The sequence below is a fragment of the Ascaphus truei genome, chromosome 5 (assembly GCF_040206685.1).
Source record: "Ascaphus truei isolate aAscTru1 chromosome 5, aAscTru1.hap1, whole genome shotgun sequence".
In the NCBI taxonomy this organism is placed as follows: Eukaryota; Metazoa; Chordata; class Amphibia; order Anura; family Ascaphidae; genus Ascaphus; species Ascaphus truei.
The window spans coordinates 44,994,778-45,066,866 of NC_134487.1; the positions used below are offsets into that span (position 1 = coordinate 44,994,778).

Below are 72,089 nucleotides of genomic sequence, written 5' to 3' on the forward strand. Positions count from 1 at the left end.
GTGTGGTGGGGGGAGATGTTACAACAATTGTCTGTTTAAAGATTAACATTATTCATGTGACTTTGTACTGTACATTTTAATGATTTGTTTAAAAATCTTGTGTAATTAAATAAAAGATTTGAGATAAGACAAGTGATTCTGTTCAAAATAACTATTTGGGGTATTTTTATTTCTTATTAGTATTATTATATGGACAGGCATATGTGGGCTCCAGATATTCTTGCCAGTGGCAAACTTTAGTTCAAAGCAAATGTTTGACATGTTAAATGGTTTCAAATTATGACAGATTTTTTTTGTTTGTTTTTTCTGAAATGCATTTTTTTTTTTTTTTTAAGTTTTCACTTCATTTCAATTCAAGGAGGTGATTGTCCCACCTCCTGAAAGGTGTAATTTTTCTTTGCAGCCCGTGCCATTTATTAAGGTTATTTTGGTCTAAACCTTCCTCCCTCCCCAATATGGTCATTGAAGTTGTTTTAGCTTCTTATTGGCTAGCAGACCCCACAATGTCATTGGTTGTAGCTTCCTCTTGGTTGACCAAGAAGTAGTTTTGGGTACCTAATGCTTCCTTTGAATCAAACTATGGTATTTTAAATGGTGCTGTATTAGGGATTCTTCAACTACACAAATCCTCAATTGTTCAAGACCCGCTGCACAATTACACCAATATTGGTTACTCTGAGGCACTAAATTTTGATGCGTCTCAATTGAGACCGTCCCCCTCGTGCATCAGTTGGGGATTTGGGGAAGAAGTGGAGCAAAGGTTGTTTGTAAACATTGCTATAATTAAAAAGAGGAAAAAAAATACTTTTTAACTTCCAAATGTATATGGGGCAAGTATACTTTAACGGTGCAATCCCCTGTAGCTGGCAAGAGAACCTACTTTTGTAAAGAATTTGGCTTTGCTAAATCTAGTCCTGCTAAAAGCAAAGGTTTGCTAGCTTTCATGTTTTAGAAATGAATTCCAAGTTGAATTTCTTAGAGGTTTCTGAGTGGTGACGTGTTTTCTTCACCCTTACTAATTAAGTGGGACAGTAGATAGGAGTGTCCTTGCCAGAGCCGTTCGCCTTGGGACCAAAGTGGACAGAAGGGGACTGCCTCTCTCCCATAGCACATTCGTGGGGAATGTGTTGCTAAATCATATGTAGACTTGCTGATCACACAAAATGGAGCAGCCAGATACCGTCAAACTAACTTTGAAAAAAAAGATATAAATATCTCTCTCTAAAGTTGCAATCTATGGTGCACAGTTTGATTTCTTGGGAGGGGCGGGCGATGACTGGGGAAGTTTGTAGATCTAGTGTTTTCTTAACCCTCACCAATAAAGTTAAGTTGAGGGGAACGCTGTATAAACACTTGCTGATCACACCTAAAAATAAAAACCCTTTGTCTAACTTAAATAAAAATAACTACTGGGTGGGTAAAAAGGGGCATCGGGTACACAGATGAGACCCCTTAAACACTGGAATGGGCTTGCTCTTTTAGTGTTTTGTTTAAATAGATGGGAAGCTAGTGTGTTCGGAGCTGAACCATGTTCGTCAGCTCTGGAAATCATTGCTACATACCTTCATAGGGGGTGCCGGTAGCAGCTGCGGAGGTTTAACTGTCCCAGTCAGATGGACCAATAGGAAGCCGCAAGGGATGATGTCATGGCTTCCTATTGGCCCACGTGACGCAGGAAATTTAAGCTGCCATTATGGTCCCACATACACCCCAGCCGGAGCCGCCACTAGCAGCCCCTACGGAGGGAAGCAGGGAGTCTCAGGAACTGAAATTAACGCAGGTTGCGAACTTGGACCCCCTGCTTAAAACCGATTTAAAGGTAAGCAAGATTGCTGCTTTGTGTCGCACAACCTCTGGCTCTAGTGAGCACTTTGGTTTAGTTAGCCGTAAGCGTCTAGACAATTAAGTCATGATCTGGTATGTCATATTTTGGGTGGAAAAGGCATCCATCATCCAGGTGTAACTTCTTTAAACATGTTGCATAGTCTGAGGCCTGGGACATAGAGGAGCAAACAGCGCTGAGCCGCCCTCCTGCTCTGCCTCACCTGCTCCAAAATGGGGCTTTTCCCTGTCCTTGCAGGCGAGGCAGTCAGCGCGCTCTGGGGGCGGAGCGGAGGCGTGCCGGGAGGCGGGACTAGTCCCCCGCTCCCATTGGACGGGAGCGGTCACGTGACCGCTCCTCCGCTTCCCCGAGCGTCAAATTTCAAAACTGCCTGTCTCGGGAAAGTTTCTCAGCCTCCGCGCACATGCAGAGGGAGAAACTATAGCCGCGCTAATGACAGATGCAGGGGCTTTGCATCTGCTCAGCGCGGCTCAGCCCGCCTCGGCGAGCTTAAAACCACTGTGTCCCAGGCCTAAGGAGGGATTGCCCTTTTAACCAATTCTATCCAAAGTCATGGAAAAATGTGTTTACTCCCAACTAAGCGATTACTATACCAAGACAAATTTCCCTAGCTAATTCCAATCTGGCTTTTTCCCCAAGCACTCCACAGTAACTACTCTCCTAACAGTGTGGAATAGAACTGGGACAACTCACTGGTGCGATATTCCTAGATTTTGCAAAGGCTATTGATACTGTTGATGTTATCCTGCTTAACAAGCTCCAGTGCTCTGGAATAGGGAAGCATGCTTTAAACTTGTTTTATTCCTAACCATTAGGTAGATCCCAACATGTCTCTCAGGCTCCAACTTCAACCCCTTGGATATCACCTATGGTGTCCTGCAATGCTCTGTTCTGGGGCCCCTACTCTTCTCACTTTTTATCAATGATCTTCCTACAGATTGTAAGGGAGCTTCAATACACATGTATGCAGATGACACAATCTATTATGCACACAGCCCTAGCCACACTGACCTTGGACATATACTTCAATCTGACTTTGTTTTGGGAAATCCACTTCAAGTCTCAAACTGTTTTTAAACACTGACAAGACTGTAACAATGGTATTTGGGACCAACGCTAAATTTTTTAAAGCTTCCAATGACCTCTAGATCAGAACCAACGCTAACAACACCCTAACTCCTGTTACTAGTTTTAAATACTTGGGCATATGGTTTGATTCCCATTTAACATTCGGGATGCACATTGGCATAGGTTTTGGATGTCAGGGTATCAAACTAAATGTACTTTATAGCAACAAATCCTCCCTAAGTCTGCTGGTCAGAAAGCGTATCGCACAGCAGATGCTAATGGCTATTAACTATGGGGGCATAGTTTACAGCTTGGCTCCCCAAACCCACCTTAGCAAACATGATACCCTCTACAATACAATATGCCGTTTTGTCCTCCAATGCAACTGCAACACACATCACTGTGAAACGCTCAAAGAATTAGATTGGTCATTACTTGAGTCTGGGCGCAAAGTTCATCTTTCCTGTCTTGCCTTCAAATACATTCTGGGCAAGCTACCTGCCTATCTGAACAAGCTTTCCTACCACATGCAGCATTTATCACCTGAGATCTGACTCCAAAAGACTTTTCATGGTTCCTAGGTTCAGAAAAGTATCTGGCCGTTCCTCTTAATGTGCACCCCAAAACTGGAACAATCTACAGTATACTCAGCCACCACCCGTCTAAGTTCTTTAAAAACTAAAGCTGTCTCACATTTTAATCTGGTCTGTAACTGTTACATACGCCTATAATCTATATCCATCTATCTCTAACTGTGCATGCTATGTCTTGTATATAATGGATACCCTGTTAACTTATGTAACTGTACTTGTAACCATGTATTGTTTGTCATCTTAAGTCTGTGCCCAGAACATACTTGAAAACGAGAGGTAACTCTCAATGTATTACTTCCTGGCAAAGATTTTATAAATAAAATTTTCAGTGCCAGAGGGGTCATTGCACCAGATTGGCACAACACGTTCACATGACTGCGCTTTCTGTTCCTCTTCTGGCCAGATGGTGGTCAGTGCTCCAAAGAAAGTGAGAGAAATCTCATGATGTAGCCAGAACGTGCTGTGCCCCCAGGAGTGCTGCACCCCATGACCTAATAGCTGTCGTGTGGCACTCGGGGTTAAAGCAGGGGCCCACCCCAAAATGTGTTTTTTGGGGGTTTTTTTTATATAACCTTTCAGTTACTTGTTAGCAGATAAAATGTATCTTTACAATTGTTTCTTGCAAAAAAAAAAAACCCCTAAAATATGGTTGCCTGGGTCACAAATAAGAGGATGTCCGGGCTTTCTATTGGTGACCTAGGTGGCAATTTATCCCTCTTTCCCCACCACCCCCATCTCCCAAAAGGCTAACCAGGCAGCCATATTGTTCTCCCAGCCAAGTATTTTTTCCAGGGATTTTATGGTTAATTTAGCAACAACAGGGGGTCCCTGAGAACAGGATCAGTGTGGTTAAATAACGCGGGTGTCCCTGAAGTAAGATGAAATATCCCTGCCCCCAATAAAATAAACTAAGGTGTGACTGCTAGTTTAACCCTTTGCGAACCGAATAGGTTAATGAGTATATACAAAATAAAATATGTACCAGGCCTCTTCAACTAATTCTCCAGAGGAGCTGAATCAGAAAACATTTAGTAGAAGGGCCACAAGCTTATTGTACTATCATTTTAGACACATTTAACTCTGAGTGCTGCGGGGCTAGAGTGCCATTGCCCCGCCGGCACTCTGACTACCATGACCGATTCGAGAATCGGTCGTGTGATCACTTCTGTCACTGATGACGGAACAGGAGTTATCCGCCTTCCGTCAGTTAAGAGCCTATGGAGTGCAACGAACAGGATGTTTGGACGAAGCTACTACACAGGGCATCCAAAGGGTTAAAGACTTGAAAAAGATTATTTCCAGTTTGCAAGTATTTATAACGTTACTATATATACACATACACACAACAAAAACAGAAATCGCAGCGCTAAACTAGTGTGCTAATGGTGATAGAGTGAACTGGTGTATTAATTGAAAGTAAAGGTGTTGTGGAACGTGAATGTGTTGGTGTAGAAAGTGATTGGGTGGAGACAATAATATAGTGTTAGCTATAAATATTGAACTATAATGTCAGTGCAATATAAAAATATATATAATAGATAAGTATCCCAAACCAGTTCCAGTAATGTTCAGTGAGCAAGAAATCCAATTCCAGAGGTAATCCTTATGGAGAATGCTGCAGCTCCTCAGTGATGTAGCCAAACCACATAGATACCTAAAAAGAAAGAAGTGCAAGCTCCATAGCATAACTGTATACAATTTGAGTGGTTAAAAAGAGACGGTCTGAAGGACCTGCACTCACAAGGGAGAAAAATCTCTACACGAGTGACATCACCAGATCAAAGTCAAGATTGAGAGCTGATACAGCTGGACACATGTACAGCGAGCCGCCTGATTCTGTCAGAGCTTGCTTCAGGGTGTATGGAGCCGTGGATGAAGATCACAGCGCCCTCGATAATGGCAGCGTGCAACTTGTAACCAGGAATATAGCATTTGCAAGCAGCTGCTGCAGTGCAGAGACAAATCAAACCTCCGCTCTTTGTGTCCATCTACGTGGTTTTGTCACGTGAGTGACTTCCTCAGGGGATAATTGGCTGATTCTGGCAGTGAGTTTTATTTTATTGCCCAGCAATGAATGATACAATTGGACCGTCAGCTGGAGACATTAGAAATCACAGCAATATGGCAAGATATTCTTGCTTTTAAAGATACAAATAATGTACAAAAGGGCCAAGGGCCATATAAAGGGATTTGTGTCATATTAATGACTCCAGATGAAATGTTACTAGTGTATATAACGAATGACTACTATAGAGACTCATTAATGATGACAAAAGTGTATAATGACTAGCCCTATGTATAGTGTGCAATAAAAAGGCTATTTAAGCTAAAGAAATATATAATGAAAAATATATACCTCGACCTGCTACAGGCCGCACCATAGAAACGTCTGTGTTCGCAGAGACCCTGCGACCCAGCCACTTACTTGGCCAAAATATCTCTGTACATCCTGCTCAGATAAGGCGGAACTCACCGGAGCGGGTATAAACATGTCCTCGTCCGTCCCGGCGGTCGTCTCCAAGATGATGTCATCTGCTGCCGATGGTCTCGTGGGATCCGTCTACAGGTCTGGTTCCCACACAGGAAGTACGTCGACATTAGGTCGTACCGGAAGGGCGCTGCAGACCGCTTTGGAGAAGGTACCGGTCGGCACCTACTCACCGGAAGCATCCGCTGAAGCCTTAGAGGAGTAAGGGGGAAGATCCTCACCACTCCACTGGCTCTTAGTGATCGCATAGTCCTCGGGATCTGATGCCGGCCACTGCAGTCATCTTGCTGGGAGACGACATGGGATGTGGCGCTCCTCCGCTGCTTGGGCCACACTAATTCTTGTAACTTACAACTACAGGTGGCATGAGATTAAAAAAATCTTCTCGAAATACTGGCATATTTTAAGATCGGATGATGACCTTGCTAAAATTCTAAAAGGTACTCCCAGCATCACTAGCAGAAGATCTGCCAATCTGCAGGATGGCCTTGTGCATAGCCATTTCAAACGCCCTATATCATCGACTTGGCTAATACCTCCACCAAAGGGCATGCACAAATGTAAAAACTGCAAAGCATGTCAATACATCAATCCTGCTAAATCCTTCATGACTCATGACAAATCTGCAACATTCGATATCAGACACCATATAAGTTGCAAAGACCATATAAATTGCAAAACTATCAATGTAATATATTTGATCAGTTGTGATATATATACTGAATTTTTTTTATATTTTAATAATAGAATGCGAAGATTGTAAGTATAAGAATGAATACAAAATATTAAAAATATATTGTGGGGTTTTGCAATGGATTACAATGAAAATGGTTAATTTTTAAGACAAAAGAATGTTTGCAAAATGTTCAAAACATAAGAAGCAAACGAACTGCCACGTTTTGGAATGAGACAAATATTGCCTGAAGATGTATAGGTCAACGTAACACATATGTGATGAAGCAAAAAATTGGATGGTTGGAACAGCTAGAGACGCTCAGCTAGCAGCGGGAGGACATGAAGGGAAACAACAAAATTGAGAACATATATATGTGGATCAGCAACCAAACATGTATTGGGAGATAGATCCAAGACTGCATATTAAAACAAAATACTGGTGTCTATGCACTCATTTAGTCCCAGCGGTGAAAGGGTACCTAAAGAGTAAATCCAGTAGGACTCCCTGACACAGAGTGCCTTGAATCTGTCACCTCCCAATTTGGAGGCTGGAACAGATTCAATGCCCATTATTCTAAGTCCAGACAGATCTTTTGTGTGGACAGTAGAAAAGTGTCGAGGGACAGTATGTGTGAGTACTCCCTTGAGAATTGCACGGCGGTGCTCCAGGAACCACACGCATAGTGGCTGTTTGATGCGTCCGATGCATTGAAGATTACAGGTGCAAGAGAGGACATATACAACGTGCGTTGTAAAACAGTTTATTGAACTCTTTATCGAATGTGTAGAACCATTAGAGGAGGAGGCAAATGTGTTAGCAACAACAAGATGTTTGCACATAAGACATCATGTCCTGCCATAAGACGCAAGGCAATAATTAACAGATGTGCCAAGTTCTCGGAGCTTACTAGGTGCCAGTTGGTTTTTGATGTTCATGGCCCAATGAAATACTACAGGTGTTGACTTAGTTAGATGCTCTTTAAGATACGGATCACAAAGCAGCATATTCCAGTGTTGGTTAAGGACTTGAATGATCTTATTAGAATAGCTACTAAATTTAGTGATAAACTTTGCACCGCTCATGGTGGAATCTTTAACCTTTTTTGTAATACCAGGTAGAACATTTCTGCTTGATTGATTGTATTTAGATTTAGCTAAAAGTTCTGTTCTCTCAATGGCCCTCACTTTAATGTAACAGTGTTTCCCCCACCCGATGGGAGATTTTGCCATTACAGCATGTGTGGTGCATGCTACCTGTTGGTAAGCAGGAGGGCTGAGTCATCCGCCGATGGTTGTGGGGACACAGGAAAGGTTTCTGGGGTACATACCCCACATGGTTCTCTAGCAGTGCAGTGCCTCCATCTGCCGCAGGCTCCAGATGTATGGAGGTGATCTTCTACGGTAGAAATACTTCCTCTCCTTCCCCAGTAAGATCACACACCAGGCAGAAGGTATATGAAACAGGAACGGCTTTATTCTATTCAGTACAATGCAGTTACAGCAGGCCTCTGCCCTATGCACTCTCTGGTGGTCTATCCAGCTGTAGGATGGCCCCTCGACATCCACTATGGGTCAAGGGCCCCCATAGCTGTTATTGCTCTTACCTGCCCCTCTAGCAGAGGCAGAGGAAAGGTCCACACTCACTCTCCCCCGAGGGGAAGAGGCACAGAGAAGGCCCAATGTTCAGGCAACCTGTGTTGTGACCTGCCTCTCTCAAGTGGGGAGAGGCACTCACTAAATTTGGGATGGCACTCCCCTTTAGTACAGCCAGGAGGAGGGCACCAGGTCTGACCTAGAATTGGGTGAACCCAGGGCTGCTTCCACCTCCCTCTCCCCCGTCACTCAAGGGCATTGCTGGGAGTGGGGAAACCCCATATGTACTGGCAGGCATGCTCTTACCAGGGCTTACTGCCAGGGAGAGCAGACTGGTAGCCAAGAACCATTCCAGGCTACACTAACATAAGAACTGTGAACCAGATCTGTGTCATACCCCTTATGAGCAAAGTTTGCCATCAGTTGAAGCGACTGTGCCTCAAAGATATGATCGGATGAGCAATTTCGTCTGAGCCTGTTGAACTGACTCAGGAATATTGCGAAGCCACATGGGGAAGTGGTGACTGTTCGCATGCAGGCAGCTATTAACATGTTTTCTCAATAAATCCCTTTCTTTTCAACTACTGGAGTACCTGCTGTTTATCTAGAGTTGGACTTTTGATAAAAGGTTTGTAATGAAAATCAGCCTTACTATTTGGGTTGCAGCAAGCGGTTCTCCACTTAGCGTAACATGGCTGAGTGCTTTACCTATTATTGCAAGTCTGATGTTGCTATAGAACATGTATCCATTACTGCAAAATGACTACATGTCAAACCATTCCTATAACACACACGCTGAAATGTAAGTAAGTATTAATGCTTTATGTATCAAACTGCTCCCACTCTAATAATCCCAGAGGTTGAATCATTAAATTGAAAGCTATTTCCTATATTTATAACAGTGGCTTATCAGTAAATGATGTAAGACACTGATCCTAATGAAGCATTGTGTAGTACATGGTGTGTGATCCCATTGCAGTACAGTACATTGCTGTGAGGGGGAGTGGTAATGCGTGAATGTCACCTCACATGGTGCATTATATATTGTGCCCTCGTTATATTGTTCCCCGGAACGCATGTACTCTATCACTAGGTTCCCCCCCGAGCCCTTGTGAAGACGGCATCTTCCGGGCCGGGAGCTGTGACATTAGCACGCCACAGTGTGACCGATGCAGGCGGCCCGGCGGGTGGTGTGCGCGATGTCCGGGGGGGTGGACAGTTCGGTGACCGCTCTGCTGCTCCGGAGGAGAGGTCAGGCAGCTCAGACACAGTGATAAAGAGGGACACAAAGAGTGGGGCACCCCCAACACACACAGTGACAAAGAGGGGGACACTCGCACACACACACAGTGACAAAGAGTGGGGCACCCCCACACACACAGTGACGGGGCACCCCCTCACACACACACAGTGACGGGGGCACCCCCTCACACACACACAGTGACTGGGGCACCCCCTCACACACACACAGTGACAGAGTGAGGCACCCCCACACACACAGTGGGGCAACCCCCCAACACACACACACACACACACACACACACACACACACACACACACACACACACACACACACACACACACAGTGACAAAGAGGGGGAGACACACACAAAGAGGGGGACACCCCCCGCCCACACACTGACAAAGAGGGCCCCCCCCCACACTCACACAGTGACAAAGAGGGGGCAGCACCCCTCTCCCCCCACACACGCATCGTGAGGCAGAGGGGGGGCACCCACCCCGCACCCACCCATGCGCGCACCCGGAGGCAGAGGGGGGCACCCCCATACACACGTGAGGCAGAGGGGGGCACCCCCACACACACGTGAGGCAGAGGGGGGGCACCCACCCACGCGCGCACCCGGAGGCAGAGGGGCACCCACCCACGCGTGCACCCGGAGGCAGAGGGGGGCACCCCCACACACACGTGAGGCAGAGGGGGGGCACCCACCCATGCGCGCACCCGGAGGCAGAGGGGCACCCACCCACGCGTGCACCCGGAGGCAGAGGGGGGCACCCCCACACACACGTGAGGCAGAGGGGGGCACCCCCACATGCACCGTGAGGCAGAGGGGGGGCATCCCACATTCCACCCCATGCACGCACCATGAGGCAGAGGGGGGCACCCCCCCAAGTGTGCACTGTGAGACAGAGGGTGGCACCCCCCCACACGTGCACCGTGAGGCAGAGGGGGGCACCCCCCCACGCGTGCACCGTGAGGCAGAGGGGTACACCTCAAGACGGGGACACCCCACGCACGTACACACTGTAACAGTGTTACAGAGGATACATCTTGTACAGTTTATCTTGTCTACAAAACAAGCACAAATACTTCCATAAACTTATGTCCTTATTTTGTTTAAACTAATAGATACTTTACATGTCTGTCTGTCTTAAATGTTGTATTTAAAATGCTCTTATTGTTCCACATAATCCTATAATATTATTCATAAACAAATGATCTGATTTGCACATACATTTTCAGAGGCCCTATAGCAGTGATTATGATGGACACTGCATTTGCCCCTTAAGCAAATCTGAATCTGTGTGCACTGACTGGTGTCATTTTCCCCACATTGTAACATCTGGATAGGAGTTTAGTTTAAATCTATTACATTTCAGGATTTTATTTAGGTTTTGATTTGACGTTGGATAATTTAGATTTAAAGCAACTGTTCCTTTCCAGGATGTAGAGCACTGAAGCCATTAAAGTCAAGTAGTTTGATCATGATATTGTCTTCTTGATCTCCATGTTTGCTGCCATCTCTCTTCACCTCGTGCTGTGTATTACATTCTTGTAGCAATCGGGGGGAATTTTTGAGCAGTTCAGCTTTCCATCCTTAGCAGTTCCCTGCCAGCCTTTAATTGCCGTTTCTGAGACTTGCTTATTCCCAGCTACAGTTATTCCGCTTCTTCTCCTTTCCCAATCTTCATGATTTCTCCTGTTTTTGCCTTTCAGTGGTTAGCAGCAACTCTCAGAATCGCAAATTAAATGCCGACACGTTGAACTGTTGACGTTGAGAAGATGAACCAGTGAAAAGCCGGACAGCTAGACTTCAGGAGCACGCCACTGTTGCCTACTAAAGGCCCTGATGATAGGCATTGCGCTCCTGTTACACAACACACTACAAATCCATTGATGTTTTAAATATGACAGCAGTCAGAAAATTAGGACAACACTATTTAAAACTAATCCTCTTAAGTGTGAAGATGCTCAAAGCAAGCAAATACATCTATAAAAGGTAGTTTTATATCTTTTATCTGGATACAATTCTTCCTTTGAAATGTTTATCTGGAAATAAATCTATACTGTAGAAGCAAATGAAGCCATCTGTGTGCTTTATGTTATTTATTTCATTATTCTTCATAGACCTTGTTAATGGGGCGGCCCCACACAGCCTGTTAAATTAGGATTTTCAAATCATTTCTGTGTGTAATTGGTTTCCTTTGAAAGATTAGATGACCCTAAAAGTAACAATTTGACTTATTTGCAACTTGCGGAAACTGAATATTTTCCTTTTTTCTTTCGGTTCGCTGCATATTGGCTAATTATATTTGACTAATGTCAGCATCATTGCAAAAGCAACAACTTTCCTGTAGGATTGACAAACCCTGTTTAAGGGGTTACATCTGGGTGATTTGCCTCTTTTACTAAAATCAGGCACTGATTAAGTATATTCAATCATATTTTAAAGTTTGGTTTGTGTACATAGTATGTAGCAAAAATATATATAATTTGTGAGCACATTCGCATGTCTCAGACAGGTCTGAAACCCTGCTTTTTCACCATTATCTCTTAGGCCGCGTCTATAGTAGAACGCGCTAGCTTCCGCAATCCTCTGTGACCCGGCGTAGTTCTTGAAATACAAACTTGTTTGTATTGCGAAGCACCGCTCTCCCTGTAGCGCATGTGCATGCACTAGCGCTCGTGCACTATGCACATACGCATTGACGTTCTAGTGTTTGTTTTGGCGCTTGCTACGTAGCTTGCGCCGTATCCTGCACTATGGACGCGGCCTTAGCCTACAATGCTTCCAATGCAGCTAGGGATTCTGGGTTATGACATGTAAATGAGCACACTGTCACCTTTTTACTTCATGTTCATTTTAACATGGACCCTTATAAGCTTACGCCTGCTGCATTACACAGCTTTTCAGCACCACTTGGGTTAAAGAAGTGCAGAGCCAGTAACCCTACTCAGACAGTACATGGTACGCTAAGATTTGGGAAAGGTGTGATTTCCTCTGGTTACTCCCTTATGTTTTTCGACAGATGCGTGTACAGCCAGATACCTTTTGCCCCCTCCTCATATCTTAATTGGCTGTCTGATGACGAGAGGGTGGGATAAGGTTAAATTAAACACTTGGTTAATGAACACTTTCCCTGAGAATTTCAGCGTCTAATAATAATATTTTTTTGTAATGAAGGCAACCAAGCCTTTGCCACTGCATTTTTAGATTTGTTAAGGGAAACCACTTGTATTCTTCACAAATATTGCTTTTTAGCCCGAATTTGGGATTACACCTTTTCATAAAGAACTTCAAAGCCCAAATATATCAATATTTTAGCTACATTTGTAACGTGTGTGTGAGATACAAGTGATGGGTAGCTAATTGAATTACAAGGCATCAAAACAAAAATTTGGCATGCCATTAATCTGTGCATACAGCATCATTAAATGATATGTCTGTTATCTTTCACTTTATCAACAGGATACCAAGTCACTGGTGTGTTTATGAACAATTGGGATGCTGTGGATGAGCATGGAGGCTGCAGTGCAGAAAGGGACTGTGACGATGCATACAGGGTTTGTCAGAAACTGGATATTCCCTTCCACCAAGTCTCATATGTGAAGGAATATTGGCATGACGTGTTTAGGTATCTTCATCAGACATCAACATTTCAGTCAGATTTCCCTGAAATATATACTCTTATTCAAATAACCATATTTTGGTAGCTGTGGTCCGCACCTTCCTTTTAATTTTTTTTTATTTTTTTTAAATCTAGTTTACACACTTCGTTGTGAAATTATTATCCTGTAATTCTCGAATTTTTGGAGTAAATGATCGAAATTGTGTTCTAAACCTAATTGGGGCTTTTTAAGAAATACATTTAACAAAAAAGTATAAAATATATTTGACGTGTTAAAAAAAAAACTAGGAAGATTGTGCAGACAATTTGAGAATAAGCTTTGTTTCTGTGCAAAGCAAAGATAATTTAGGCATGTTATTCAAGGAAAAACAACTATATAACAACTGTTGTGTTATTGTCTGTTCTGAAGACAATAGCTCACCAGCGAACTATCCTCCTGGGATATTTCAATGGCCCACATATAGAATGTGCTTTTGCCAATAATCTTACCAAATGTGGTGCAGCTTCTATTTTTAATCTTGTCACCCGGCTGGCTAACGTGGCGAAACTCTCCATTTTCAAGTGAAATGGTTTGTTTGTTCTGCTTTTTCCACTGAAATTTAGTACATTCTCAAACAAAATGCTTTTTTCTTAATCAAAGACGTGCACGTGTATTTTTTTTTTTTTAAAGAAGTAATGATTGTAACATTAATTACTGACATGTAAAGCAATGCTAAGTCGGCAGATGGTACTGTATCCTCCCCATCGGAGTACAGGCTGTTAGACCACATAATGAATCGGGGGTTGTTCATGCAGGATTGTGCGATCATGAGTTGTTTGTATGTATATCTTTATTTGTATAGCGTCAACAGTGTACTCGGCGCTTCACAAAGACAATACAGGGAATTATAATAATATTATATAATAATAATAATACAATGAGCGCAGCAAAGTCAGACAATAGGAAAGGAATTTCCTGCCCTGGAGAGCTTACAATCAAAGTGGTATGTTAGGAGATTTACAGGGACAGCAGGCGAGGAAATAAGTGCAGTAGGTGGCAGTGCTCGGCCACAATTGTTGGTAGGAGTGACTGAGTGTGGGATAGTAGCCATGAGTCCAGGCTATTGGGATACTTCTTTTGCGATGAGATTTTTAAGGTTGGTCGGTATTAAATTAGATGAGTTAATACTAATAGCAGGGAAAGAGGTGGCAGGAAGTCGTAGTTGAGAGCCGATGTGTATATAGCTTGGTGAGAGAGAGAGAGAGAATATGAATGAAAGAGAAAATGAGAGAATTAATTTCTGAGGGTACTTTTTATTTATGGGTGTAGATGTTGTTGGGAAAGAGGTGTGAAAATAGTTGTGCACATGCATAGGTGGAGGGTGGTAGCAATGAAAAAATGTGGATAGGAGGGAAGTGGGGAAGTTGATGAGAAGAGAAAACGGAAAATAGAGAGGGCATAATGAGAGGTAGGAGGAGGGAGTTCCCAGGTATTGGGAGATAAGAGTGGGTATTTAAAGAGAAGGTATATAAGTCAGGCCTGGCAGGGCAGTGTAGCACTGAAGATTTAGCAGCAGCTTAGAAACGGAGTCTATAGATGTGTACAAATTATAGGAGCTTTAGAAAGTCCAGTTCTCACAGTTGCATGCTTGTTGTTGTTGGAGTGCAGAGTCCAGTTCTTGTAGTCTTCACCTCCAATATTAACTCCACAGATACTTTTTATGTGACACTTAAGATGTTTCACAGCCATTTGAGTTTTTAAGTCATGAAATAAGTATTCTAAAATGTTTTATTTACTTGCAGTTGATTAAGTCTTGATATATACAGGCATACCCCACATTAACGTACGCAATGGGACCGGAGCATGTATGTAAAGCGAAAATGTACTTAAAGTGAAGCCCTACCTTTTTCCCACTTATCGCTGCATGTACTGTACTGTAAACGTCACATACGTACATAACTGATGGAAATAACGCATTTGTAACAGGCTCTATAGTCTCCCCACTTGCGCACTGCTTCGGTACAGGTAGGGAGCCGGTATTGCTGTTCAGGACGTGCTGACTGGCGCATGCGTGAGCTGCCGTTTGCCTATTGAGCGAGATGTACTTACTCGCGAGTGTACTTAAAGTGAGTGTACTTAAACCGGGGTATGCCTGTACAGATGTAGCCAGGGTTATTACACCCGCTGGCACGTTATGATGCGATATTCAGGGTTATCATTGTTTATGTATGCAAGTACAGTACTTCTTACCCTAGGGATGCCAAATCTAGTCCTCAAGGGCCACCACCAGGTCAGGTTTTCAGGATATCCCTGCTTCAGAGCAGGTTGCCTGATCAGTGACTCAGTCGAAGACAGAGCCACCTGTTCTGAAGCTTGGACTGATTGAGCCACCTGTGCTGAAGCAGGGATATCCTGAAGACATGGTGGTGGCCCTTGAGGACTGCAGTTGAGCCACCCCTGCATCACCCCTTAACGTGTGTTTAGTCTGTATGGGGAAGGGCAGGAAGAATATGTACATGAGAAGCAAAGTCCCGTAAGGCTTTTACCTCCCTGCAGCTGCACAGAAAGAGCCACAAAAGGTATATCAACAATTTTTAGTTGCAGAAGTGGATGTTATATCTTTGTTTTTGTTGTTGTTTTTTTTTTCTAGTTACTTTTTGAATGAATATGAAAAAGGAAGAACTCCCAACCCGGACATATTGTGCAACAAGCATATCAAGTTTAAGTATTTTCTCAGTTATGCCATCAATAATTTAGGTGAGTCCCTTCTATGTAAATATATTTGAAACATGACCGTTAATGTCAGGTTGAGTTGATTTCTCTAGTTAATGAAAGAAAACTTAGCGCCCAGAGGTTTTGGTATTCACAGTAATACATGTCGTGGCTCAGAGCCCGTTCATCAGTGTCCCGTTCATCTCGGCGTTTATGCACAAAGTGAACATCCAAATGTAAGTGCTTCAGACTGGGAAAATAACTCTCTGCCATGAAAGTGAACTTTTTTTCCTTCTAAAAGCAGGATCAGAGTCTTAGACAAATTAGACTCCTAGTAAGAATTTGACTTTAACGGTAAACAAAGATACTTAAAACATAAGTGCTTTATCGGTGTCTTTCCTTCTAAAATATTTAAAATACATTATCTATAAAACACATTGATCTTCAGACTCCTTTACTTGGACTTTTATTATTTATTATTTTATTATTTATAAAATATTTTACCAGGAAGTAATACATTGAGAGTTACCTTTCGTTTTCAAGTATGTCCTGGGCACAGAGTAAAACAAAATAATACATGGTTACAAATACAGTTACATAAATGAACAAGGTATACATTATATACAAGACATTGCATGCACAGTTAAAGAAAATATATATTATGAGCATATGAAACAGTTACAGACCAGATTAAAGTGTGAGACAGCCTTAGATTTGAAAGAACTTAAGCTGGTGGTGGATATGAGAGTCTCTGGTAGGTTGTTCCAGTTTTGGGGTGCACGGAAGGAGAAGGAGGAACGTCCGGATATTTTGTTGAGTCTTGGGACCATGAATAGTCTTTTGGAGTCTGATCTCAGGTGATAGGTACTGCATGTGGTAGGGGTGAGGAGCTTGTTCAGGTAGCTGGGTAGCTTGCCCAGAAAGTATTTGAGGGTGAGACAGGAAAGGTGAACTTTGCGCCTAGACTCTAGTGATGACCAATCTAGTTCTTTGAGCATTTCGCAGTGATGTGTGTTGTAGTTGCATTGGAGAACAAAACGACAAATTGAATTGTAGAGGGTGTCAAGTTTGCTAAGGTGGGTTTGAGGAGCCGAGCCATATACTATGTCTCCATAGTCAATAATTGGCATTAGCATCTGCTGTGCAATACGCTTTCTGACCAGGAGACTTAGGGAGGATTTGTTCCTGTAAAGTACCCCTAGTTTGGCATAGGTCTTGGTTGTCAGGGTATCAATGTGCATCCCGAATGTTAAGTGGGAGTCAAACCATAAGCCCAGGTATTTAAAACTAGTGACAGGTGTTAGGGTGGTGGTAGCGTTGGTTCTAATCAGGAGCTCAGTCACTGGAAGCTTTACAAATTTAGTCTTGGTCCCAAATACCATTGTTACAGTCTTGTCAGTGTTTAAAAACAGTTTGTTTTGGGAAATCCAGTTTTCGAGTCTCAAAATGTCAGACTGAAGTATGTGTTGAAGGTCAGAGAGGCTATGGCTGTGTGCATACAGGATTGTGTCATCTGCATACATGTGTATTGAGGCTTCCTTACAAGCTGTGGGAAGATCATTAATGAACACTGAGAAGCGTAGGGGCCCCAGAACAGAGCCTTGCGGTACACCACAGGTGATATCCAGGGGGTTGGAGTTAGAGCCTGAGATGGACACATGTTGGGATCTTCCTGATAGGTAGGACTGAAACCAGTTTAAAGCATGTTTCCCTATTCCAGAGCTCTGGAGTTTGTTAAGCAGGATAACATGATCAACTGTGTCAAAAGCCTTTGCAAAATCTAGGAATACTGCACCAGTGAGTTGTCCCCGTTCCATTCCACACTGGATTTCATTGCAAAATTTTAGCAGGGTAGTTACGGTGGAGTGTTTGGGACGAAACCCAGACTGGAATTGGCTAGGGAAATTTGTCTTGGTGTAGAAATCGCTTAATTGGGAGTGGACACATTTTTCCATAACTTTGGATAGAATTGGGAGAAGTGAGATTGGCCTGTAAGGGTAAAAGGGGACGATAGACAGCACTCTGATGGTGTTAAATATATGCAATTGCAGGGTGCACGGAACAAAAGGGGACCCTTATTCCCCTGTATAGTACTAACAAATCTACGTAAGTACCAGCACTCACTGTCTAATAGCTAAATGATGAAAACAGTTGTAATGCAGAATAAACATTTAATAATAAAGTGAACCAGAAATAAATCAAATGTGTTTGCAGAAACCAGTATCACAAATGGGCATGTCACAAAGTGAGGGGGGGGGGGAAAGAAGGAAAAGGGGAAAAAACATGAAACATAAGGAATATACACAAAAAAAACGGAGAACGGAAAGTATGCTAGGGGGGCGACGTTTCGAGGGACTACCTCTTCATCTGGCCCATTCCCCCTGGTCCAAAAGGACCGAGAGGTACTTCCCTAAGCCTCCCTTCCCCTATACCTGGTCAAATCAGACACCCCTGAAAATAGCTAGTAAACATATAGTGTAAGCTAAATACAGCTAAACAGCTAATAGCCTGTAGTTTGAGACAGTGTTTTTGTCCCCACTTTTGAAGATTGGGACAACTCTGGCAGTTTTCCAGGTCTTAGGGATATGGCCTGCAGACAGGATAGAGTTGACTATGGACGCAATTGGTTTGGCAATGGCTGGGGCACCAAGTCGTAGGAACCTAGATTGTAGTAAGTCGGGTCCACATTGGCTGCTTCAGCTGAAAACAATGTAGTCACTCGTATAGTTGGCTTGAGCCAAAGTTGCCATAAGTTTTAAAGGTGTAGCCTGTAAGACCCTGTTATTCTGTTTGTATACAGCCTCAGATTGTAGTAAGTATGTAATAAGCCCTGATAAAATCATGGGAGTGGGGAGTAGAGGTCCCTGCTAGACTAATCTAATGAGGCTGTGTATTGAAATAGAAAAGGCTAGATTAGCTCAGCGCGTTCACTATGAAATTGCTCCGTTGGCTGCAGTACCAACCGGAGCTATGAGTGCATTGCTTGTTAGTTCCCCTGCCATGATCTTATCAGGGCTTATTACAGACTTACTACATTCTGACTACATTGTTTTCAGCTGAAGCAATTTTGGGAATACCTTCTAGCCATTATTTGCTAGATAGAGCAGTCTATTCAGACAATAGTGTAAAGGTATCACTTTAACACAGGCACTATGGAGAGTTTTCCTCCCTCTCACTGTGATCAGACATTTATGCTAATGTTTAAAGTGTTCCATTAGTACTACTACATTCTTTCTGATCTCTGATTGACAGAGACCACCAGAACGGCTGCTTCTATTCAACCTTAGGCCCAGATCAGACAGGATGCTACGCGACGAGCGCGCGCATGGTCGTCACTCTTTGAGGCTAGTGGATGACAGTTGTCACACTAGAAACTACTTGTGGCGTCAAACTACAGCGTTGACGCTGCGACATTTTGCCGCCACAACCCAAATTGAAATTTGGGGCTGCAGTTGCGTCACGTGAGCTGGTTCAGCCAATAAAGGCGAAGCAGCTCCGTGACATGTTTGCCACGCCCCCCCCCCCGCCACGACCCAACTCCTGCAGTTTGAGCACAGATCGCTGGGCTGCAGGAGTGCGCGGCGGAGGCACGCGCGGCGGAGGCACGCGGACGTAGCAGCCAGTCTGAGCTCGGCCTTAGTCTGCACTACACTGCAGTAACTAACCGATACTAGTAATAATTCTTATTGGCCCATTCACTACAGATAGGATCCTTTCCTCCCTTGCACCATTTATTCTTGCACTTATATTTGTTAATTAAAAATATATTGTACATATATATTTTCAGCTTGGCATTTACTTTATATTATAATATTAATTTTTATCCCATCTAAATTTAACCCATTATTGACGAGTGCAGTATACAGTGCTTTTTTTTCTTTTTTGGTTGCTTCATACAATTTCCTGCTTTTGTGCACCGTCAATAATCAAACAATGATCATTATTATTGTATTACTAACTATCTGAGCTAGGAGAGCTTTCTTCCTGCTATAGCCTTAGGCTGCGCTTATAGTGCCGTGACCAGTGACGTCACGCTGCGGTCTCTGGAAAAATCAAATTGAGATGACTTCCAGCGATTGCGACCAAGCTGCTCTGTCGCGCCGTTGCGTCGCACTTACTATATAAGCGCACGCGACGGCGGAAATGCATTTGTTTTGCCGCGATGTCGCCGGCACTATAAGTACAGCCTTGGGCCTCGGATATAGTGAGCGCATGGCGTCGCGCTCACCTGCTGCAGTGGCGATCCATGGCCAGGAGACGTGAAGGGGAGGCGTCCAAGATCAGCTGTGATTCACAGTTACATCCTTACGGAGGCGTGCCCGGGACATCACGTGAGCGGTCCACTCTCATTGGCTGAACCGCACACATGACAAGGCCGTCGCGCGACAAAATAAAAAAAAAATCTTGCGAAAAATTCGGCTGCGCTTTCACTCTCGTGTACGCTCTCGCATGTGCGCTCTATGGCCGTGCTCATTGTATTACGCTTTCGTTTGCAGCATGCTGATTATGGACACGGCCTAGGGCCTCGGGCCGCGCTGATCAGCGCTCCTGCTCTGCCTCGCCTGCTCAAACCGGAGCTTTTTTGTGTCCTGGCAGGCGAGGCAGTGAGCGCACTTTGCGGGCGGAGCGGAGGTGTGTCGGGAGGTGGAGGGGAGGCGGGGCTAGTCCCTCGCTTCCATTGGATGTGAGCGGTCACATGACCGCTCCTCCGCTTCCCTGCGCGGCAAATTTAAAATTTGCCTGTCTGCTCAGAATTTTTCAGCCTCCGGAAGCGGCTGCTAAAGCCGCGCTGATGACAGATGCAGGGGGTAAGTGCATCTACTCAGCGCGACTCAGCACAGCCCTATCTACTATGTCCCAGGCCTTTTTCTCATTTGGCACATACAAGTCATACAGGATAATACAAATGACAGTGATGAGTTAAAGAATTGGCGATCCTCTGGCAGAAATAAACGTGACCTCTACTTATGTTGCTACTGCTGTGCATTCCCAGTTTCTGCAAAGGCCTCGTTGACCAAACCTAGGCACGCAATTCATATACCCAGGGAGAACAGTGATGGGTGGGAAACATTATTTTGATCCATTTTTGTTATACTGAATGTGCTAGGTGCCGATGCTGTTGCCACCGGTCATTATGCAAGAACATCACAAGAGGATGAAGAGGTTTTCCAGCAGAGATATATCCAGAGACCACAAACCCTTTTTAGAAACCGATTTGAAGTTAGAAACGGTAGGTTACATGGTGTTGTCACATATTTCTAACAAGTTCAGTAGAATATAATAGTAGTATAATTGCCAATACATCATGGTGGATATTTTACATACAGTAGAAAGTATTGTGTTCTTGCTTAGCTGAGAAGGTGTGAGGCACTCTTCCTGGTTTAAGCATTGTTGTACGCCGGAATCAAATGAGCCATCTATGTATGTGTTTGTTCACGATTGTATCACTCATTAATCTCCAGCATAACACTGTACATCCCCCAATGAAAGCTCCTACCAGCTGCAGGAAGCTCAATTTTGAATAAAACTCCTGAAAGTGATTTTTTTTTAAATTATGAATCAAAATATCAATAGTGGCATATACCCACTAAAATGTACCAAACATGTATCTGTGTGTTTGAGGTGCCATTAAAAGTTACATATCAAACCTATTGGGACATCCCAAGGGTTAACTCCCTGTATGCCACTTTCTGTGACCTCTTCCAGTAGTGTATGGTTAAATTTTCTATGTAAGTAACTATTGCTAGAATATTCCAGTGTACAGAAGGAGGGAGGGTTCTCCACAGTGAGGTTGAGTAGCCACCAGAACTTGACTTGGGCTGTAAACTGCCCCTTGTCCTCTCCTTCTCTAAGGACAATTAAGTACTGGGGTAGTACTGCATTTTGTCCCTGTTCTGCACAATTAAAGAGCAGCCTATGTAAGTACACCTGCGTGTCTTCTGAGCCTTCACCTAGACCAGGGGTGGTGGACTTTAGTCCTCAAGGTCCACCAACAGGTCAGGTTTTAAGGATATCCCTGTTTCAGCACAGTTTGCTCATTCAATGACTGACCCACCTGTGCTGAAGCAGGGATATACTTATACCCTGACCTGCTGGAGGCCCTTGAGGACTAGCGTTGGCCACCCCTGACCGACTCTCCATGGTCTGTAATCCTCACAATATACTTACATTTTCCTTATGAGTCAGGATGGTGTCATCTTGTAATTGTGATGTCATTCCTGACTGCACATCAAAGAGTTTTGACTCCTCATTCCTCTTCACTGTGTCAACATTCACATCAAACACCCAACTATGTTTTAAACAATGTTAACATCTGTTTCAAGTTGAATTGTTTATTACAAATATAAATGCATTTTAACACAGTGATGCTACTTTTGAATGTGTGCAGTCTGGTTTTAAGTGATTTTCACTCCCTGTCTTTTACAACTACTCTTTTTTTCCGCATTTATGACGAGTAGCTTAGAACCATATTTGTGCTTTAATATTTCTTTTTTTGTGACCTTCACTTCTATTTGGATGAGTAAGTGGATTGAGGTATTTTAGACAGTGGCACCATAGTCTGTGAAATACAAAACCTCTATCCTAAGACAGTGGTGTTATAAAAACAAACAGAGTACACCAAATTTCAGGTTAGTTGGCATGTTATCTTAGTCAGCCTTTTAAGTATATTTTAAAATCACATATGTAAGGACACAGAAGTCTTCTGTAAGGTTTCTGCAGATCTGCTTATATGACAGTCGGGGTTCAAGGTCATCAAAACACAATTTCAGAACAGCTATTGCTGGTGGATATAGGAAGCAGCACCCAACAGTTAAGAGACTCCTAGAATATCACGTTTGTTCATAATTGGCAGACCGTGTTGAAACCATTAGTTTTTATGAGTTCCAAATGTATGTTCTTAAATGACAAGACATCACAGTGACTGTTTACAGAAAGGTAGGGGCTTGGAGATGTAACCCAGCAAAACAAGGAGTAAATATGCTCTTAGCCGTGTGCTTCAGATGTCACAAACACAGATGTTGAACAGAGTCACCTAGATCCCTATTAGAACGCACTCATGGTGCTCAAGTACAATTAACAAGGATAAATATCGACTGATTTAACAGGTGTCCCACTACCCCAATGAGGGTATAACTACAGTAACAGACGAACAGTCTGTACAAAACAGGAAATAACAAAACTTTAATGTTGACAAATAGTCACGCCGAAACAAGTGTAGGTATGTACATGTGATTTAAAAGACGGTGCTCAGGACAGTGGCAGCGGGAGATTCTCTCACCCTGCTTGGAGATACGGTTGTATATTCAGACACTGCTGACATTGTGAGGCTGCGGCTGCAGCTTTCTGATACTACTAGTTCCGAGGTTGAGTGCTGGGGTGCTTACAGGCAGTGGCATCTTGATGTGTATAGGTGTATACCATTCTACTATCATATACTGCCTGCACACATAGTGTGTATGTTACTATAAACCGCACTCTTAACCATACTTACCTTTGCTGCCGCTGCAGATGATATACCACATGTGTATTCAGCCAGTGGAATATACACCTTAGCAGGGCTATATCAACTGTATATACCGCACCACCACATCATATGGATTAATTGGTAGTGATGTTATGAGAATCATAATATAGCTATTAAGCTGATTGATTTCACCACCAGTTTCCTACCTGGTACCCTCCCCTCGGGATAATTTTTATTCCTCTTTTAAATCACATGTACATACCTACTCTTGTTTCGGCGTGACTATTTGTCAACATTAAAGTTTTGTTCTTTTCTGTTTTGTACAGACTGTTCGTCTGTTACTGTAGTTATACCCTCATTGGGGTAGTGGGACACCTGTTAAATCAGTGGATATTTGTCCTTGTTAATTGTACTTGTGCACCATGAGTGCATGCTAATAGGGATCTAGGTGACTCTGTTCACCATCTGTGTTTGTGCCTTATTCCTTCCTTACGCACCTGGAGCCGGATACTAATTTGTATGTGTTGGGTATTGAGCGATAACTGTATTTTTGTTTGTTGCTTCAGATGTCCTCATATTAGAGGATATGCTTTGTGGGCTTCTGGTTTTATAGGATGCAAACTGGCAAGCGAACCTTTCCTCATTACTGCTCTATTACTGCTCCTGTAGAAAGACTTCATGGGTAAGGCTGGAAAAAATGTCTCACCTATTTCTCCATTACTGGCCAATCTCACAGAATCAATAGATATATTGTCTTTTGGTTAATCTTTTCAAGTTGAAGCATTATCTTTAAGTTGACATCTTTTATGACCCTCAAACTTACATTAAGCGCAAAGCAGGCTGAATATTGGCAACCTTTTTTGACACATGGGAATGAGTGATGGTGAAGAGCTCAAGAATTTCTGTACTGGGTGATTTCTGTCCTGGGATTGGAGTCTGCAAAAGGAAACGGTCACTGGGGACTGTTTCTGTCTGAAACATTTCACTTTCCTTCTCTCATTCCTCTTAAAGATTCCCTGATGCGTTAGGAGGAAAGGTTGTTTGGGAATCCATCATAGAACTACCAGGCTTCATTGGCTACACTGTCACCTTCCATATACTTATTTGATACACACACCGGGTATTGATTGACTTGATCCTATTGTCATCAGCCTGCATTTTGGTGGAGAATAAATAAAGAATTCAAATAATCTTCATTGAAATGTTGTTAGGCTAGATATACATTTTGTAATCTGGAGTAGCAAAAGCCGACTTCAGTCATTGGTCACTCCGACGCGATCTGCTTATCTAATCAAATGGGTAAGAGCGACACAATTGTGATTGTAAGAGCAATCCTTACAATGTTTCAAATTAAAGTCATACTGGAATGCGCCTTTCTTTTATGTTTACTCATTGATAGATAGTCCTTTCCATATGTATTGTCTTGCAGATGTAAAGCTTCTTCAGGCAGCTGACCGTTTCAAAGACCAGACTTTCTTTCTCAGTCAGATATCACAGGATGCTGTAAGGAAAACCATATTTCCACTTGGAGGATTAACAAAGGACTTTGTAAAAAAGATGGCAGCAGAAGCTGGATTTCATCATGTTCTGAAGAGAAAAGAGGCAGGAACAAATTCTAATATTCTTCTCTTTGAGATGTTCTGTATGGATCAATGCGATGTGCAGAAACTAGACTTGCAATCTGAGCGCCAGGTTTACTGAGTGGCCGTGATGCATATGGCGTATGGTGTATGGCCTACAGTGTAATCTTTCCATGAAGTTACCAAGCTGTAAACATACATTACAATAGACATGTTATAAATTTGGATTGGAAAAAGTGCTTCCTTTTACAACCGAATTCAAACGGGTGAAATCTCTGACTTCTCTAACCAGTTTTATTTCTCTTGTTCCTAAACGTTTCTGGTAAAACAAGGTTCAGTTGCCAATAAAATAGTAATAATACCTATTCTGCCTAATTTTAATACTGTTTGGGGCAACGAGTAAACCACTGCATACTTTGTGTGGTTTTATAATGATTTGTTTATCTTCTTGGTATAGTAAATTATATTAATGCAGTTTGCCCTCCACAGCTTTAACCTAAACGTGTGGTGATCTTTCATAACTTCATTTCACAATTTCTTTTCTCCAGAGCATGGGCATGTGCTTCATTGGTGAACGAAATTTTGAAAACTTCATTCTCGAGGTGAGTTTCGATGGAAAATATACCCTATCTAACCTACTAATAGAACTGTAATAAATCAGAGTTTCTTATAATTATTTCTCCGCTCATCTCCTAAAGTATTTAGAGCCCCAGCCTGGAAACTTTGTATCATTGGAGGATGGAAAAATCATGGGGGAACACAAAGGTAAAAACTGGATGTTCTTCCTTTCTCTCCTGCTATCCTCTCATGACAATAAATCTGCAAATAATGAAATTTTCGATTGTGCGCCACTGTGCTTTCATATATTTGGGAGCCTTATCAATAACAGAAAATTACTTATTTTTACATAAAAAAATACAATGAAGTTTTGTTTAAGTTCGGAAATCTAGATATAAAATTTGATTTTAAAGTAGGCTCTGATTTTTGGTTCTTTGTTTTGATATGAGTTCTTTATAGAGCAAGTTACAGGCTACTACAGAGCCATCAATCTATTCCAAGACGCGGTTTGTTCTATTGGACGTTCGTTTGTCTGACTTGGTCACGCTGGCATGGCGCTGTGGAGCTGAAAGCAGACTGCAAACATGACCGTGTCTAGGGGGATATAAAAAAAAACGGTCAATTGAATTTATGATTCTTTGATAAAGCGCCAGCTACGGCGGGAAACGCATCGGAGGTTTTGGTCAGTTTTTGTTCTGGCACTATGTTGCAATAAATTTTAGATTGTTTTTGTTTTTGATCCTGCCTCCAGTTCTCTTGTTTTTGCTGTGCTCCTTGCGACCTTATTCATTCCCAAGGGAATTTATAATGATTGGTCTATTCTGATGGAAGTCCACAGAGTTCATAGACACGTGGAAAGCGGATTACTAGATATAATTACTGTTTTATAGAAGGACCTGATGAATGCCATTGATTGTGCATTAGGCCAGTTAATAATTTATAATGCCAGTCACCATTTAATTATTAAAAACCACTTTCTAAAGCCTTACAATTGTAATAAGCAGTGGTGTTTTGTAGGTAAAAATGTGCCAAAACCATAGGCAAGGGAAATGATGTACATCTTAAATGCATGACCAGGGAGGCGGTCAGGCGGTTCCCCCGCCCGCTTTGTCCCCTTACATAAACAAAATAACGACAGGAGACGGTAAACTGGAGGTAAAATTGGCCGCGGCTATTTTATTAATACATAAACTACGAGGGGTAAATGCCACTCCTCGCCAGAGTGTACTTTCCCCAGGAGGGGGAGGGGAGGGTCAGGCGGCCCGCGCCGCTGCCGTCTGTGCGAGCGGGTTATCGACGTCATGAATATCTGACCTCGCCCACTCGTGCTCCCCCCGGGCTCAAACGGCCCAGCTCAAGTCTGGCAAGAACAAGCACCTACCCCCCACGAGCCGCCGCGACAAAGGCAAAGCCGGTCAATGACCCCTCCTGCTTGGAACCTTGTTCCTTTCACGATCAGCAGAGTAACAGACTTCCATACTGCAACAGAACAGAGAAGCATTACCAACACATACAGTACATGTCCCATGTTACAAATCCCCCGCCCACGCTTCGTTAATGGTTACCGCTAGATTGCCCCAACCTAATCAAGGGGACGGGTGGGTGGGATTTTCGCTGGCGGGAGGCAAAGAGGACTTGCCCCCGCCAGCTTGGCCTTAAGAGGCCACGGTTGGCTCCTCCCCTGGGCGGGTGAGGGCGATGCGGGGTCAGGCCAGAGGGGGGAAGGCCGCCCCCCCCCGGTCATGAAACCCCCCCGCCTATAGCTGGGGGGGGGGTCGCTAGAAAGAAGTCTACATGTGGTAGGACGGCATGATTGCACTCGGACAGTATTCCACTTCATGGGATGTTTTTCAGAAGGAACTCCTCTTTCTGTGCATTCCTCCACCAAAATTGCCCCCCGTGATAAGTCCCTTTTAGAAGCTGTCTTGGCATGTGTTACAGTTCACTCTTACAGGAATATTCACTGGACTTTAATACAAGTTATTACACCACAATTCTGCTTCACTGCCATTTAAGTCAGTGACGGTTAGCGCGGGATTTGGTGCGATGACCAGTTTTGGAGGTTACTACATCCCGACTTTGGGAACTTGGTGCACTCTGCTATTTTGTAATAATTAAACTACTCTCACAGTGAAGCTATAAACCCCTACTATTGTGAACAAGTGTTACGTTACATTTACTTGGTCAATGAGTAAAGTTAGAGGTTCCATTGGTGCGTAAACAGCAGATGGTGTGCTGCCTTTAGAGAAAAAAAAACATTGTTCTCAACATTTACTACACTTTGCTTCATTTGTAAGAGGTTGAGCTTTAGTAAACGTTACAGCACGTGGATTCAGCACATGGATACAGCACAGGCATTTGGTAAATGAGTACTTCAGTATTAGGTGATACCTTTTTTATTTGGACTAACAAATGATAATATACGACGAGCATTCGAGAGTTCTCTCTCAAAACTTAAAACTCTCGAACGCTTGTCTTATATTATCGTGTGTTAGTCTAAATAAAAAAGGTATCACCTAAAACTGAAGTCCTCATTTCCTATGCACTACCGCAACTGGACTAACATGGCTATTTCTACTTCACTCGTAAATGAACACCATATTGTCTGTTCCCTGTTCTGTTACATGGGCTTAACAAGATAATTTACCGTTTTACACTTGTAAATACATTTAAATGTATTTGAAGTTTATTTTGTGATTTTGAAAAAAAAAATTTTTTTAAATGTGTGGATTTTTTTAGTTTAGAGGATTTAACCCTTGGAAATAAATAACAGATGGAATTGAAGGCGCCATGTTGCTTTGATATTCCGGGGCCTAGGAAGTATGTATAAAACTGTTATCAGGTAGTGGCAGATAATAAACCAGTGATCAAATAACTCGCATCAGGAAATGGACATTCCCCAGGGAATTCGTTCTCTGGTAAATGACATGCTGATTGAATTGTACTCCATGGCCAAAGCTTTTCCTTGTCACAATGGAAACTATTGGAACAGTGTAACCTAATCCCTGCTCCTTAACAAAGAATTCGCCTGTATTCTTTGTTTTTATATGAAGTAATTGTAGCGCTTACGTTATTTTACTATCTGTTGGTTGCTGGATGGTTTTACCTCAATTGAACTATTCTATTCTTTTTTTTTATTAAAGGATATGCCTTCCGAGTCTTGGTTTTGTAACTTAAACATATGTGTAATGTTCTTTCAGTGATGAGCTTACAAACGCCCCAATTGGTTAGAAATGCATGCAACACAGATATTTTTGCAGTTGGGTAGGAGATATTTTAGAACGTTGCAAGAGGTGCACACTGTACTATTTCTATAGAGCCTCAGCATACCAATACATGGCACTTTGTACTCAGTACAGAAAGTACAGTACATGAAACAAGGTTCTAGGATGGCAACCACAATCCAGTATTGCCATGCTGTCAGTGGCAGAAAAGCCAATCACAACATATCAAAAGATTTTATTGTTTCTTTGTTTGAAGACAAAGTCTAAAGGGAAATGGTATCCTGCTGATACTGTTGCAAGCTGTTAGCCCTTCCATGCATTTACATGCGCATTTTATAGAACACTTTTTGAATGATAAATAAAAATGTAGAAAGTATTACTATTTTAGATATTGTAAAAACAATAAAAGCAGTAGTTGGTTCATACAATGTTTTTTTGTTTTTTGTAAATAAAATGGCACAGTATCGGCACAGGAAAAAAAATGTTTGCATGGGGTGCTGTACATACAAAATCAATAATATAGTCCACTATATTACCATAGTGTATGCAGGGTTAAACCCAGGGGGGAGAGGGACTGCAGCATCCCCAGTTCATGTCCCCATGCACAGCATGTAAAGTGTAGTTTTTACCTTGGCATCTCTTTAACACGTCTCTCGTTTTTTTTCTTTTTTTTTCCTTTATAGGGTGGTTTTTGTTCACTTTGGGCCAAAGGGCCAGAATAGGAGGCCAGCAAGATGCATGGTTTGTTGTGGATAAAAATGTGACCACAGGGAATGTCTTTGTGGTGAGTAAGAGTTCTATGCAATACAAACATTAACAATGAGTACCGTTACGCAGCAAATCACCAATGGCAGAATGTATAACAGCAGTGACTTGACATGTTACATTTAACTGTGATTGAAGCAGATGCTACAGTATATTATTATCGTGTAAAGTGATGGGAAATTGTGTGTGTGTGTGTGTGTGTGTGTGTGTATACACACACACCACCACCTCTGGAGTTGGTAATATTACCAGGATTAATAATTCATTAAAATGAGGTTTTATAACAAAAGTAACACGGTCGTTAAAGCTAACTGACAATTTAAACAGTGTCCCAAAGGGCACAAAAAGTGTGTTGGATTACGCCTATAAAAATATATTCTGTTTAACCTATAAAAAGACATGTAAATCCCAAAGTAGGCTCCAGCACACTATAATAGATAGAAACACGTAGATAGTTTCAGAATAAGTCACAAATTTAATAGCGTAAATAATATAAATGTACCAAATTGGAACTGCTCACTGACTCATTTGGCAAAGTATACAGCTCTAATTATCACACTAGGGTGGGGGGGGAAGAAAGAGATACAAAGGGAAGGGAAGTGTGGGGTACAAATGAGTGGTATTTACGCTTTCCCTATTTTACATACAGGTAGTATTGCTCTCTAAACCCATCACACTTTGACCATTAGAGCAGTGATTCCCAACAGGGGACTCATAATGGTCTCCAAGGGTTTGTCTAAGAAAATATGTAATGGTGGATCTGGGATAGTATAATGGATACTGCACACTTTGTAAGGTCCCACAATGCACCTTAGCGTGGTTGGTAACACACTCAATTGCAGCAGGAGCTCCAAAAGTTGCTCCCCACAATGCTTTGCATCCACAGCGACAATGCATTGTTGGGTGTGACTCGGGAAGCTTCCACAGGAATTGACCGCAATACCACCCATGCTGTCTGCACACACTGAGGTGCAGTTTAGGGCCTTATTAAGCATGTGTTCCCCCGACGAGCTCAGCACAAACTGTTTTGTGAGCAATAGTCTTGAGTAGGCAATACGATTTATTAATGGAGGGTTAGAGAAAAGTGGAAGGGGAACGCAAGGTGATTGTGCCCCTAAAAGAATTCACTAAACTGCACACCACCAAGTGTAAAATGTAACTTTAAATATATTGACTTAAAACATATATTACCAAAGATAGGTGTAACGTGAATAAAAATGAATTAAATCAAAAGTGTCAAGCATCTATGTCATCTAGTATGTATGGTAATAATATCCCAATTAACCAGCTAATGATGGTGGGATATGGAAGGCATAGAATGCAAAATGTCAGGGTAAACACCCCTCTGTATCAGCTGTTAGACCAGATGGTGAGTATATGAAATGGTCAGCGAGACCAGATGAATAGTAAATAAATGTCCAATCCTCCTAACATGAACATAAAATTGAACAACTCTGCAATAGTGAACTGTCATGTGAAATACAAATCCTGTGAATACAGGGACTGGCATTCACAGCCACGGTGTTGGTGAGTATACAGCATATAGTAGGTGAGAGTACCTACACACAGAGTTAGGGGGAATATCAACTGTACTCGCTGTTTACAAAAACTAGACTGAAATAGCCCAGTTTTGTGATCTGAACAGACTGACACAGGAACCTACAAAAACTACATTAAAACAGCTCCAAGTAGGAGACTGACAACATTGCACCATCTGGTCTAACAGCTGATACAGAGGGGTGTTTACCCTGACCTTTTGCATTCTATGCCTTCCATATCCCACCATCATTAGCTGGTTAATTGGGATATTATTACCATACATACTAGATGACATAGATGCTTGACACTTTTGATTTAATTCATTTTTATTCACGTTACACCTATCTTTGGTAATATATGTTTTAAGTCAATATATTTAAAGTTACTTTTTACACTTGGTGGTGTGCAGTTTAGTGAATTCTTTTAGGGGCACAATCACCTTGCGTTCCCCTTCCACTTTTCTCTGGTTCACTGACTAGCTCACAGTCTGCACCCATCCCCTGATTACCTTATTTATTCATTATTATTATACAAGTAGTATGGTTTTGTGATCACTCCCTAATTCTTTCCTTTGTCCATTAATGAAGGGTTCACAGAACAAATATTTTCTAGCAGGGGGTGCACGATGTAAAAAAGATTGGGAACCACTGGTGTCGAGGGTACCAGTACTTTTACTATGTTCACACCCAGAATACCACTATTATGCTTACTAATTTTGTATAATTCTACATACATTCAAGTGAAAACTGGATATCTTTTAGAAAATCCTTTTTTTTCCTTCTATTTCTGTAATAGTGGTTACATTTGACCAAAATACAGTATGAAGAGATTTGTCTTAATATAAAATAGTCCCAATTTATTAAACATCATGCACAGTTCCACTATATTTTTATTAAACCAGTACGACCACATGAAAGGCAGGCAATGGTGTTCTGCACGTCTATAAACTATGCAAATGAAATCTATTTTTTTTCCCCTCCCTACACTGGTCCTTGGAAGAAATAGCCTACGACTTGTGGTGTCATTTATGTCAATTGAATTCTGATTTGAAATAATCTCAATTGTTTTCTGCTTCTCCCTACTAAATCCCAATGATTTATATTAAATACATGATTTTTCCTCAAAGCTGCTACATAGAATATCAGTTTGATAAAGGAGGGGAGATGGAAAAATGTTGACAGATTTTATGCTGCTTCAGGAATTAATCTCAAGATATATAAGAAGTTGTGATACTTTTTAATGAAACAACATGAAGCTTCTTCATATGAGATGTTAGTGTACACCTCTTTTGAAGCATCAAAGGCCTTACATGCACACTATAATTTAATCTATGAAGTCTTTGTCCATTGAAAAGTATCAGAACCTACTACAGTGGCGAGAAAACGTTTCTGAACCTCAATCATCATTACGGAAATTCCATAGTTTTCCACAATAACCTTCTTGAATCAAAACCAGTCTTTTCTTAAATATCCAATAGGGTTTATATTAATCAATTCCATGTCTTTGAAACAAAATGATGTATGAATTAGACAAACAATGAGTCAGGGTATGTGCAAAAGTAAGTGAAACTCTGGTTTTATCAGCTAAATTAAAGGGGATAATTAGAATCAGGTGTTTAAATAATTAGGTTGATCTTGAGGGGTGAGTTTGGGAGGCCCCACCCTATATAAAGATCAGAAACTTTGTGAGTTGGGCTTCATCATACTGGTTTATGCAAACACGGCATACCTCGATCAAAAGAAATCTCAGAGGAACTCAGAAAAGCAGTTATTGATACTCATCAGTCTAGAAAGGGTTACGAAACCATTTCTAAGAATTTGGGGCTCCACCAAGCTACTGTTAAAACAGACAGTCTACAAATGGAGAATGTGAAAGACCACAGTCACACTACCCAGGAGCGGTCGTCCTACCAAAATCTCTCCAAGAACAAACCAGCGAATCATCCAGGAAGTCAGAAAGAACCCCAGGGTAACATACAAGGATCTGCAGGCCACCCTTGCCGTGGCTAATGTCAGTGTTCATGATTCAACTATCGGAAAAAGACTGAACAAGAATGATGTTCATTGAAGGATAGCCAGGAGGAAACCACTTCTCTCTAAAAAATTAAATTTCTGCTCGTCTGACATTTGCCAAAGAGCACATAGATGATCCACAAGACTTTTGGAACAATGTTCTCTGGACAGATGAGTCAAATGTAGAACCTTTTGGCCTCAATGAGAAACGTTATGTTTGGCAAAAACCAAACACTGTGTTTGAATCGAAGAACCTCATCCCAACCGTCTAGCATGGTGGTGGGCGTGTGATGGTTTGGGGCTGCTTTGCTGCCTCAGGATCTGGACTGCTTGCCATCATTGACCAACCATGAATTCTGCATTGTATCAGAAGATTGTAGAGGAGACTGTCAGGCCATCCGTCCGTGAGCTGAAGCGAAAGTGGGTCATGCAGCAAGACTATGATTCTAAACATACTGGTACAAGCAGATTTACAAAAGAATGGCTGCAGAAGAAGAAAAAAATCTGCATTTTAGAATGGCCCGGTCAACGTCTGGACCTAAATCCTGTTGAAATGTTGTGGCTGAAGCGAGCTGTCCATGCAAGGAATTCCTCAAATTTCAAGTTCTATAAGTTGGAATTGGTTAAAAGTCCTCAAAACCGTTGTGAGAGACTGACCAGCAGTTAAACGCTTTGTTGAAGTCCATGCTGCTCCATGGAGTGCCACCAGGTACTGAATCTAAAGGTTCACTTACTTTTCACACATGGATATTGAATGTTGAATCATTTGTGGATAACGAAATGTTGAAAAAGTATCATGTTTTTTGTGTAATTTGTTTGACCAGATTATCTATTATTAGAACTTACGTTAAGATCTAATAACGTTTTAGGTTTCAAATATGTGAACATACTAACGGATTCACAAACTTTTTCTCGCCACTAGAACTTTAGCCTTTTTGAAGGGCTTGTAGAATTGTGAAGTACATAATGAATCTCGATGCACTCAGGCATTTGGGAAGGAGACAATGGCAATAGTCGTATTTTGCATTAGTAAAGAGAGAACTCTCAAGCTTGTCTTATAATATCAAGTGTTAGTCCATATAAAAAAAAGGTATCACCTAATACTGAAGTAAAAATAAACTCCAGATATTTCTAAAAAAAAAAATAATAAGCATCGCCTGCCTCGAATCATTTAACTGCAGATGTTTTATTTATTTCACATAATAAACATAGTTTGTCACTTTATGTGAATAGATGAAGGCTTCATTGAGAGAGGTCGTTTTGCAAGCCATGTTTCTAATGATGTTATTATACAGTTTGGGCTCAAGTTAGAACTGCAATAACTGCATTATCTTGAAAATGTTACAACCTTTATTTGAAAGGCACCAACTACTGATCACCCAGCTCTGTACAGGGACCTGCTGCGGACTGACCGAGTTCATTGGATCTGTGAAGATCCTCCTGCTGAGCTGGTGAAGGACAAGATGATGGAGTGTCATTTTAGATTCCAACACCAGATGGCGCTAGGTGAGTTTCCTTTTCATAACACCTTCCCAAGTGAGTGTGTGCCTGCCATCGAGGTTATTCAAACCTGCAGGTACTCCCACACACATTGTATGCTGCATACAACATTTTTCTCAGTCTGTGTTGATATTCCTTGTGTGTGCTTTCAGTATCTTCTAGCATCCAGTTTCAGTCCCACGTCATACTCCTGTTTTCTGTAGTAGAAAATTGCCCCATTCTATCCCTCTGCATTTAATTTAAAATGAAAACTGCAGCGCTCCCCTGGGTTAGGTGATCAAATGTGTACCTTTTTGTTTTATTGTAAATAAATACATTTGAAACATTTTTATATATATTTTTTTTTTACACATTTTTTACCTTTTCAAATGTAAGTTTATGTATTTGTTGTGTGTGGTTATCAATACATATTTTGCCATTCACCTTTGGTGTGTGTGTGTGTGTGTGTGTGTGTATACAGACACACAGACTCAATGCACCAAAGGTGAAAGGTAATATATGTATTGATAAACACACACAACATATACATAAACTTACATTTAAAAAGGTAACAATTATCCTCTGATCTGGATGAGAGCTGAGAGTCCAAAAGATGTAATACAGAAGGAACTTGGTGCACCAAGTCCTGGTCAATCTGCTCGGAGCACCCGCAGATCTCAGGGAACCTCAAGAAAAGCACAGCTGGTTCAGCTCCTCCTCTGAGGCAACATCCTAGCCTTACAAGCACGCTGAGCTGCCAGCCCAGCGTGCAAAGATACAAAGTAGCCCCTTGCTGATTCTCTTCCATAAGGACTTAGCTCAAAAAATTCTGGAACACAATAAAAACTTTAAAAATATGAAAATCAAATTATGAATGTAAAAAATAAGAAGTTCCTATGGGACAAATTATATTACCTGCTACATCGCAATAGAGATTGGGATACCAATAAATCTCATATAAACACAAAGAAAAAGGATACTTATCAGGTTAACCAGACACCACCTAAAGTCGGCTTTGATCGTGGGTGTAAATCACCTAGGGACACTTAGGAGAATTCAGGATGGTACAAGTACAGAGACATCCACCTAAGCATTATGTACCCAATAATAATATAAATAATAATAATAAAAAAACAGGGTAAGAAAGGTACTCCGTATGTTCCACCAAATATAAGGGATAATCCAAATACTGGTAACAAAAAATTTAATAAAAAGAAATTTGAGATATCTACATCAAATAGATTTCAACCCCTAGAAACGGTCTCAGTGGAGCCGCCCCTGGAAATGGGACCTGGTGGTGCGTGCACAGATAAAAGCCACGGGGAGCGATGGGATGCGTGGGGGGGGGGGGGGAAGAGGGGCGCTGCCATGACGGGGCATATCTGCCCTTCCATTGGCTGACGGCCCGCCACGTGGTCGCGGCAAGGAAAGAAAAAAGTCTTGTCTTCCCTGCCAGCGTACGCATCATCGCGCTTTGCACGGCCACTGGGGGCTGTGCTGTGGTGCATGGCGCGCACGCCACTGGGGACCTGGCCTAAGCGAACAAACAAGGACGGGGCAATTAATGCTAAGGGAAACAACAGGACAAACAGTGGCCTAAGCGAGGAGGGAGTGTAGTGTGCACAGAGAGGGGCAGACACAGTAAGACAAGGAGTGCAAAGGGAGGGGAGGAGAGTGCAAAGAGGATCAGGGCATGATGGAGGAGAGAATAAGGTGGGGAAGAGGGGACAAGAGACAGGGAGTGGTGAAAACAGTAATTTCATTAATAACCTTTAAGATGTTACACCGGGTACAGCTAGTATATTTCTATATTTTACTTTATTTTTTAAAAAACATGAAACTTACATGTTACTTAAATTTTTAGGAGAGGACTTTTTTTCCCCGCTAGAAACTGACCCTGATTCATGATGCACCCGTGCAGGTTTGCGCATTTGATCCGGCATTGATGTGAATAGTATTTAATGCTGAATCAGCGGCTCCAACTTGTACTGGTGCTCGAAACATCTAACCCTATACAGTATTAGGGATTCTTCAATTATAATTAAAAAAAAAATAATTAAACCCCTCAAAATCACTTCTTCCAGCTTTTATGTAGTGCAGCTAAACTCCTGTACACCCTTAGGTTGCGTCCATTTTATTTATAAAATATTTTACCAGGAAGTAATACATTGAGAGTTACCTCTCGTTTTCAAGTATGTCCTGGGCACAGAGTAAAACAAATAATACATGGTTACAAGTACAGTTACATAAATGAACAAGGTATACATTATATACAAGACATTGCGTTCATAGAAGGACCGACAGCGCTGAGCAGTGCGGACGCTCCGCGATGAGCCCCGTCATCCTCAATGAGGATGTCTTCAGAGGGGGCTTCCGCGAGCATCCGCAGGCGTGCTGAGGCGCAGGGATTTTTATCCGACAGGAGAAAATGTTTTCAGACCGCGCTGAGGACGTCACGTGGCTGCCAACATCCAATCAGGGTGAAGCAGCGTGACGTTGACATCGGCGCGTTGGCGCTGCGCAGGCTATTGGCGCTGTGATGTCATTGCCCCACCTCCCGAGCGCGCACGTTGGCGCGCCTGCTATGTCCATGCAAACACTCCTTCTTGAGCAGGCGAGCCTCAGCATCCGCCCTGCTCAGCGCTGTCGGTCCTTCTATGGACGCAGCCTGAGGCTGGGGCCATGGTGCCACAGACCGTGCGGAGGCATGCGCGGCCGTGACGTCACCTGCGTGAAGCGGGTGCGTTTTGTTGCCAGTGGAGACGCGCCGTGGGGGGCGTGCCTAGGGGCGCCACGGAGCTGGTTCCCCCTCACTGGGCGAACCGCTCACGTGATCGGCCTGTCACGCCAAGAAATCAGATTCAACTGATTTCTTGTGCAACGCGCGCCCGCACGCCGCATGGACGCGATCACCGCCTTAAGGCAGTCTGATCGCTCAGCGTGCGGACGCCTCTGCACGGTCTGCGGCACCATGGCCCCAGCCTTAGTTGCCAGAGAAGCAGTGCATTACTGATCCCTGTTGCAATGAAGCAGTTAACACTGGTCTACCATACCGGGGGCAACTCTGAAAGTAAATACTTTACTTTCATCATACTTTGCCTAAGACAAGTTTGCCACACAACAAGTGTCCTTTGAACGTAAAAAAAAATGTTTACTTTCAGCGCCTCCTTTTTTATATAAAAGTGTGACGTCTTGCAAAACAAAACTTGCTTTTCATTGGGTGTAGCTATGCAAATGCCTCTAAAGCTTTCCCAAATGTTAAATAACATGTCTTGCTTGCCGTACCCATAAGGTGCTGTCTGTAATTAGCGGTTGTCTTTGGTAATGGTGGTTAACTTTGGCTGGCATTTCTATGGGATTATAGCAGCGCTTGTTAAATTCATGTATCATACTATTGGACTTTGTACCTTGAAGTAACGCACCCGCAGCGTTCATTAATCCCAGAGACATGCACTGCCTGTCACGTCTTGTTGCCCAGCTCAGAAATTGTCTGACACTGAGGCACTGCATTTTCAATAGTTACATTGTTCTGGGGTTGAAGAGGAGTTACTATTGCCATGAGCATAAAAAAGGAGGGTACGCATAATTAACCCTCTCGCTGCTAAGAGACAGCGGGTGCCTAGGAGTTTCAGTGAACAATTTCTAAGTAATCTTCACTACTAAATACAGTCCTTTTTTTTGTTGTTCTTGCAAATGATCCTGTCCTTCCACATACATACTGCAATAGATCAGCAATGCTTTTCATTACCATACTATTAAGATTCTTGCATCACTTACTGTAAACACAGATTACAATGTTACCTAGGTCCCCTCCGTTTATTTTCAGTGCTAAAATTAAGTGAATTTAAACTAAGTGAACTTCCCGTTAAATGACTAAAGTGTCCTTACAATGTTGAAACTGTGTCCCTTTTCTTTGACTGTGATGAGGCCGTGCCCACTGTCCCATTTTTAAATGAGTTCCCTTATTTGTGTTCCTGGATTTGCAGAGCCACTGTTTTAAAGGATAAACTGGAAAGGGGGTGAGGAAATGGCTAAAGATAGGATAAACAGTGAGAAGAAAGCGGATTGTATAGCAAGAGTGTTAATATAAAAGAAAGTTAATTGTTATTTAAATAAAAATATTATGGCCAGGTCATGTGCTCCTTTTGGTCTTTGAAAAATATAGGCAAGGCTTTTATTCTCTCCCGTTTTATTACTATTTTTACAATTGCAGTATAAAAGGACTTCATTTCCTTCTAGTGCCGTGTGTGCTGACTCTAAACCAGGATGGCACTGTGTGGGTAACGTTAGTCAGGCCAATAAGGGCCCTGACACCTGGACAGGTATGTAGACGGCCATCATTTTATTTTCAAATCGCACAATGAAATGGTTTCTTGCGGCTATTGGAGCTAATTTGTGTGCGTTTTCTTGTGCTTTAAAATGGACAGAATTTAAAAGAGCCGAGGCCAAAACCAAGTAAGGAAGATTATAAAGCAGCATTGAGGATTTGACATTTCCTCGGGCGTTTAAATAGAATGTGATCATTACCTTTTTAATACAATACATGCTGGGAGTATTTAAAATGTGTTTTCAAAAATAAGACCATACGGTTTGTTCAGATTTTAGTCCAAGTCAAACATTTCAGACCCCTTTATTCTAGTGCGCAGTGAAGAACCCCAAGGGGTTTAATTATATGCAAAAACAACATCCAAACTAAGTCTCTTTCGAATAGTGTTAATGTCACACTATAGTAGGATAACTTATTATCTTCCAGTAACGAGATGTTCTGCAAGCCTCTGCATTACTCCTATCCACACCCTGAAATAGGGCTTGGGGTGGGGAGAGAGAGGCGCGGGAAATAACACTGGGAAATAATGCTGCTATTTAATTTATGCCTAACTGGCGTTGCACCCATCCAGACACTGGAAAAGCCTTATTTCAGGCCCTTGATGGGAGTAACACTAAGTTTAGCTATGCCTTTCCTCATTCATTTCAGCTCCAGGGACCCCCTACTGTTTCCGGAGATACCTCCGTAGGAGGTGCCGGTGGCCCCTCTGCTTGGCTACCAGAGTTCACATTATGGTGGCGTTTCAAAGCTCCCGCGCCCAGCGGGCCAGTAGGAAGCCATGACGTCATCAGATTCAGCTTCCTACTGGCCCACGTGACGCAGGCGCTTTAAACGCCAGCTAGCTCAGCCGCAGCGACTACCTGCACCCCTTACATAGGTAAGTATCTCCGGAAGCATGGGGCTCATGGAGCTTGTGTTGCTCCTTTAACGGACATTAGGAGATAACGCCTGATTTGCATCTCATTATCACTAACACTATGCTATTTTACGGGAGAAAACGTCGCTCAACAATGTTATTTACTTTAGTGAATACCGCATTACTGTGAATGTGACGGTAATGTCATGTTCAGTAGCCTAACGGAGCTTGGTAAGTCCCCTATAGTCTCCTATGAAAAACCAAAACAATTTTTCCCTGAAGTAGAACACCTTCAAATGATCTGATTTCTCACGTGTTATCCTCCATCCTCGTCTTCTAAAAGATTGGGGCAGTTACTAGGGGTTTGCATATTACTATTAGAAGAGTAGATTACAGCAGCGGGGCGCAAAATGGGGGACGCGATTTTTTTTGGGGGGGGGGGAGGAGGGCAGGCAGTTGCAGAGGTCCCGCGCTCTTCCCCAAGGCATTTAAATTAAATGCCGGGGGACCGTGCGAGGCCTCTGCAACCTGTGGGCCCCCACGTGACCATGGTAATGCAGCGTGAAATTAGCATAATGTGATGTCACAGTTGCATTGGTAACATGAGGTCAAATGACGCTGCGGGGTCATGTGACGTCACACGACCCCGCCGTGCGACGTAAGGAGGGGGCGCACAACGGAAGAGAGAAGGCAGGGGGGGGACGCAGCAAAAAAGTTTGCGCTCCCCTTGATTACAGAATAATGCCAGAACAGTTGTAAAAACCAAACGTTTTAAAAGTGAAAAAGATCAATTAAAATATGTACAACCTGTGCAACCAAGCCGCCGCCCTGCCCCCACGCACCTTCCCCAGCGACATATCACCCCTGGGTCTCGTTTAAAAATGGCGTCCTGGGCGGATACCAAATTGGCCTCAGCCAGATGCCATTTTTAAATGCCTAAGCATGCCGCTACTATGCCAGAGAAATTTGATTTTTAAATGTCCTGCTTCAACGATGCCGCCGGACATCTCTCCACCGCAGTGGCGCCATTTTTAAATGCCTCAGCCGTCAGAAATCTCGCCTACCTGCCAATGGCATCTCTGGCTGAGGCTCGGCGGTGAGATTTCTGGCGGCGAGAGGTCCCTGCGGCGAGTTGCGGAGTGCCGTCGCCGACTTAGTTGTGGTGATCTGGCCGTGTCCAAAAGTCCTAGTCCACCTTAAAGCCTGGTCCAATCTTTTGCCATGTATACAGCTAATAGGTTAGTGTATTTCTATGTTAATGTCTTCGTGTACTTCCAGGGTTCAAACATGTCATCATTATTTGCCCTTAATGTGTTTTTATTTTTTTTATTTGAGTTCGTTTTTGTGTGCAATGAAGTGTTTACATTAACTGTTCTTTCATAACACTGAGGTTTATGTCCGTCCTGTGCCAGTTTGCAGTTTTCTACAAAGGCGACGAATGCCTGGGGAGTGGAAAAATCATGAGGCTGGGTCCCTCAATGTACACCTTGCAACAGGGCCAGGAGCGGACGAAATCTGCGGCAAACGTGTCGACAGAGACTGTTAAGAAGCTGGATCCAGTAACCTGACTGCTGCAATTTTCCTGGCTAATTGGAAGAATTCAGCGAAACCTGAGCCATCAAATTATTGGGGGAGGAAAAGCACACACTGTCTCTGCCGTAATTAGGGGACAAGTTCTGACAGACTTGGACTGGAATATTACCTCTGAGGGGTTTTATTTAAACAATAATTGATTGTATTCAAGAGACGGTATCGTCAGATACACTAACAATAGACTGAAAGAGAATATATTTTCCACCGCAGGTTAAATTACTGTTTTTAAAACTATTTTATTGCAAACAAAACCTGTTTATATGAATTACATTCTAGGCACTGTGCAAAATAATAAAATGATATGTATACTTTTTGTGCAATATGTTAGACACTAATTTCTTAATCTGCAGGAATTATCCGTTTGGGGGGGAAAGAAAAAATGTTTTGAGGATTAAAAATAATTGGTTGTAGTGAAATGTGGCAGGAAACTTCCCTAAATGTTACTTTATAGCTGTACATTGGAGATGTCTTATTGTAATACTGTTTGAACAGTAGATCTCTGGCTTTTTCATACAGCAATCTTATGAGCTCACCACTACATATAAGATTATATTCAAGAAAGTTGTGCCAGCAATATTTTTGCCAGTTTTGTAGAATACAATTTTATTGCATTATAGTGTTATTGTATGTTTTGTATACACTAATCTCGCATTAACATACACTTCCTCCTATAATCTCTCCCCACTGTACTTTTCAAACGTTCCTTTCCCTACACTCTTCTTGCTCCACTCTATACTCTCTTAAAGTGATGGTGTAGTTTGGTCCTACAGGTAAAAATGATTATAATAAGAGGTAGATTTACAATCATAATTCAGAGAAACGGATGGAACTTTAGGGACAGATTTAAGGCAATCTGCTACACACACACACACACACACACACACACACACACACACACACACACACACACACACACACACACACACCACCCCCTGTAAGATCAAAACTCAGACCCACCTCACCATATATACTGTATCTATGTCAAAAAGGATTGCTACTGGGTATGTGACAATGTATGCAACAAGATAAGCTCCTCCAGCATCAGCCAAAGCAATAGCGAAGCACAGCCATAAAGAAAGGGTATGAGCGTAGGTGGTGACATTCAATGCATCTTCCCTCTAGCGCTAGATGGAAGATGCATTGAATGTCACCACCTACGCTCATACCCTTTCTTTATGGCTGTGCTTCGCTATTGCTTTGGCTGATGCTGGAGGAGCTTATCCTGATACTCATTGCCTATGCACGCCAGTCTACTGCTGTACACGGAGGGGATCGCCGCCGGTCAGGAGACAGCTGCACGTGACGTCATCATCACGTCGGAGAAGCGGTGCCTGATTCAGACAAGCCGCCGAACTGAGGCACCACACTGGGCTTTCTTTCACCTCGTTCCTCACTGCAGGACACCACCGCCGGTCACTTGACCGCCCTATGTGACCTCCAGTCACAACAGGGTTGGCGGTTCAGCAACACATCATTGCCACCGAGCTCTGCAAAGATCTCCAAACCGTGAGTTATGCAACAGATAGTGCCCAGAGCTGGGCCAGTTGCTATTTATGTTTTACAGCAGACATCTTCTACACAGCAGTAGATTTAATTATTCTGATGCACCTGACAGGAATTGCACCTGTATCCCAATATATGCAATAAGACAGAAAATCCCAATGCTACATCCAACAAGACAAATCATATAGTTAAATATTTATCTGTATCTCTTCTCATAAGTGACGGTCACTTGGTTAAATTCTTTTGCTAAAGCATTGTAAGCTTGCAGACCACGTCAAATGTCACTTCAGTTTTGCAAGTCCTAACACTATCTCTGTGAACGTTCTCGTTACCTCTCTTAGGCTGAGTCCCCGCTGGTGCTGACCGCGCTATGCGCGCTTACCTCTATACAAGTTAATCATCACGCCCACGCGGCGCGGGCACGCTCTCCCACGCTTGGGGCTTGGCGAGACAAAAGAGTTTCTTTGGAGCGGAGAGCTGGGTCACATGACTCTGCAGAGGCAGAATAGGCTTAGTGGAGAGAGGTGGAAGGAGGGGGAGGGGGGACAGAGAGAGGTGGAAGGGGGGAGAGAGGTGGAAGGGGGAAGCGGAGAGAGGTTTTTAATTTTTCTTTTCACATTTTTTATTTATTTTATTTTTCTTGCACAATTAATTGCCATTTTTTGGAAGGGGGGAGGGAGAGAATAGAGACACACCCACAACCCCGATCCAGCCAATGACACGCCCCCTTCATAGCCACGCCCCTGCTCTAAAAAATTTGCAGAACGCTCATGCTTGAAGAGTTGATGATGTCACCACTCTCAAGCATGAGCGCGGTCAGCACCACCGGTTGCTCAGCCTTATGGAGGAAGAAGTCTTAATAGACTGGTCATTCACAGCTGCATCTCAAAACCGGCGATTTAAAAGTGGGCTGGGTGAGGTGGGTTTTGAGCTTGCGTGTGTGTGTGTGTTTCAATTGGTAAACAGTTGTTTGGAGGTCTGTACCTCCTCCTTGGTTCTAAGCTCGCCCAGCCCACTTTTAAATAGCAGGTCTTGAGATGCAGCTGTCAATGACAAGTCTATTAAGAAAAAGAAAAGCTCAGGATGCAGATAAAAGTCGAGTTCATCAGCGGGATATTCCTTTGCTTAAATTTGCCGACCTCTACCCCATATATCCCCGTATATCCCAGCTACAGCACAGGTGGCTCAATCAGAGGCTCAGTCTTTGAGCCACATGTGCTGAAGCTGGGATATCCTTAACACCTGACCTTTTGGGGGGCGGGGGTCTTAATTACTGGGGTTGAGAACCCCTGCCTTATGTAATTGTTGTGTCCTGCAGCTCCAAGATGGAAGCAGTTCCTGTGAAATACAGAACAAAAAACAGTCTTTGACTGAGCCTCTGACTGAGCCACCTGTGCTGAAATATTTTGTGAATGACAAACGTGTAAAAATCTGTCGCAATTGAATTCCTTTAATAAACAGCCTGGTAATTTATCTGGGGAAATCCATAAATGCTGAAAGCGCAAATCACTAAACATACAGAAATAGCCACTCTGCAAACTGGCTTCTAATTTATCCCCCATTTATCTGATGGTAATCATCCCTATTTTTTTCCCTTTAGAAGTGTTTGCGCATATTGTTAAAAGGGGATTTCAAGCATATATGAGATAATTATGTTTGAGGGCTTTGCTGTTACAACTACTTGACATTTGTCGTTCTTTGCCGTCAACTCTCGCTAATTTTTCTGTGCATACCAACAGGTTTTTGTGAATTGTTAAACATGTCACGTATCCCTTTTCACATTTTTGCCTGCCAGACCCCAAGTAGTTTTTATTAATTCAGACATCTAAAGAGTAAAACTGTTACACAGGCTTAATTTTTTTGAAACCATATCGCACCTTGGTGCAAAAAATTTGAAGAAACACAAGAAGAATGTGTATCGAGATAAAGATGTGTATTCTTTTACTAGACGTCTCCCATCTTCACAAAACTCCACACCAGCCATTCATGTATTTTCCAACCCACATGAATTATTATTTAGTAATGATCCAGGTTGTTAAACAGTATTTTTTTTTATTCCTAATGACTTAAATGCGCTGTCCTACCTAGTGATATATTTCATTTTAAATGATTTTTCAAAATCAGCTTTGACATAAATATCACCTTTATCCTTATTTTTGGCATCATTTTGATTGTGGAACCTCATCCGGCAAATTAAAACTGCCCTAAATATTGGTAACCAATAATTGTTTGGAATATACAGAGAACTTCCTTAAAAATAAAACGTTCATTTTCAGGGCACAACTCTTTACTTTAAGGAATATTGTTTTCCTATATTATCGGTTAAGTTGCTTAAATTATTATTATTTTTTGTCTAAGTGGGACTGCCCCATTTAAATCCCACCTTGAGCCACACAATGGGTTATTCCCCAGTACTGGGAAGAGGTAAAACAGTAATGAGTCCCAAGCCACATTTCTACACTTTCCCATTGACTTAAAAGCTTTAATAATAAATAACTTTATTTCATATAGCGCTTTTCTCCTAATGGGACTCAAAGTGCTTCATAATTACAGTATAATGCACGGTGCGCAGCACATAGGATTTCTACAGACACAGTCCCTGCCCAGATGAGATTACAATCTATGTAGTTGGTGTCTGCTATTTATTGCAGAACCTCAGGACGCAGAGGAGTCAAGACACACCTCTTCAATGTTCAATCAAGAGGAACACTGCAAAACGTAGAAGCAATGAAATTAGTTGCAAGAAGCAGGGATCTTCTTGTCCCCAAGTGTCCATTGATGAAAGAATGAATCCTTGCCTCATGCTGTGAATGTTCTGTGTTTCAACGTATCCTATGTTCTTCTGCCAAAATGCATCCTAAAGCATTAATATAAAGTAAAGTAGACTTCATTATATGATTATAGAACTACTTTATTTCTTTACATGCAGTCCTTCCCCCACAACTATAGAAAGAGCTGGTTTGAAGACTGCAAAGTTAGCCAGTGCTTAATGCTGATTTTTATGATTGTGAGTTTATAGTATCAGGATGGCTTTGCTTTAACGTCTAATTCTTCAAAATCGCCCTCCCTTAGGCTGCTGCCAAGGTGAATGAGAGTACGCTGGGGCTCATTTTGCTTGAGGGATTTGTGGCCAGCCAGTTGCGTGCTCGGGGGGGGGGGGGGAGAGGGAGGTGTTGGGAGGGGCGTGGCCATGACGTCACTGAGCTGGTTCGCCCTCATTGGGCGAAACGCTCACGTGAAGTGCCAGCGAACGGCAGAAACACATTTACTTGCCTCTGCAAGCAGCTGAGCGCCATGCGTTCACGGGCACGTGCATGCTCACACTGGACAAACACATTGTAGCAATGTGTTTGATCGCACTAAGCGCCAGCTCAGCATCAACCTGGCCGCAGCCTTAGGCCGCGTCCAGGGTGATTGCGCACTCACAAGCAAAACAATGTACCTGAATTGTAGTGTCCATACTGTGTGCATGTGAGTGTGGGCAGGCACGGTGCATGCAGAGACAAACAATTTTTGTCTTTTCCGCAGGATACCCTGGTTACGTGAGTGGTTCAGCCAATGAGGGCGAACCGCTCACGTGATGTCACGGACACGCCCCCCGGCACACCCTCACCACGCCGCCCATCATGCAACTCTGCAGGCCAGGAATCACCCCAGCTGCATCCGAGCGTGATGTCACGGTGCTCGAGAGCGCACACGCCATCACCCTGGACATGGCCTTACTGTAATAAAATGTTCTAGAATGAAAATTATGGTACACGTTGGTGATTTAATATACATCTTCCAATCCAGATGCTTCCTTATATTTCTTACACAAATATATTATTGCCACATTAGAATCGCAATCCTAATCCGATCCAAGCAGATGCCACTTTATGAAGGGACACAAACTAAAGCAGTTTGGCTCCTGGTTTTAAAGTCCACATCCACAGCGTTTTATGTGGGCTTGTACTGTATTTCAGTGTTTAGCTTTTTTTCTGTACAACATTAAATATTTATATTACAGCATTGATAAGGTTAATTCAGTTCTGCAATACTGCCTAAATCAGCGTGTCCTTCCTTGTACAGTGTGAATAATTCCACTCTGTGAGTAAAAATCAAAGTGCTCTGAGGGGGATATTCTAGTAGCTGCGAGTTTGTCTTTGTAAAACCGCACACTTTGACATGGTCATATGTAGCAAAATAAAATTTGACATCTAGCCGTATTCTGTATTACAAATCAAATCATTTAAAATTGTGTCTATAAAAATGGATAAACTGTGTGGTTAATAAAATGGACAAAAGTGCGGCGCATTATCAAATCAATAAAAGAGAAAGTTTGACTGCCATAAAAAATGTATTTGGTCATGAGAAAAAAAACGGAGGTACAAAAAGAACGGCCTATGGGTTTCGCCCGCACACGCTTTATCAAGGTGTAGTTCTAAACCCGAAATCTGAATATATACATAGCAAGCGTACCCAGAAGTACAGAGGGTCCGCGACGTATGCGGCTACGTTCAAAATTTCTGCGCGGTTTAAAAGCAATTCCGCGTGGGTTGTACTTTTGTTTTGAAGCGGAGTTAACATATTGTGAGAGCGCAATACACTATTAAGTGGCCATTTTAACCAGAGTGTGTCAGTGCTGTGGGAAATCAGGGAGAGAGACTGAGCTAGAAGTTTAGTGGTAGATTTTATGGAGACGGCACATTTTAGGATGCCACATCTTACTAAATATATTAAAGGGGGAGGGATGTGGACTGTCGGCCTTCCCCACCTCTTGTTGGTGGCTCTGTGTGTCAGCGTATGTGCCACAGATACACTATCTGTAAGACACACTCATGCTTGAATAGTTATAGCATTTCCACTCCATAAACATTTCACTCTCTAAATAGTAACATCGTCTCAACATTTGTGCTCGTAACTGCAGCCAGGACCAAATGCTTGGGAAAGAGCAAGATGTGGCATCCTAAAATGTGCCAAGTCTCCATAAAATCTACCACTAAACTCCTAGCTCAGTCTCTCTCCCTGACTTCCCACAGCACTGACACACTGGTTAAAATGGCCGCTTCATAGTGTGTAGCGCTCTCACGATATGTTAACTCCGCTTCAAAACTGTGGCAGGATATATGTGACATTGCATCCAGCCTGGAAGTCGCACACAGATGCCTAGAGAATTGTAACCAGCGATTATCGGATACAGCAGCGTAACAAGGACGGGGTAAGCGGGCGCTTGAATAACTATTCAAACAAAAATGTGTCAAGCCTCCTAAGTGTAAAATATTTAAGCCCACCCCTGAGCTACAGTTAAAGACAAATTGTAGTCTTAACGTATGCTAAATGTACATGTCAATAACTTTTACAATGCCAGCCTTTTTTAGCACTGTACTTGTGTTTATTGGTGTTGTTACCTGATAAACGACCAAACAGGCAGTCATAGTGTCTGTCTACACATGCCTGCGGGAGTCGGCCATCTTTTGCCGTGCCTTCCTCTTGATAGCTGAGCAGCGCCGTAATTAGGTATTCTTGCGCCCGGGGCAAAATAATAATTATGATACCCCCCATTTTAAGTATAATTTTTGTTTTAACGTGAAATATTTGAATCCATAAACACTTTCTAGATCTAACATTTATTAGGAACTAGGAACAATATTAACTATCAACAGTACAGAAAATTCAAACAAATATTACATTTTCAAAATAACAATAAAGCAAAAAATATATAAACAAAAATATTATTCTGGAAGCCACAAAGCACCTGGGGTTAATTCTCACTACAAAATTATTTTACGCACTTTTAGTGAAGCAAATTCATTAATTATATCATCAAATTCTATTAGATATTTCATTTTCAATGGATAGAATTGCTAAGCCTGATAACCACTGCTACCCCATAATAGATAGTAATTTTTAATAAGCTTTAGCTTACTAAAGCTTCTTTCATTACTAGCCGTTGTTACTGGTAAAGTAAGAAATATCCTCAAAGCAATTGCCAAATTAGAATAGGACTATTTATATATATATATATAGCAAGATGCCCTACCGAATAACTTGTGGTGTGAGGATGTAAGATGGGGGTAGTGCAAGTAAAACCCTTTTTTAATAGTTAAAAATATTTTTATGTAAGGGATCAAGTGTACAAGTCCATGACCTGTCCCAAAAGAATAAACCACCCCCTATTAAAGCTTCTGATTTGAATATGCTCTAGCGGAGAATATGGCTCCTGAACCCTTCCAAGCATCCCCCCGTAGTGATAAGGGGGTAACTCTCCTCTAATATCACTACGGGTCTTTTGGGACAGGCCATGGACTTGTACACCTGATCCCTTACAAAAAAATATTTTTAAATATTAATAAAAGGGTTTTATTTGCACTACACCCATCTTACATCCTCACACCACGAGTGCATTCGGTAGGGCATCTTTCTATATATATAAATTGTGTTTGCCTTTGGCCCTACATTGCACCTTAGTGTACCTCATTTCTTTCCAATTTCATAGGCTGATGCGGACATCCTTTTCCCACCTTACCCTAACCCCCTCACCTCTTTAGGATAGGACTATATAAGTGAGTAATCATATAATAGTTGTAAGATGTTAAGAGGTGAGGCTAAATAAATATATGGCCGACTCCTGCAGGCATGCTGCTAGGATAGGAGGAGGTCCCACCAGAGCCCTGCAGATGAGCCCTATGGGGAAGATGCTCCATTCCATTCTGTGTCCTGAGGGCATTTATGGCCTACCGGCTGACAGAGACATCATCGGACATAGCGAGTTCGAACCGGAGAAAGGGGAGTACTACTGTATGACATGATTCAAGGTACAAATGGTTTATGCCCCAATACAGTGATTCTAAGTCGTGGGTCAACACAATGTTGAATGGTATAGAGCAGGGGTGTGCAAATGTTTTGCACTGCGCCTCTCTGCCTGCACCCCCCCCTTAACTTGTCTCAAGCGTCAAATGACGCCGAAGGGTCACATCACGTCATTTGACATCAAGTTGCCATAGTGACGCATCGCTCGAAGCCGTCTGAGCCAAGGTAAGGAAGTTACAGAGGCCTCGAGCAGAACCCCGCCATTTAACTTAAATGCTTTGGGGAAGAGCGCGGGGCCTCTGTAAGCACCACCCCTGCACCCCCCGTCCCAAAAAAATCTTGCGCCCCCCAGTTTGAGCACCTCTGATATAAACTACTGTGGCATAAAACTCATAAAATCATAAGACATTGAAATGTTCATGTGAACATTTAGCCACTAGATCACCTAGATTCACACTGCTTTTAATGGAATTTATACACACATAAATACATAGATGCTATTTGAAAGAAATGGTTTTAAGATACATATCTTGCAAGACATGAAATATATATATATATATATATATATATATATATATATATATATATATATTCCAATTGGAAAATTATGAAACATCTATTGCTATTTCTAGTAGTCCTGAATTTCTGCTGATTCTCTGACAAGAAAAGGAGTAATTCTATGGGATTCTTCAAGACAAGCAGGAGAGGCTCAGCAGATACAATGGGATCTTCAAACATAAGAATTTTAACTCAGGGAGTGTTAGGACCTGCTACCGGTCATGCCTTGAAGTTGACTAGCAGGCGTAAGATGCTTTAGCCAAAGGGTTGAACCAAATGACCCTTTTTCAAGCGAATATATAGGTATTGCACTGTGTATTTTTGTCACATTGGAAGTAGCTTTGGGCATCTTTGTTTGTATTTTGTTGTATACATTTAGCCACGCCCACTAGCACTCCTTTTGACACTGCCATCTCCTTTGCTCTCTCCCTCTCCTTCTCCAATAAAAGTCAATACTTGTTAGGTCTTGGCTTCTATGTACTATGTTCAGCGTTATAAAAAACGAGGCAATATAATGATTTTCAGGCTTTCATTTGAGTGAATTTTATAATATAGTTGGTTTCTTGTGGCTATATAGGTCTGTATGGTGTATTGTTATTTGCTCGTCTATGTTATTGGTATTTGTGGTGTCTGAACTGTGTTGAAGATCCTTTGTAGTAGGGAGTTGGGTGATCCCTGTTTGAACAGAGAAGACTATAGTTGTATATATAACCTCTTTGTCAGAGTATTTAGAAGTATATTTAATAACTTCTGTAGTCATAGTATTCCCCTTCATAAACGTATTTAATAGTTACTCCTTCCAACATTGCGTTATACAAACATTGGGACCATTATCCATAAATACATTTATTATTCATCTTTTAATTATGTAGGCTATGTTATATGATGCAAGCATTTATTGCCCCTTCTACAAAAGCATGTCCATGTTTATCACACATTTACTTCCATTCACATGAATGGTAGTAAAGGCGTGGTCAAGCTTTGTAGGGTTTGATTGATCTTGCCCTAATGGAAGCTCTAGGAGTGCCTTATTTGTTATTCCAATGAGCTTCAGTAACATTATAAGGGCCTATTTCATGGTCTATAAAGCATACAGCATTTTGTTAATTGGAATTAAATTGTGTGTACATATTTGCTTTCGGTTCCATTACTGAACAATTGAATGCATTTACATTTATCATCTCATGCAGAGAAAACAACATTTACAGTCAATTGTCTACCAACCTTCACTGACCTTGTCCTACTTTTGCTTGACCAGAAGCATCATGACATGACTCACCATTATCGTACTCACCACGCATGTCCCCAATGCTCTTCAGTGGATCTAAAAATACAGAGCTGTATGAGCAGAGGGAGGAGGCATCTTCTGTGCCTGAACAAAGAGCTGAAACTTCAGATGTGGAAGTGGTGCAGCCAACTGTAAGTGAACCAGATGAATGGTTTTCACAGAAACAAACATTATACCACCAGGAGCGGACGGAATTTAAGAGTTGTTGGTGCTGATGTGCACGCCATTAAAATGCACCTGAAGGACACGAATGCTGCCCTCAAGTCAAGTTTGAAAATCAGCAAAAACAGATGGAAGCACAGGAGAGACAGACCTCCACTCGGAGATGTGCAGCATTTTCAAACATGGAAGCAGCTCCATGTAGTCAAGCAGCCAACACGAGCTCAGAATCTCGGGAAAGTAAGGAAGACACCGTACCTCCATCTACTACCAGCTGGGGCTCACGTACATGAGGAGAATGGAGGGAAACAACAACTGCAGCTGTGTCATCAACACCAATACCACCATTCCCCAAAAGGGATCGGAAAAAATGTGGGTGGGGAACAAAAAAAAAAACAGACCATAAATATTTGTCAACAAATGTGGGGTTGGTTTTATATTTAGGCACATAAATGGGTGTTTAAGAAATCACTATGTTTCACACCATAAACTTCTTCACATTTTGAATCAATGATGTTCTGCAAAATGCATGTAGCCCTGGGATCCTTTGTGCTTTTCGACCCCCCCTCGTTACCTCCGCTGCCGGGAGTGATGGTGAGTGCTGCCAGAGCCAAGCGGCAGACCCGCCGGAGTTTCTGGAGGGAGGGGGCCGAGCAGGGAGCGCTCCGGAGGCTCCGCGGTGGCCCGACAGCACAGGGCGCCGCCATATTCATTCCTCGCGCATGTGCAGGGTAAAGATGCGACGGGAGGCCCCAGTTAGTTCACGCATGCGCAGTACATGCGCGCGGAAGGGCAGCCAATCGCAAGGAGGCTATAGCAGGGACTACAAGTCCCATGAGCCTCAGGAGCGCCCCACCTGACACCAGGGAGCCAATAGGGCTGCAGTATCTCCCTGCTCTAGGAGATAGATACATTTCGCGCGCTCAGCCCACGCTAGGCAGTCAAGACCAGGGAGAGCTAGGGGTAGGAGGTGACCCGCTGCATTAGGCCAGCAGCCACCTAGGCTCCAGTGAGGTCCTGAGTCACCACTATATCTTGTTGTGCTTCAGGAACAGGCTCTAGGTTAGGGATCCTGCCCCATAAGTGATATTGGCAGTTAGGCACACAGCGGACGCTGCGCTTCCTGCAAAGAGGCTTGGGCTCAGGCCTACTCTATTGAGAGAGCACTGGGATGGGGTGGGATCGCCCCTGATGGATCCCCGCGCTGGGGGAAACCAGGACGTCGTGCAGGAGATCGGCGGACCCTTTGTGAAGATCTTTTAAAGCCCAGGTGCCGTCGCACTGGGCAGGTATCGTTATAAGTGCACCAACAGAGTACTCACACATAGTGGCAGCGCTGACCATGGGACAAGGGTATACTGTGGACACAGTGTGGGGGTACACGGTGGTGGGCCCGGGGTATATACTCCTAAGTGGGAGTGGATGACATTGGGGACTGTGGACACGGTGTGGGGTTATCACCCCTGGGAAGTAGTGTCACAAGGTGACATTAAGGTTGATGCATGTGTATTGTGTGATGTTATCTGCATATAGTAAACCTGAGTTATATATACCTTTGGTGTATGTGGTTAATATATGTGGGTCCTGTGTGGGGTACATTCTACACTCCTAGAATCCTACATAGGTGGAGGCGCTGTAAGGAAGATCGTTTCAGAGGATTCACCCCAGGTTCCCATCAGCGGAGGCTCAGGCCTCCTGTGAACCTGCAGGTATACGCACCACACCTGGTAACATATAGGGTCCCCCTCACATGCCCTCTATCTGCGATTGGGGTAGGAGGAATACCCGTTACATACATTACTTAAAATGTGTGAATTATGTGCACAATGAGACATTTTAGGGGAGATTGTTCCCACAACATGGCCCCAAAACATGGAATGACATTGTGCAAATTAACTGCCATAAACAATAACATACACCACAGCATACAATATCGCTAATTAGGCCATGTGCCTTTTAATGAAGCCACCAAGTGATTTAAGGAGACAATGTGGCATGTAATTTGGGCAAGATACTTTCTATCTTATGTTTTGTTGTGTATAGCTATTTCTCTAGGGGTCCAAGTAATTTATACATTGTACACCATGAGATACACAGTAGTGTAGAATGGCAAAAATTAAGAGAATACTTAACACATATAAAGTAAGTCAGTTCATGTTCGTCAGTTCTTAAATTAGTTGAAGCGGTTTTGCCTTATGGGGCTACTGGAATTCCAGGGAATTGGCAAAAAATACGCGTTTTGAGCTTCTTAAAAAAGCCTTTCCTTCTGGTTTGGACGTGCGAAAAAGGCTTAGAGATTACGGGGACCTACATATCCGAGTGGAAAGGGCCCTTTCATCATGGAAAAGCACTTATTGGAGCTACTTCAATATCCCCCTGAATGGTCTCTCTTTTATGTTGATACCATGGCACATTTAAATGAAGTTAACTGTATCTTTACATTTACCCTGCCTTTTAAGTGGGGGAACCCAGTTTGAATGTGTCAGCTCCCCTTGGGATCTTGGCCAAGTCACTATCTCTGGTGTCCCAGGCACCAAAATGAGATTTTACGCTCTTCAGGACAGGGACTAATTGTGCCTATAAAATTCCATGTACAGCTCTGTGTACACCGTTAGCGCTATATAAAACAAAAAATATTATTTGGTGATTACATAACTGTGTTACCTGAAATATCCTGGAAATGTGCCATGTACAGTATATGGTGGTACTGTACATATAAAGACATACATGTCATACAGATATAGCCATACTCATTGTATCTGCAGCCGTGCCTGGAGAAGGAAAAAGCCGCAGCTCCGGAGACGTGACGGACGAAAACATCGCTGCGAAGGGTCGATAAGGATTTGAGGAAAGGTGCAAAAAATAATAAAATACATGAGGAATAGGAAGGCTTCTGGTGAAGATGGAATTACAACTTAGATCTAGAAAGAAGCTGGGGAAGAAGTAGAAGGCATCCCTACAAAACTTATTATTACATGCTACTTGAGGAACAGGAAAATTCCAGAACATTCGAGCAATGCCATATGTTATCCTCGTCCAAAAGAAAGTAGTCAAAGAAGACCTCAGGAACTACAGACCAATCAGCCTACTTACAAGATTTTTACAAAGATATTCACTAAACATCTTCAACAGACCCTGTACATCACCCAGCCTAGAGAAAATACGTATTTGCCATGGATACAACACAATGGACCACATCCAAGTCATACAAGAAGTGATTTCTCAAAGTAATGAATTCGATCTACCCGTCACCTTGGTATTCGTAGATTACAAAAAACCATTTGATTCCTTTTACAACTAAGCGGTTCTAAATGCATTAAGAAAATAAAGTGTACATTGATATAAAGAACACTTACGGGAATAGCACATCAACCATTAGATTAGATAAAGATACAAGCAAGATAAGGATCGGCTCTGGACTGTGGCAGGGAAACACCATGTCACCATTGCTTTTCACAGTAACATTTGAAGAATTGTTCCACACATTTGATTGGGAAGAAAAAGTAATGAAAATCGACCGTGGATACTTGAGTCACCTATGATTTGCAAATGACATTGTTATTGTTGACAAGTCCAGAAGACCTACAGCAACAACCAGAGAACTCGCCGAAGCAAGTGAGAAAGTGGGTCTCCATATGAAGCTCAGTACGATCACAGTGATGTTCAACAAATGTGTAAACTCGGCAGAGATTGAAATAAATGGAATAGAACTAGAAGTCAAAGACTACAGTATATCCACCTCGGGCGGCAAGTGACAATGAATGAGAATCTTTCCAATGAAATGAAGAGGAGGATGAAGCGCATTCGGAAGAAACAAGACAATCTTTCGAGGGAACCTTCCATTGTGCCTCAAGAGGAAAGTTTTCTTCCAGTGTATTCTGCCTGTGCTCACGTATGGATATTAAACTTGGACTCTACTGTAAAAGCGAAGATAATTCAGAAGCTTCAGACAACTCAAAGAAGTATGGAGATATGCATGCTGGGTATTATCCTGAAGAGAAAGGAAAAATGATGAATGGGTTCAAAACCAAATAAAAGCCTGACATCATCACAAGGGTGAAGAAATTAAAATGGCAGTAGTCCGGACATATTGCAGTAAGAAATTACCATCATTTGACAAAGATGGTACTCGACTGGATTCCAAGGAAAATGGAAAGACCAAGACACGGACCAAAAGTATGATGGGAGGATGAAATAAAAAAAATGTGTTGTAGCAACGTGGAGAAGAGGGGCTTGCAACCGCAGTACCTAGAAGATCCTTGGGGAGGCCTTTATCCAGCAGTGGATCGACAAGGGCTGAAAAAGATGATATATATATATATATATATATATACAGTGTTCGACAAATCCAGTCGCCCACAGGCCCGGGGCGACTGGATTTGACCCCGTGGCGACCTCCTCATGGCTGCCCAGGTTTTTTTTTCTCGAAATCCAGCAGCCTGATTGGCTGACAGGTCCCCGTGTCTGCCCGCCGCCAATGGCCCCCCCCTGCCGCCGATATTCCCCCCGCCTCACATGGCCCCCCTGCTGCCGATGGTCATCCCCCCGCCTCACATGGCCCCCCTGCCACTGATGGTCCCCCCCTGCCTCACATGTCCCCCCCTGCCGCCGACAGTCCCCCCTGCCACCGATAGTCCCCCCCCTGCTGCCGATGGTCATCCCCCCGCCTCACATGCCCCCCCTGCTGCCTCACATGGCCTCCCTGCTGCCGATAGTCTCCCCCCCCTGCCGCCGATAGTCTCCCCCCCTGCCGCCGATAGTCTCCCACCCATGCCACCGATAGTCTCCCCCCGATGCTGCCGATAGTCTCTCCCCCATGCCGCCGATAGTCTACCCCCCATGCCGCCGATAGTCTCCCCCCCATGCCGCCGATAGTAGCCCCGACTCACATGGCCAAACTGCTGCCGATAGTCCCTACATGCCATGGCCGCACTTGTCTCACCCACCCAGTGTCCCTGTCTCACCCACCCAGTGTCCCTGTGTCTCACCCCGGTATCTCACCCACCCACCTTGTATCCCTGTGCCTCACCCACCCACCTTGTGTCCCTGTATCTCACCCACCCACCCTGTGTCCGTGTCTCACCCACCCACCCAGTGTCCCTGTCTCACCCACCCACCCAGTGTCTCACCCACTCAGTGTCCCTGTGTCTCAAGTGTGTCCCTGTGTCTCAACCACCCACCCACCCAGTGTCCCTGTGTCTCACCCACCCACCTAGTGCCCCTGTGTCTCGACCTAGTGTCCCTGTGTCTCACCCACCCAGTGTCCCTGTGTCTCACCCACCCACCCACACAGTGTCCCTGTGTCTCAAGGTGTCCCTATGTCTTAACCCAGTGTCCCTGTGTCTCACCCACCCACCCAGTGTCCCGGTGTCTCACCCACCCAGTGTCCCTGTGTCTCACCCACCCACCCAGTGTCCCTGTGTCTCAACCCCAGTGTCCCTGGGTCTCACCCACCCACCCAGTGTCCCTGTGTCTCACCCACCCAGTGTCCCTGTGTCTCAAAGTGTCCCTGTGTCTCACCCACACAGTGTCCCTGTGTCTCAACCCCAGTGTCCCTTTGTCTCACCCACCCACACAGTGTCCATGTGTCTCATCCACCCACCCATCCAGTGTCCCAAGTGTGTCCCAGTGTCTCACCCACCCAGTGTCTCACCCAAGTGTCTCACCCACCCATCCAGTGTCTCACCCAAGTGTCTCATCCCCCAGTGTCTCACCCACTCACCCAGTGTCTCACCCACTCACCCAGTGTCTCACCCACTCATCCAAGTGTCTCAAGTGTCTCACCCACCCACCCACCGTCTCACCCACCCACCCAGTGTCTCAACCTTGTCTCACCCACCCACCCATTGTCCGTGTCTCACCCACTCACCCAGTGTCCCTGTGTCTCACCCACCCACCCTGTGTCTCACCCACTCATCCACCCTCTGTGTCTCACCCACCCTCCCTTTGTCTCACCCACCCTGTCTCTGTGTCTCTCTCAACCTGGTCAATCACCAACCTGTGTCTCTCAGCTACCTACCCTGTGTCTCTGTGTCTCTCTCACCCACCCACCCTGTGTCTCTCTCACCCACCCTGTTTCTGGCTCTCTCACACTCTCTCTGTGTCTCTCTCACACTTTCTCACACTCTCTCACACTTTCTCTGTCTCGCTTACACTCTGTGTCTCACACCCTCTCTCTCTCACACCCTCTCTCTCACACCTTCTCTCTCTCACACCCTCTCTCTCTCACACCCTCTCTCTCCCTCACCCTCTCTGTCCCTCACCCTCTCTCACCCTCTCACACACACACCCTCTCACACACACACCCTCTCCCACCCTCACACACACTCTGGATCTCGATATCTATTTATCCTATATATCTTAACTGCCCTATACCTACACCGAAATAACCTATACTGCTTTCTTCCAGATCTGACTCTCAAGCTTCACACGGGAGACATCGGAATCCCCCCATACCCAGAAGACAGGTAGGGAACACATCCCCACCAATGTATAACATTGCGGGAATGAGGGTACATGGACATTGAGGGACTGCGGATCAGGTAAGATCCCAGCCGGGATTGCTGCTTTAGATATTGTGAAGCGGGGGCATCCAGGCACTGGTTAAGGGGTTCAGGAAACTAGTCTTTCATATCTGGCTTTTTTTTCTAGATTAGTGAGGTCAACCGACATTTGTACACACACACACACACACACACACACACACACACACACACACACACACACACACACACACACACACACACACACACGTGTAACAAGGACTAGTAAAGTATAAATGTAATACAAGAAATAAACTCTTATGTCACAAAACGAATGGTACAGTATTAGTTCTTTCTAGGAATTTATTCCATTTCCTTTTTATAACCCGGGGCTAGGGGCGGGGCTAGGTGGTGAGTAGATTTTTTGGTTCGGCAAGTAGACTTTTGTGTGATTTGTCAAGCACTGTATGTATATATGTAAATATATATATATATATATATATATATATGGGAAGAGAAAAAAGGGAAAACACAGGCGCAAAAATGGTTAAATATGATATATAAAATATATAAATAGCATATATTGAAACAATAGCTGATATCTTGAGGACGAATTCTGAAATGAATGAAAAGAGACAAAATATGGTGAAGCACGTTTTAGTAGTAAAATTACGCAAAAGTAGACAGTTACTTACAAAGTAGCCAATAGTTTAGGCATGTAGGACACATAAGTTCCTCTCCTTCCTGCTACTCTGTCTGCTGGTCTGTTTCTCGCCATGTGGGATGCCGAGATTCTATGGCTGCTTCGTCTGTGGATGATTTCCAGTACTCCCAAGTTACTCCGTAGGTCTCGTGAGATTGCGAGTGTGACGTCACCCGGTTTATCTTTGTGCCGGAGCAGGGAGTTGCAATGTCCAAAATAGGAACCAGTATTGCTACTTGAAATCAACGTATAGTAATTTGGAGATAGGGGGAGCTTAATATGTATAATCTTAAGCCTTGCCCTATGCGTTTCGTCCTATTCATAGGACTTCATCTGGGGAATGAGTATGAATGCTGGTACTTTTATAGTTAAACATGGTCTCCCATAGGTTGATTAATCAACCAATGTCTATAACCCTAGCTGCCTTGCATACTCATTACTGAAATGACAATTAACTATAACGAACCCATATCTAAAGTTATAAGCATAAAAATTATTTAACAATAATATAAAATATCAGACAATTTTATAATAAATGATAATAACATTTTTAAATAAAATACATATATCAAATAACGAATGAATTGAAATCTTTTAAGATTATTCATATTGAAGTTTTTTAAATTGGTGTTATGTAATACTTGATTTAACCCCAACCCAAAATTGTTTTATACATGGTTGGATGTCTCACATGCAGGAAACCTCTATTGACCTATTACATGTGTCAGATCCAATCATATATTCCTGGTACAGTTTCTATTGTAGGTAATAAAACAGCGTTTAATTTAATCAGATGTTATAGTAACCCATTGGGCATAAATGCATGAATAATCCATATATAGATCATTCCATTTCCTTGTTTTCCAAGGTATGGAGATTTATTGCATACATGCGCCCAGATCTATATCTGTATTTAGTCCAATTGGAACCAATGTTTTTATCATATGGATCCACTTGGTTTCCAACTTGGATATGGCGTTGACATTATCTCCACCTCTCCAATTGGTGGGTGATTTATCTGTGACAATACATTGGATGCCTGCAGGGTTACCATTATGCTCCTCACAAAAGTGTCTCGACAGTGTATGTTGCAGAAATCTTTTCTGTATGTTAGTGATATGTTCTGCAAAGCGTAGCTTAAGCTTTCTCGTAGTGCGCCCTATATACTGTTTTTTTTACTGGGGCACTGTATGAGGTATACGATATTGGTTGAATCGCAATTTATAAAATGATTGATATCATATATTTTTCCTGTATGAGTTGAAGAAAATTTCCCTGTCTTTTTAACACTATGTGGATCCAGTTTGCACATTTTACACCTAAGGCACTTATAAAATCCCTTAGGTTCCAAAAAGGTGCCTGTAGATATAGTTTTATAGGATGGTTTTAAACAACTAGCTGATATAAGTTTTTTTAAAGTGTCAGCTTTAGTAAATACAGTAATACTTTGGGAACTAAAGGAAGATGTGACTGTAAGATTGGATCTTTTAGTACCAATGGCCAGTGTTTTTTGACCACTTTTTTATGAATGAGGCTAATGGGTTGTATTGGGTAATAAATGGTACATCTATTTTACTCTCCAAGTTGTCAGCAGATTTGATTTTTCTATTATTATATTTTAGTAGTTCTTTTCTATCAATTTTACTTATTTTTGAATATGCTTGATCTAGAACTGTCTTTTTATATTTCTTAGATTTAAATTTTTCAAGCATTGTCCTGGCTTGTTGCTCATATATGTCGTTGTTTCGTACAGTTTCTTTTTATTCTACGCAATTCCACTTGGGGAATATTGTCAAGCCAGATATTTAAATGGTTGCTGTCTGCCTCTATATAGTTGAGGCAACTTACCGGTTTATGGTAAGTTTTGGTACAGATTCTTCCATTTTCAATGTAAATAAGTAGATCGAGAAACTCAATTTCACTCATGCTGAATTTAGAAGTGAAATGTAAATTAAATGTGTTTTGGTTAATATACTCTAAAAATAATAAAAGTGTATCACTATCACCCTTCCAAATAAAGAATATATCATCCACAAACCTTGTCCATAGTACTAAATTTGCACCAAACTGATGCGATGACCATATATATTGCTCCTCCCACATTCCCATGAGGAGGTTTGCATAGCTGGGTGCAAATTTAGTACCCATGGCAGTGCCCTTAATTTGTAAAAAAGAACTCCTCATTAAACCAAAAATAATTGTGAGTTAACGTGAATTTAATCAATAAAACTAAAAATTCAATATGTGATTGAGTGTATAATCCTTCCTGTTCTAAAAAAAGTTGAATAGCTAAACACCCTTGTGCGTGATCAATGACTGTGTATAGTGAAGTGACATCACACGTGACTAAACAAAATTGGTCTAACCATATAATTTCTTGTTACTTATTTAAAATGTGCGTTGTGTCCTTTAAATGTAATTTGAGTTTCTTGACTGGTTTTTGCAAGAAAAAAATCTAAATATGCTAACAAGTTTGAGGTAATTGATTGTACACCTGAAATTATAGGATGACCGGGAGGGTTTAAGGGATCCTTATGTCATTTTGGTAAATAATAAAAAATGGGTGGAATAGGGTTTTTTTATAAGAATGAAATCAAATTCTTCACTTTATAGGAATTTCTTTCTAAGGCCCAAAGTTAGAAGATTCTCCAACTCATACAGGAAATCTTCTGTTGGATTAATACAGAGTCTAGAATATGTGTTTGCGTCATCCAATAATCTTAAAGATTCCTTGATATAGTCTGTTTTATCTAGGATTACCAATCCTCCGCCTTTATCGGCTGATTTTATTACTATACTGGTATCTTCTTTTAATTCTTTTATTGCTAAAAACTGCTTTTGATTAAGATTTCTCTTAATATACTTATTTTCTTTCGCTAGCTTTTCCAGATCATCCTGAACTAACTTTTCAAACATGTCTAAACAACCTCCTTTGAGGTAACTCGGGTAAAATTGTGACTTCTTTTTAAAGGGAGTATGATGTATTTCACTAGTGATTGTTGGTAATACATTGTTTATATTAGACGTAGTTTGGATTTTTTATTTCAAGAAATACTTCTTGAGACAAATTCCGCACAAATTTTCCTACATCTATATATGTATTAAAGGTGTTCATAGTGTTTGATGGGGAAAAGGAAAGGCGTTTATTAAGAACTTGAATTTGTTCGTTGGTTAAGTTCTTTTTTACTTAAATTAAAGATTCCTTGTTGTTTTTCTATTCTATTTGAATTTTCTTTAATTTTGGTCTGCTGTCCTCCTCTTTTTCCCCGTTTGGTGATTTTTCTCTTTTTCTCACTAGTGTAGATTTGGGTATCTCCCTCTCTTTTAGCAGCTCTTTGTCTACATTCACTTTCTTCGTAACCGCTAAAAAAAGGCGTTGAACACTCAAGGGGGGGAATCTATTAATCATTGGAATTTGTGATAGATTCCCTAGTTCTGGTAATATTTCCTCTTTATATACAGTATATATAGCATATAGACAAGAACAATAAGCACTCCGGCAGGTAAATCAAGGTAATGGGTGCAAATCCTGTAGAGAATAACTAGGCAATACGATACCGTGTATGAGACGAATACCAAGAGGCAGCACTCCAATGGATGGTCAAAAAAAGCTTTGTATTGTTAAAACATAACAACCAACGTTTCAGTCCTACAAGCGGGACCTTGAGAAAGGTCAACTATAGAAAATTTATGATTTACTTACCTGCGTGCTGTCCCTTGATGTCGTGTTGCAACCGGTATCGTATGGTCTATATATATCTATATCTATAGATATATATAGGGAACCATGTTAAAAATGGTTATTGAGGCAAAAAGTGACACTGTGTGCTCATTTGCATGTCATTTCCCAGAATCCCTTGCAGTGGAAGTGCTGTATGCTGGGTGATAATGGGGAAAGGCTGGGTTGCAGACCTGCCTAAGACATGCAGATGAGCATACAGTTATATTTGCATATTTGCTTTCCTGTGGAGGGTTTTTGTCACTTTTTTTACTCACCATAACTTAACTCAGTATTATGGTTTAGAATATCCCATAGCCTCTCTTGCATTCCCAGTAAAATCAACCCCACACTGATGAGACCCATCAAGGTCGAAACGGCTGTCTGTGGGTGGTTTTCTGGGTATGCACCTTAACCCTGGCTGTGCTCAAAGCTGTGACCATGCAGCAAGCTTAAGCCTATAGGGAACCATGTTAAAAATGGTTATTGAGGCAAAAAGTGACACTGTGTGCTCATTTGCATGTCATTTCCCAGAATCCCTTGCTGCAGTGGAAGTGCTGTATGCTGGGTGATAATGGGGAAAGGCGGGGTTGCAGACCTGCCTAAGACATGCAGATGAGCATACAGTTATATTTGCATATATATATATATATAGATATATATATATATACACACACAAAACTCTTCTTTAATAACCGCACATTATTTCAACAAGTTTATCAGCACTGTATGTTGATCAGTGTGAGCGCAAAACAGATTGCAGCATTATTTATGTTAAAAACCCTTTCAATAAATAACAAATCACTGAAGCCAGACACAGAGGAGTCTGTTTAGAATATTTAACAATAATGACCTGGATGGTTAGTGCTGGGAACCCAGTCCCTAAAGCAACAGCGATATTAATTGTAAACGACAGAGCAGTAACAAGGTGCGGGTATGCGGAGCATTCACTTATTATAGGCACTGCATTATGAAACATTCTTTCGTATTACTTTCCTAAAAAATCCAGGCCATTCCCAGTTTCTCTTAAACACTTGGAGGTCATGCACACATGAGTTTGTTAGCATTGTGAATGTACACAATAGCAGAGCAGCCAAGTAACACACAAAAATGAATTGAAATTCTAGCCCTGGACAGAACCTTTTGTCTGCCCTCCAAGCATCAAGTCAATACTTTAGAAACCTGATCTGACTGATAATATTTCAGCTGTGTGCTATTAACCATACATGGATCTGTATTGGAGCCATATGAATGGAAGTCTGAATACCTTTGTTTCTATTGCACAAAATACGTTGGTCTATAAAACAAAGTATTATTACAAAATAAATTTGAATGCGCAATCAATAAAAGGGGTGTTACTTGAATCCAGAAAATCCGGTACCTTCACCTTTTGCTGCAACAGTTCACTGATTAAGTGTATTGAAATGTTATACCTGACAGATCGTTTTGATAAGCTATTCTTCTATTTAATCCTAGGAATATTTGCTCCCCACACCCTCTGTTACATAGAAAGAATTAGGTGAATGCACAGGTTGCTTACTTCAGTCCAATAAATATTTCTTCTTGAGTCATAACATGGGTTAGATAAGGGATTCTACTGTAGGTGGAATATACTTATAACACACATACGGCAACCTCAGATTGTTTAAAGCAATTTCTGAGCACGGTACATCAATATAAACCACAAATTTTAAAGCTGCAGATCAAGCAATATCTAACGTGTGCTTTCTTAAATAAATCAGTTCTGTACTATGAGAAAATACTTGTAGCATTTTTTTTATCAACTCTAAATTACACTTTTAATGTATTATAATGTAACAAGCATTTTATGTTTCTATAGCAACCATATACAAAGTCACATCCCCTTCCTCTTCTGAAACAGGCTCTGGCACACCCCTTTTTGAGCCTTGCCCTCTCTCTAGCAGTGCACCAATTGTATCTAGTGCCTGCCTGGTCACATGGTCTTACACACAGAACTTTGCATCTTTGGTCCTCTTCTGCTGCACTGAGCCATTTAGTGAACCCCCGAGCCGAATCTTCGCCGATCGATCACAGGAGAACGGATCGATGGCAACATTGTTAATTACTTATCATTGTGTGGATTGCATTGATCCACATATTAAAGGGGGGGGGGGGAGGAAACAGCAGCTTGGACTGCTGCTTTAAGAGAATGATTGAACCACTAATTGGGTAAGTCTTCGGTCTCTATTCAGCATGCTGGGAAGGCACTCCAGTGCTCCCTTGCATGGGACCAAAATCTTCTCCAGTACAGGACGCAGCTTTATAGTATAATGTATTAAATAAGGACCTTACATTTTGCAGCAACAACAAGCATTACAGTGTATCACACCCTGATCCAGCAGTAAAGTCAGTGTCACTTACCGCTGGATCAGTGTGTGATACAGAGAATGGCGGATTGTTTAATCTCAGCCATAGTGAAATAAGTCAGATGGCATAAAATTAGAAAACAATTTTGTCAATGGCTGCAAAAACATTTATAAAAGGAAGTCATTATACAGCATGTAGAGAGGCTTTGTTGCTGTATTTATATTTTTCAGATAGGCAAGATAAAAAAAATTGCGGCTTTAGAATATGAATATGCAAAAAGGTTTATTTTCAAGGTATCTCGGGTGCAGTAGCTCTCCACATGTTGTGTAGAGAGGTAAATACTCCAATCCTAAATTGGCTTCTTTCTCTGGTTATCTCTCTCATTTAAAAGGTATGGATTTCGGTGCTGTAAAATTTAGCAAATTCCTGCAACACCTGAGATTTAGTTCATTATTATTTATTTTAGACCTGTAAAGCGTGGCAAAATATCCTACAAAAAAATTACATTAACCCCAACCCCAGTTGGGACAGTTGTGCACACCTACTTGTGAGAAGCCATATTAACTTCTGAACGTCAATAACAAATACACCTCACACAATATTGGCGGTACATATTAAAACAGACATCTTGGAGGTGTATAGGAAGAATGGGAAAAAAATCAACATAACTTGCATTTGCAATCTGGAGCTGCACCAATTTTGCAGCACCAGATAAATAAGTCTCCAGTGTGTGTGTTACCTATAGCTTTACTGGAATATACACTACTCACCCCTATTTCCAACAAGATCTATTGTGGGTTAAAGCACCCAAACAGGCGTTACCTCCCATTGACTTAAAAAAGGAGAAGGCGCCGGTTTGGGTGCATGAACCTATAACGGTGCTTGATGGGAAAAAAAACCCTTAGAACTTTATCCTGCTCCATTGAGCAACTTGAATAGCTAACTCAGGGTTAAACCTTTTGCTGCCAATAAGGCCTTTGCCCTGTTGTAGTGTGTACGGCACTGTTGATGGAATCCATGGCATTATAATGTATGAGCAGGGGTGCTCAACTCTACCCCCTCCCCCCCATAGGTCAGGTTTTCAGGATATCCCTGCTTCAGCACAGGTGGCTCAATCAGTCCCTGCTTCAGCACAGGTGGGATATCCTGAAAACCTGACCTGTTTGGGGGGGGGGGGGGAGGCTTGAGGGCTGGAGTTGAGCCCCCCTGATGTAGGACAAGCATTTTTCTTGTTGTGAAGAACTGCAGTTCTCTTGACTTCAGACCTCAATAGAAACGCGGCGACACCAGGTTACAAATACAGTAGTTTAATTTACCATCCCATCTTTCATCTGTGCTGCTTTTCCAGTGTTTTGTACATCAATAAATACACATGTTAAAAAATACCCAGTGTCTAATCTCTGTCATAAAAGTTTTAAAAGTTATAAAAAATAGTTTTAAAAAACGTAACAAAATTGACAAATATTTGTAACACTTTTTTTTAAACCGAAACCAACTAAAACCTTAGGGGTCAAAATATACAGACACAGATGTCTTTTGCTGAAATCCTTTCGCTGCCGTAGTGGCCTGCAATGCGTTGCATAGCAATGTGCTGCAGACGCCCCTGGCAGGGAAGGGGTTAATCGCTATTACAGCAGTTTATACGAAAGACAGAAGAACCATTGAAACATGTTTTTGAAGCATTTCCAATAAGTATCATTCTTTGTACAGCTTCATAGTGGTTTTTGCACACACTAATAACTTGAATTTATAGAAGGCTTTCATTTCCAAACCCGTTCACAGTGATACTCTGAAGACGTGCAGCCACTACTGGGGTGGAATCCTGGCAGCATGTTACTGTAACTGGTGCATGATAAGAGTTCAAAGCAGGGAGAGGAACAAATGAAAATTATTGCAACATGATTATGAATGATTCATTATAATTAACAAAAATTCCAGTTGCAAATTGGGGTACTCAAGAAACAAGGCAATAGTCATCTTTCTTTTTTTGTATGCAAAATGTATGGCGTGTTGGTGATTGAAGTTGACTCTGGGTTAAGGATGATAAACAAATAGGGCTTATAAAGGAACTCCGGTCTTCAATACATTCTTCCCAATTCAATTCAGCAGCATCAGACCGAGACTATGTAATTCAGAGTCAAGAACATAACTTCTTACTGGAAGTGCTCTGTACTAGGTGGTAAAAAAGAAAGTATTGCTTTGAGGTAACAAACGGGTCTAGCAGACCATCTGTGAAGGGTTTTATATCAAAATCACTGGTGCTTGAGAGGACGTTGTCTACTGTAGTGAAATGGACTTATGAGGTAGACAGCATCAATAAGGGCCTGCAGTGCCTATTTGTGATACTGTAATACCCCGTGTAATAAATGGTACTGAGAACTGAGTGATCCTGACAGTAAGGTATATTCACCTAAATTAAACAGCAAAAACAAGTTATCTTTTTGTATTCCTATCAATGATCAGTAATTTCTTTAACATCACACTGTAATTGATTTATGTTTTGGGGGTGTGGTTTTAACAGATGGATATGGATTACCACGAGTTGGTAAACAATACTGCCTCACCCTGTCCCAGCTATTGAGTATCTTTACTTATATATTTATGTAGAAACTGTGCAGGGGCTTTCCTATGAAAGCACATCTTTACTAAGAACAAAAATATCCAAATAAACCAAGTACTCCCGAGGCAAAGTTCTCTACTCAAAAATGTCAGTTCCAAACATTTAATTAAGTGAAGGAACAGATCTTATAACAGCAAAAACTGGCAACATGGTCCTAGAAAGACATGCGAGTTGGGAAAGATAGCCAAAGTCCCTTAGGAATAGAATCTGAAATGGGAAGCACTTTTATGCCATGCTGTGTAAACAATTGGGAATCTGTATGAATTCTGGCAGGATAATCAGGCTTCTGACACCAGAGATTGAATAACTGTGTGAACACCACATCAAATGCAGGTTTCATGTTTTCTCTACTATAGTATTATGAATATCCAGAATGTACTGGGTTTTCTAGCGATTGGTTCCTAATAATGACTGAAGATTCTTCTTGTCGACCTGCATTATTATAAGAAACCTTCCTACAATGAATCTAGCAGAGCAGGTCAGCACTCATAGGGAGTTTTCAGTGAGCCGTACTAGAGTGAATGTACTCAGTGGGATACTGGCATTTGAGAAGACTTAAGGCAGTCTTGCAAATAAAATATTGTCCCATTTAATCAGCAACATTGATGTAAGATTGTGTTGACTAAACTACTTGTAACCCAATGAATGCAGAAGGGGATCTTCACAGCTCTAGAACTTAACATTAGCACATTCTCATGTCCTGCCACTCTTGAATCTGGCAGACAGTCATGTCTAGCAATATATGTGAACCACACATATTCCCGGGGTCTCACCTTTTATATCTCTTTTTTTTAAGACCAGAAAGTTCAGAAAATTAGAAGCCGAAGTGTGTCCACAAACTAGAAGTTGCTGATTAGCTTGGAGTGACTTGCACTGGTAATTCTTAATGACTTCTCCACAGGTGCAAAGGGGTTAAAGAATTAGTTAGTCTGCATAAAATGTGCACTGAACAGGATTGGAAATCTGGAATAAAAGATTTGGTAACTTAATATTTAACTTGGCAGACAATCACAAACCATTATGCATACATAATTCAACCGATTCTTCATTTTGCCTCAATAAGATGAGTTTCTGGTTTTAGTATTTAAACATCTACTTGGAGTTTCTGAAATCACTATCATGGAAATGTTGTGATCGTGGAAATCTTAGTTTCTGCGACATACCAAATTCAAGTAACATTGTGCAATCTTCTTAATATAAAAATATCCGTGATCAGCAGGTCTACAGGTATCAAATAAACAAAACCAGTACTAATGTAAAATATACAAAAAAAGAGCTTTTCTTTGTAAGAGTCTTCATACAAAATATATAAAAAGTATCTACAATCTGTTTTTATATATTTATAAATTGATTCTTTTTGTTTGTTTGTTTTTAAGACAAGTGATGGTGAAATGAATGAAGGGCACTTGGTGTCATATTCCTGTGTGCATTGTTCAATAGGCTGTAAGGTCACATTGTGACAGAACTAAATCAAATCAGCATGTTGGATCCCATGTATAGGGTTGGCCTACAGGATGCTGATTTTTAATACAGTAGATCCATTGTATTTACATGCATTCAAAAGTCATTAGTATGAACTGCACTGTAAAGCAGCCCCTTCTGCAAATGTATGGCTCAGAGTGTCCGCCAGTCCGTTCTGTAAGTCCACTGGTAAGATGTCCTTTTCATTCATGGCAACATAGTCTCCTTTATCAGTAGACACTTTGGCACTGGCTTCATGCTTAAACAAGCGATGAATGCTTTGTAGCATGGATCCTCACCACACAGCCCTTTGACGTCTCATCATTTGAAGCAGTCACAAGTCTGCCATATTAAGTAATTGCATTAGCAATGATACATCCTCGCCATCACCACAAAAGCGTGCTGTTCTGTGAAATCCGAGGTACCGAGGAAGTCGGAAGGTCCCAACAAGCGTTCCTGATGAACGGCAGCCTTCATGGTTTCCTGATGATTCAAATTGAAGTTTCATTACTGGCGCTGTTCGTGAAAGAAGGGACCATGCAGGATTAGGGTTAGGTAAAAAGGGCATACGGTAGTCATTCCATGTTAGTTGATATTCATGCATTGTGAATACATGCAGAAGAAGAAAAAGGAGAAGGAGGAGGAGGAGGAGAAGTAGGAGACGGAAGAGAAGTAGGAGACGGAGGAGAGAAGCCCACTACCCGGAGCTCTAGGATTCCAGCTAACCCTGTCACTGCTTGATAATTTTGACAGGTTTAAATAGATTTCCACAAGTCGTCTTTTTCTCTAGCAAAGTCAAATCTCTCTAGCAATAGCTCTGCTTTAGCATGCTTCTGGAATGGGTTAAAACAGGACCAGCAAGCAGGTCACAGACCAAAAGAGAAAAAAACACAACTTTTTAATAATATTTTTTTTTTTTTTTTTTTTGCTTTTATCCCATTTAAATATATTGTCTGCAATTACAAGATGGAAAATATGAAATATGGGTAGCTGGATTTCATCACATTATATCATTATTATACGATAATCTAATGGGCTTCTTGCAGACAAGAACATGCCAAAGAAGACTTCATGGAACTTCAGAGTAGTTGGTGATTTCAGAGACACATGAACAGGACGGGTGCTGGTGACCCTTTTCCAGTCTTGCTGGGTCTCTATTTGCAATGCTCGCTACGTACATTATGCCGGTTCATGATAACATAGATGAACATTTTGTCAAAAATTGTTGTGTTCTTTAGAAAATAGGGATTCTCAGCTTTATATTAGCAAAGCTAATTTTCTTGTGAACCTGCGCTGCGCTTCCCACACTAATATTGGAGCCAGACTATAGCCTCAGCTCTAAATATGCATAGTGTATACAGGGAACCAGAATTACTGAACCTACTGAACTGCTGCTTTTGTGTTTTCCTGCCTTTCTATGGAAACCCAGGTGGTCACAAGTGCCACAGCGCTCATTAAATTCCTCCTTTCAAGCATTTATTTAGCGTACGTACTCAGAATCCGAGGTCTCTGCGTTTGTAGGGCCCGCCCGCACATTCATGGCCATGCCGTTGAGCTGTTCTCGAGGTTGATCCCTGTGCGCATTTTTTATTGTTATTCCAGAATCCGTTACCGGGCGAACGCCATCATTTGAGCACAGAGAGGAAGTCTTCGATGAGATAGTACTTTGATTGTAGTCGGACAACTTCTCCCGCAGTCGATTCTTCATGTTTTTGTCCGTCAGAGGGGGAGGGTACGTGACTTTGTTTTTTAAAATACCTGTAAACAGATGCATGATGATTTGTTAACAATTTAGCCCGCAATCACTTGAAGCTAGCACTTGCCTCAAACTGGTGTCTCCCACTTCAGAGGCTTAATTATAAGGCTAAGCTTGTTCTACATGAAAGTAGTTACGAAGTAAACAGAGCTCATAATCCCATTATTGAGTGATGCATATTTTTCTGCTAACAATGCAGTTATTTGAAGTCTATAAATCATTACACGTAATAGATTGTAAAAGGAATTGTGGGTGAGTGAGTAAGGTTTGGCCATTGTTCTATTGAGTAAACTTGCCTCCGTAGGTAAATATACTGGGCAGGACTGTTTTGAAGGGAGGAAAGACATTATTTCTATGTCTATATATAGTGGTATTATCAGCTATTATTGTAATGGACATGTACATCAACTTCTTGGAGCTTCAGGTCCCTTAAGCGTATCAGCGTGAAAGAGGCAATGTAATCACCAATCTAATCTACCCGCTTCAATTTTCTATATTTACTTTAAATTTAAAAAAACAAACATATTTTAAGTATATAGCTACAGCACAGCAATGTCTGCAATAACATCTTCTGGTAGAATTTCGGCTGCTGGAAGTTACAAGTACTAGAACTCCCTTGCCACAGCCTAAATTGAATCTGGATTTTAAATAGGGTGGTGCATAACAGGTGGTGTATATATTGTTAAAGACACCAGAACAATATTACTGCTCTAATTGCACTCAATACCCTATTGTAAATGTGAAATGATGTTTGTTTTAATTCTTAACTTTAATAATAATTATTCAAATATATGTGAAAACACATGAAAACACAGCACAAGACAGGACAAAATAAAAACCCGCAGCAACTATTAATATAAACCGAGTGTTGGCAGCAAATAATAAAAAAATAGTCATGTGCAATAGTCACTATTAGTGAGGTAGTACCGTATACAGACTATTGCAAGGGAGACATTAGCCTCTTATTATATTGCAAACACTCTACTCACATTACTACTGCTGAGGACGGATCCAGCTGAGCTCTGTAAGATAATAGTATCTAGCTCAATTGGAAATTGTCCTAGATCAAAATGTATGATTGCCACGGGGGTTTCCGTACCAGAAAGCAGTTCTTGTGGGTGTTCACCCTTCAGATGTCCACTGTTCTTGTTTTTTTTTTTTTTTTAACATGAACATTGACTGTAAAATTCTGAACGCATCTTTGTGCTTTTTCCCGCAGTAACCCCATGCTAGGGACGTACAACGCATTGCAGGACTCTCTGGAAGTGAACCGGTTAAACACAACCAGTCCGAAAGCTGTTGAGCAACTTACAAAATAGCTTGTTGCTGCACCACCCACTGTGCTGCTAATATTTACACACGTCGCCGTCGCGCACTTGGTTGTTGTTACAGGAACAAGCTCTGCTATCTTTAAATAAGAGATTGAACCCCAAGGAATTTACATTTCAACATGTAAGAACCCGCTATTTGCACTTTTTGTCCTAGTGAAGGCACAGTCGAGA

At 42.1% G+C, this 72,089-nt stretch overlaps 2 protein-coding genes across 7 annotated transcripts in view; one reads left to right on the plus strand and one right to left on the minus strand.

The window, feature by feature from the left end:
• The first annotated feature begins 9,364 nt into the window (after positions 1 to 9,364).
• Positions 9,365 to 41,838, plus strand: TRMU (tRNA mitochondrial 2-thiouridylase). Of its 4 annotated transcripts, XM_075599780.1 has the most exons (12): positions 9,366 to 9,511; positions 11,220 to 11,502; positions 12,973 to 13,138; positions 15,763 to 15,869; positions 20,932 to 21,054; positions 24,719 to 24,891; positions 25,418 to 25,471; positions 25,568 to 25,634; positions 29,335 to 29,435; positions 34,329 to 34,473; positions 38,686 to 38,768; positions 41,042 to 41,838. In XM_075599780.1, exons 3-12 carry the CDS (start codon positions 12,996 to 12,998, stop codon positions 41,195 to 41,197), a joined length of 1,152 nt encoding a protein of 383 aa, XP_075455895.1. In that variant the 5' UTR covers positions 9,366 to 9,511; positions 11,220 to 11,502; positions 12,973 to 12,995; the 3' UTR covers positions 41,198 to 41,838. The 4 variants fall into 4 exon arrangements, with proteins under 4 accessions (XP_075455894.1, XP_075455899.1, XP_075455895.1 ...); XM_075599779.1 differs by lacking the exon at positions 11,220 to 11,502 and having other exon boundaries at positions 9,365 to 9,511; XM_075599784.1 differs by lacking the exons at positions 11,220 to 11,502; positions 38,686 to 38,768 and having other exon boundaries at positions 9,365 to 9,511.
• A 24,203-nt stretch (positions 41,839 to 66,041) lies between these two features.
• Positions 66,042 to 72,089, minus strand: part of CELSR1 (cadherin EGF LAG seven-pass G-type receptor 1) — a 217,984-nt gene continuing 211,936 nt past the window's right edge. For 2 of the 3 annotated variants that reach the window (XM_075599787.1, XM_075599785.1), the window contains exons 34-35: positions 70,325 to 70,589; positions 66,042 to 69,347 (exon numbers count right to left, since the gene is read on the minus strand). In XM_075599787.1, the coding sequence (XP_075455902.1) occupies positions 69,323 to 69,347; positions 70,325 to 70,589 (290 nt within the window). In that variant the 3' untranslated portion in view covers positions 66,042 to 69,322. The remainder of the gene's footprint in view (positions 69,348 to 70,324; positions 70,590 to 72,089) is intronic. The other variant, XM_075599786.1, reaches the window with a different exon arrangement.

Excerpts from the sequence above, each read along its gene's own strand:
- TRMU (XM_075599779.1), top strand. The coding sequence starts at position 9,430 with ATGCAGGCGGCCCGGCGGGTGGTGTGCGCGATGTCCGGGGGGGTGGAC. Across the intron at positions 9,512-12,972 it reads TCTGCTGCTCCGGAGGAGAG|GATACCAAGTCACTGGTGTG; the intron begins GTCAGGCAGCTC and ends CTTTATCAACAG. Across the intron at positions 25,472-25,567 it reads TTGAAAACTTCATTCTCGAG|TATTTAGAGCCCCAGCCTGG; the intron begins GTGAGTTTCGAT and ends CATCTCCTAAAG.